The following is a 72089-nucleotide window of genomic DNA, read 5'->3' as shown; positions in this document are numbered from 1 at the left end:
AACAAGTATTTAGACGGGCTGTACTGAATATTAGTAATATCTGTTGACCTTTCGACGGCCAAGAGGGTGCATATATCGTGAAATATTTCCCAACCAAAAAGTAGAACCACACAAAGTTAGTTATCGTGGAAGTTGTGTAGGGTATAATATGGTCGGCCTCGTCCGACTATATTGCTCCGCTCACTGGTTTAAAAATATTTTTGAGGGACTATCAACAGGCGTGGATTTTAAAAAAAATATCTTTCCAAGGATAAGAAATGGAGTAACTTTTTATACCCTTCATCATACTGTGGTACAGGGTATTATGTCTTTGTGCATATGTTTGTAACAGGCAAAAAGAAACGTGATAGACACATGGTTCCTTTTGAGAATATGCATAGAATCACTTTCAGAGTCGATTTACGCATGTCAGCCTGTCCGTCCGTCCGTCAATGTATTTTTGTGAACAAAGTACAGGCCGCTTTTACGATCCGATTTGGATGAAATTTGGCGCAAGTCACTTATTTGGCCCAAGGACGAAAATCGGATCAGATTTAGATATAGCACCCATATATATTTTTGTCCGATTATATGTAAAAGGTGCACCAAAGTCCCTATAGATATAGCTCCCATATATATTTTCGTCCGATTTATTGTAAATGGTGCGTCAAAGTCCCTAAATATCTTTCGATTTGCACGAAATTTGGCATAGCGTACTGAATCAAGTCTAGAACGATGTGTGTTAAATTTCGTGAAAATCGGTTCAGGTATAGATATAGCTTTCGTATATATTTTCGTCCGATTTAAGGTAAATGGTGCGCCAAAGTCTCTATATATCTTTCGATTTGCACGAAATTTGGCACAGCGTAATGAATTAGGTGTAGAATGATGTGTGTTAAGTTTCCTGAAAATCGATTTGGATTTAGATATAGCTCCCATATATATTTTCGTCCGATTTAATGTAAATTGTGCACCAAAGTGCAAATCGAAAGTTATATCGATTTGCACGAAATTTGACATAGCGTACTTGAGTTTAGAATGATGTGTATCAAGTTTCGGGAAAATCGAACTAGATTTAGATATAGTTTCGGGAAAATCGAACTAGATTTAGATATAGCTCCCATATATATTTTCGTCCGATTTAAGGTAAATGGTGCTTCAAAGTCCCTATATATCCTTCGATTTTCAGGAAATTTGGCATAGTGTACTGAATAAGGTCAAGAATGATGTGTGCTAAGTTTCGCGAAAATCGATTTAGATTCAGATATAGCTCCCATATATAGTTTCCTCCTATTTATTGTAAATTGTGTACCAAAGTCCCTAAATATCTTTTGATATGCACGAAATTTGGCATAGCGTACTGAATTGATTCTATAATTCGTGAAAATCGGTTCAGATATAGATATAGCTCGCATATATATCCGATTTAATAGAAATGGTCCACCAAAGCCCTTATAAATATCTCGTCCAATTTCATGTCAATGTTCTTTCGAAAAGGCAATGTCTGTTAGGAGACTATATAGAATATACCCAAAGTGTTGGAGGGTATCATATAGTCGGCCCTGTCCGATTTTACTACTTTCCTTACAGGTTAATTTATGAATATATATTTTTTATATTAAAAAATATTTTTTTTTTTTTTTTTGCAAATGAAAGTTAATATTGTGTACTTTAATTTCATAAATATCCCAACAATGCAAATACTTTGGCTGGCAAGTTCACAACCATCACCTTAGTAATTGGTTTTGCTGTCAGGGTCAGTTTTTAAAAATGATTTTTTTCATTTTCCAATTTTTTTGATTTTTATTTTTATTTTTTTTACTATAGACCCCCAACCTATTGCCATGACAAAACTTCCCAGCGTGAGTTTTTTTTATAGCTTAGCTATGGATGAAAGCTGCCGATCATTTATTATAAAGCTAATGGCAAGTTGCAAAAAAATAGAAAAATAATAACAAACCTGTGGGGGCATCTGTCATATATTTGTGTTAAGACAAATAATAAATTAATAATTTTTTTGAATGGAAATTTGAAAAAAATGGGTTAAAACTTTCATTCATAAAATTCAGGGGGAAATCATTTTGATAAAAAAAAAATAATAACAAATAAAAACCAGTGAGCAGAGCAGTATAGTCGGACGGGGCCGATCATACGATATCTTGCACAACTACCTCTACCTAACACTGATATATTTTCCGAATATTACTAATATTCAGAGCAGAGCAGTATGTCGGACGGGGCCGACCATACGATACCCTACACAACTACCTCTACCTTACACTGAAATATTTTCCGAATATTACTAATACTCAGTACAGCCCTTCTAATTACTGGACCAGATTCCCTTCATGGTGGGTTGAGTTGTGATGTTCGGCTTATATTCGACCAGAAAATTATAGGCGTTGTCCTTGACCATAACTGGATCCACATGGAAAATTTCAAAGTGATCAGTGCTATATTACCGCCTTCTAGTGTGGTAATGGGTTACTAAATAATATCTGAATATGTAAGCACCTGTAAATGTTTAAGTATAATTCCCACATCCCACATATTTGGTATCAATTTAAACGTGAACCACTCCTCTCGCATATACCATTAACTTATCGGGTCTATATCCTTCAGGAGTAAATATAAAAACCATAGAATTCAAATTTTGTAATTTTTCACACAGAAGTCAGAGTCCATTTGACCCGCTAAATAATGACCGATCTTTATCAAAGCAAACATGTTTATTCTTTGGCCCGATCCCCCTTTTCCCTGTAAAATTTCGCGATGTTCGGACCATAATTGCGGCCTCTGGAGCGACCGGCAAAACCGACAAAAATTATAACAAAAAAAAAATCAAAATTCATATTTTTGTGAAAATCCATTCACATTCGCTTATAAGAAACTTTTTTCGCTTATAAGCAACTTGTTTCTTATAAGCGATTTTTTTGTAAAACTCGTTAAAATTACGATTTTTAAATACAATAAAACAAAAACTCATTTATAAGCGATATTTTGATTCAATTTTTTGTTTGTTTTTTCTATATAAATTATCATGTTCGTTGCTTAAGTCTTTTGTTTCTTAACTAATTACCCACCGAAAGCAATGATATCCTTGTTCTGTCATAATTTCTATAATCATAATTTTTTATTTTTGTTGTTTCAAAACCATGACATTTTCCTGTTATTAAGACATCATGCTCATCATTTGTCAGTATTTAAAAAAAAAATTATGAGGTAATACCAGGGCGGTATCGAAATAAGCAGAATGATATGAAAAATGAATGTGGTCAACATTGTTCTTTCTTTAATACTTTTTAATATTATCATTATTATTAAAGTAAACTAAATATTATTTTTGAAATATATGACAGCATCTGAAACACATACGAAAAAAAATTTGAAGGTTAAATATTTGTGTGTCTTTTTTTTCAATTCACAATGTTTTGGAATTAGTTTTGCCAATCACAGACAAAAGAAGATTTTTTTGGCAAAATGAAAAAAAAAATGTAATAATGCCATAAAATATCGGTTTGTGGTTATTTACGGAAATACCAAATACAATAAATTTTAAATTTTAAAATTTCAAAAAAACAAAAAAAATTCAAATCCCCAAAAAAAATATTCCCACAATTTCCGAAAAGGTCAACTCCGCGGATGAACTGGAAGTGTGGTATTTTTTAAAATTGTTTTACTTCACATAATAACCGTTATTATTATTACCCACAATATTAAATAAAAATTATTTAATTAAACTGTAATTTGTCGGGGCATAATGGAAATAATATCGAAAATCTAGATCAAAATCCATTTTGATGACAAAAAAAAAAAAAGAAGAAGAAACCCAACATCTCTAACCCAGAAAATTTGGAACCTCAAAGCAAAAATTTACCCATCATTTAGCTGGATTTCACTTGTTCTTCTTTTACGGCAGATGATTTTTTGTTGTTGTTTTTTTTTTTTAAAGCAAAAAAAATCGTGACAATTTTGCTTTGCATTGCACACGTTTCAAACATTCAAAGTCACATTGACAACGACTTAGGAAAAATAGTTTTGAACACAAAAAAAAAAAAAAAATGAAACAAAAAACCCTTTGAAATTTAACATTATTCTTGAACATGTTGCCATTGTTGTTGTTGTTGCTATTCTTTTGTTTCAAAGAAGTTACAGCAAAAAAAAAAAAAAGTTATTGAATATTTAAAACGTTTAGTGTTTTTGAATATTATAAGATTTTTTTCTTTGGTTCATACAAATTTATATTATGCTAATTTTTTGTGTTTTGAAATTATTAGAAAAAAACAAACAACAACAACAACAACAATTTGAAAAATGATTACAGCTAATAATGAAAAATACAACAACAAAAATATTTAATACAAATGACGTAGATTTTTTAAAAAAATATTTTTTTAAAAACCTCGAAAAAATTAAGAATTTTTTTGGAGGCCTAAACAAGGCGTGGATTTTATAAAAATATTTTTTCAAGGCGCGGATTTTTTAAAGAATATTTTTTCAAGGTGTGAATTTTAGAAAAAAAAAATTAAGGCGTGGAAAATAAAGATTTTTTTGGAAGCCTAAACAAGGCCTGGATTTCATAAAAATATTTTTTCAAGGCGTGGATTTTATAAAAATATTTTTTCAAGGCGTGGATTTTATAAAAATATTTTTTCAAGGCGTGGATTTTATAAAAATATTTTTTCAAGGCGTGGATTTTATAAAAAAAAATTAAGGCCTGGATTTTTTAAATAATATTTTTTCAAGCCGTGGATTTTATAAAAATATTTTTTCAAGGCGTGTTTTTTTTAAAAATATTTTTTTCAAGGCCTGGATTTTTTAAATAATATTTTTTTAAGGCGTGGATTTTATAAAAATATTTTTTCAAGGCGTGGATTTTATAAAAAAAATTTAAGGCCTGGATTTTTTAAATAATATTTTTTTAAGGCGTGGATTTTTTTTAAAGAATATTTTTCCAAGGCGTGGATTTTTAAAGAATATTTTTTCAAGGCGTGGATTTTATAAAAATATTTTTTTAAGGAGTGGATTTTATAAAAATATTTTTTTAAGGAGTGGATTTTTTTAAAAATATGTTTTCAAGGCGTGGATTTTTAAATATTTTTTCAAGGCGTAGACTGTACAAAAATATTTTTTTAAGGCGTGGATTTTATAAAAATATTTTTTTAAGGAGTGGATTTTATAAAAATATTTATTCAAGGCGTGGATTTTTTGAAGAATATTTTTTCAAGGCGTGGATTTTTTAAAAATATTTTTTCAAAGCCTGGATTTTTTTAAAAATATATTTTTTTTAATATTTTTTCAAGGCTTGGATTTTTTTTTAAATATTTTTTCAAGGGCGTTGATTTTTTTAAATATTTTTTCAAGGGCGTTGATTTTTTTAAAAATATTTTTTCAAGGCGTGGATTTTTTTAAAAATATTTTTTCAAAGCCTGCATTTTTTTTAAATATTTTTTTTTTTTAATATTTTTCAAGGCTTGGATTTTTTTAAAAATATTTTTTCAAGGCGTGGATTTTTTTAAAAATATTTTTTCAAGGTGTGGTTTTTTTAAAAATATTTTTTCAAGGCCTGGATTTTTTTTAATATTTTTCAATGCGTGGATTTTTTTAAATATTTTTTTCAAGGCCTGGATTTTCTTCTTTTTTCAAGGCGTGGACTTGGTAAAAAATATTTTTCAAGGCGTGGATTTTAAAATTTTTTTTTCAAGTCCCGTATTTTGTAAACTATTTTTTCAAGACGTTGATTTTTCTAAAAATATTTTTTCAAGACCTGGATTTTTTTAAAAATATTTTTTCAAGGCTTTGATTTTTTTAAAAATATTTTTTCAAGGCCTTAATTTTTTTAAAAATATTTTTTCAAGACCTAGATTTGTATACCCTACACAACTATGTTGTCAGGGTATTATAGCTTTGTGCAGCCCCAAAAGTTTGTAACGTCGCGAAATATTAGTCCTAGACCCACCTTTAAGTACACCGATCGTCATATCTCGATTAGCTGAGTCGATCTAGACATGTGTGTCCGTCCGTTTGTCCGCCTGTCCATTATAATTTTTAAACAAGATACAGGCCCCAATTATGGACCAATCTTCACGAAATTTTGCATGTAGGATGGCCAATGAAGACCCCTATTGTTTTTGGTAAAGATCGGTTAATATTTAGGGTATGAAATGGACCAAAAACTTTTTTGTCTGATTTTCTGGTCGCTCCAGAGGCCGAACATCGTGAAATTTTGTATGGAGAAGGGGATCGGGCCAAAGAATAAGCATGCCTGTTTTGATAAAGATTGGTCAATATTTAGCGGGTCAAATGGACCCTGATTTTTGTGTGAAAAATGACAAAATTTGTATTCTATGGCGTATATATTTACCCCTGAATGACATAGACCCGAGAAGTTGATATTATATCCAAGAGGAGTGGTTGACCTTTACATTGATACCAATTATATTGTCGTATATACTCGGATGTGGGAGTTACATTTAAATATTTACAGGTACTTACGTATTCATATATTATTTAGTAACCCATTATCACAGTAGAGGGCGGAAATATAGCTCTGATCGCTTCGAAATTTTCCATGAAGTTCCAGTTATGGTCAAGGACAACGCCTATAATTTTCGGTGATGATCAGATAATAATATTGGGATGAGGTGGACCGAAAACTTAATTTTTGGTGTTTTTTCGAGTCGACCTATAGGCCACAATTGAAAATCGAACATCACAACACAACCCACGGTGAAGGGAATCGGGACAAGTAATTAGAAGGATTGTACTGAATATTAATAATATTTGTTGACCTCTAGTTGGTCAAGAGGACTATAGACTATAGAAAGTTATATTTTCGTGGATAATTTTTTTGGAAGGATCTTTTAAAGAATATGTTTTTAGAGGGCAGTATACAATCGTGGATTTTTTTAATTTTTTTTTATTTTTTTAAATGTTTTTGAAGACCTCCATTTAGGCATGGATTTTTTAAAAACAAATTTCCAAGGCCAAATCCAAGTATACATATGGACCTTAAATTTATTTTTATTGTGTTTTAAATATCCATCTGTTTTATTGTTATTAATTTTAATTTTTTTGTTCTTTAAATTTTTATTTTTTGTTTTGTCGATAGCTACCCAATGTTGACCCTCTCGAAATCCTTTCCATCAAATCACATTCTTTGTCAAAATCAAGGTTAATTTGTTCGATAAAGATTTTCTTGTTAACAATGATGCGGAACATCAAAAAAAAGTATTTTTTTCAAAATCGACAACAAATGCCCCAAAGGCCTTTATTACTTATTTAGAAACCATGTACTACAACAATTACCTGTTCCCGTTACCAATCTAAGTTACCTTGAGGCCACTGACAACCAAACAACCAACCAACCATTCCTGGCCTGCCTGCCTGCCAACCTCTCTCTCTCAGCGGCAGATGATGTTGAAATCTTCACACTTAAAATGTTTGTTTACGCCACCTATTATTCAGTCCTATTTACTGTCGATCGATCGGTCGGTCTATTCACTTTTATTTTTTGGCAAAACCCAGACAGAACAGCCTTCCCCTCTGTTCCCCCTTTCCATTTTTTTTGTTTTTTTTTGTTTTTTTGAAGATTGAACTATAACGAATCTCTTGTTTCGAGAAGGAATTACATTTGTTTACGAGTTTTTTTTGTTTAACCAGACTTTTAAGGCTTCCGTTTAACGAAAAAAAAAAATTAAAAACAATTGTTAACACCATACAAATATTTTTTTCAGATTTGAAAGTATTTGTCTTCTCCTATTTTTCCAATTTGTTGCTACTGACGATATCGATATTTTGCCAAATAGCAGCCAGTTTTGCAATTGTTTTTATTTTTTCTGAGTACTTCTGTTTTCAAGAAAATTATGTAATTACCCAAACTATACCCCTCCCCTCTCCCCCCACCCTGCACTAGAGGCAGACAGTTTAATGGCAAACGAAGGAAATCAATAGATTTGGGTTTTCAGAGAATTTATTTGGGTAAAAAATTAGTTTTCATTATTGTTTGGATTTTTTATTTTTTTTTTTAATTGTTGTTTTGGTTTTATTTATTTTTGGGAATTTTTCGTTTTGTTTTTCAAATACATGGGGGTTGATTGCAGTTCCATCCATTGCTATGCCTATGATGCGTGCCTCTATCTAATGTAGTAGATGTGTGTGCGTGTGTGTGTCTGTAATTATTTTAAATACAAATCGTCGATGTAATGAGACTTTGAAACAATGCCTTCCTTTGGAAGAGACCGCTGCATGTTTCTCATGCCACAAAGTATTATGAAATTTTTGAAAATATTCAAAGTGGCGGAACAAAACAAATGGAAGTCCAATCGATTTTTTGGTAAACAAATTAAATTAATTTTAACTTTTAAGTAGAGCAAAATAAAAAAAATATTTTTAAAAAATCCACTAGGCTTTAATCCACGCCTTTTTGTGGGGCTGAAAAACTACATTTAAAAAATCTACACCTTGTGTCCACGCCTTCTTGAAGGCCCTGAAAAAAATATTTTTAACTAGCATATGCCCGCAACTTCGTTAGCGAATGTGGACATTATTTAAACACCAATTCCGACCAATATCTCAACTCTACACACCAATTCTAACCGCTGAACAGAAATCTAGCTCTATACTAAATTTGGTATCATTTATTGCCCTTAGTACTCTTGTAATACTTATTTCGAGAATAAATCCACATTTCAAACATAGGTTCATCCAAATCTCAATTTGTTATCCAATGTCAGCATTCCAGCTCTATCGGTTCACTCTAAATCCAAATTGTACCAAATTTTGTGCCATTTACTAGACATTTCCAAAACTTCCTACATACCATTTAGTACACATTAGTACTAATTTCCAGAAACGTTCTACATAGCCCAATCCTAAACCTCAACAGTGATTCTAACTTCAAATTTCAAGATTCCAGCTCTATCGGTTCACCCAAATCAAAATTTGGTACCATTCAGTACAAATTTCCAAGACTTCCTACATATCCCACCCTACACCCCAACAATGATCATAACTTCAAATTTCAGAATCCCAGCTCAATCAGTACACCCAAAATTCAAATTGTACCAAAATTTTGTACAATTTAGTACCCATATATATATGAATTTTCAAAACTACATCCATACCCCAATCCAACACTCCAATAGTAAGCCTATTCTCAAATTTCAGCATTCCAGCTGTAGTACGAATTTCCAAAACATTCTACAAACCCTAATCCTACACCCCAACAGTGATCCTAACATCAAATTTCAAGATTCCAGCTCTATCGGTTCACCCAAATCAAAATTTGGTACCATTTAGTACACATTAGTACTAATTTCCAAAACTTTTTGCATAGCTCAATCTAACACCCCTACAAAGATCCTACCTCTAAATTTCAGGATCCCAGCACCATCAGTTCTCCCATTATTTAAATTGTACCAAATTCAGTACCCATAAATATTAATTTCCAAAACTACATCCATACTAATTTCAGCATTCACCCAAATCCACATTTTGGTACCATTTTGTACACATTAGTACTAATTCTCAAAACTTTCTTTATATCCCAATTCTACACCTAAACAGCGACCCTAACTCCAAATTTTAGGATTCAGATATATTGGTTCACCCAAAATTTAAATTGTACCAAATTTAGTACACGTTAGTACGAATTTCCAAAACTTTGTAGAAAGCCCAATCCTACATCCAACAGTAGTTCTAACGTCAAATATCAATATCGGTTCACCCAAATTCACATTTGGTACCATTTAGTACAAATTTAAAAAAAATTCTTACATAGGTTCACTTAAAATTTAAATTGTACCAAATTTAGTTCACATTAGTATAAATTTCCAAAACATCCTAAATATCTCATTTCAACCCCACCAACAATGATCCTAACTCCAAATGTCAAGATTCCAGCTCTATCGATTCACCCAAATCCAAATTTGGTAAAAAATCCAAATTTGGTACCAAATCCAAAAATAGTACGCATTAGTACGAATTTCCAAAATTTCCTACATACATCAATACTACACCCCAACAATGATCCTAACTCCAAATTGCATTGTTCCAGCTCTATCGGTTCACCCAAATCCAAATTGTACCAATTATAGTACGATTTAGTACTTTTGGTGAACATAAGTAAAAAATTTCCAAAACAACGTAAATATCCCAATCCAACACTCCGACGGTAATGTAAATTTAAAATTTCAGGATTCCAGCTCGATTTGTATCTCCAAATTAAATTTGTACCAAATATAGTACCATATAGTACTTTTCGTACACATGAGTACACGCTTTCAAAACCATCTCCTTATATCGACCCAACTTCTGAACCCTAATTCGTATGTCAAATTTAAAGTTTTTAGCTCTTTCCATTCACTTGCTACGAAATTGTACCAAATTTAGTACATTTAAGTACTTTTCGGATAGTTCGTATAGTTCTAATTTCCCAAAAAATCTTTTGCTACATATTTAGGAGTTCTAGCTCTACCGGTTCCTCAAATGCAATTGATACCACATTTAGTACCTTTCGTACCGTTCAATACGACCCTGAAAAAATAAATTTTAAAAATCCACGCCTTGAAAAAATATTTTTAAAAAATCCAGGCCTTGTTCTAGGCCATGAAAAAATAGTTTTAACAAATATGTTTTATAAAATTCGCGGTTCTTCATAGCCTTCAAAAATATTTTGTTATATCAGCAATTATTAATAGCTTCCAAAAATATTGATTTTTTTTTTTTGAATATTCGAAAGCCGTTACATCTCAATATTGGTCAATAAAAACTAAATTTTCTGTTATAGTTTTTTATTTTAATTATTTCAATTTAATTTTCGGTGTTTTTTTATTATTCGGAAAATCATTGCTGTATGCCTTCAAACATGAAACAAATTAAAAGCAAATAATCCAATACCACAGGCCACGAAAAAAACCGAAGCGAACAATTTTCGAACCATGTGAAGAAGATCAACTGCAGATGAGAGGTCTTTGGGATTGCATTTCAGAGGTGGTTGGTAATGACGACAGTAATGGTGGTGATGCTGCCATTGTTGTTGTTGTGGTTCGAGTTGTTGTTGCTGTTTAGCTTTAGATGGTATTGGACAATTCCCAACGCCTTTCCATCCGAAAAACTATTTGTGAATGTACAAATGACGATAATGACTGTTCGTCGGTCGGTCGCTTGCGATCGCTCGCCTAACGGATTGGTAATGGTGACGACGATGGCTTTCAAAATCATCCGACAATACCATAACAAATGCTACCTAACATTGATAAAAATAATAGCAATAATGATGAAGATGCGGATGATGCCGATGATGGTGATGCTGAGGAACATGATAACGCTTAGGCTTGTGCCAGACTGCCTGGTTGCCCACTACCCTGGCGTTTTAATGCGGCAATTGTTGATATTGTCATTATTTTTCATTAACTCTGGTGTTGGTCGGTCACTACTGCCACTTGTCCATCGTTGACTTAGTCTTTGCAGATGACAGCTTGAAAATCAAAGTGAAGCATTGAAGATTCCAATGCTGGTTTTTTCTTTTTCCGAACAAATTTGATTTACTTCTTTGACATGATGTGAGTTGGCAACAAGTTTGTGGTCCATCCAATTTTTTGTGGTTTTTAGCTTGAAGGTCATTTGTAACTACTTTGGCGATTACAATCGTTTAGCAGCCAAATAACCAATATTTTGGAGATCATTCACTGCTTGTCCCGATTTATTTTGATGTGTTTAATTATGGTCTTTGGGTTCGAAAGCCACTCATAAATATCTAATTTCCAAAAAAAATGTTGTGTTGAAAATTATTTTAATTGTTGTTTTAGTGCTTCGGATATGATAAGCAATCGTGATGGGATTGGATAGTTGTGGGGTAAGAGATTTAAAAGAAGATACAAAAATTGAAAATACAAAATCGACAAAAATAAGACATTTAAAAAAATACAAAGAACAAGGCGTGGATTTTTAAAAAAAAATCTGTGCTTAGAAAACGACGTAGAATTAAAAAAAAATTGTCTGTGCCTAGAAAAAGGCGTGGATTTTTAAAAAATAGTTTTCTAGAAAAAGGCGTGTATGTTAACAAAAAAGCAATCAAAAAATATTTTTTCAGTGCCTAGAGAATGACGTGGATTTTTCATAAAAAAAATTCCAGGCCGAGAACAATTCGTAGATTTTTATATATTTTCGTCCGATTTAAGGTAAATGGTGCACCAAAGTCCCTGTATATCTTTCGATTTGCACGAAATTTGGCACATCGTACGGAATTAAGTCTAGAGTGATGTGTGCTAAGTTTCGTGAAAATCGGTTCAGATTTATATATAGGTCCTATATATAGTTCCGCCCGACTTTATGTAAATGGTGCCCCAAAGTCCCTATATAACCTTCGATTTGCACGAAATTTGGCATAGCAGTCTGAAATAAGTCTAGAAAGATGTGTGCTAAGTTTCGTGAAAATCGGTTCAGATTTAGATATAGCTCCCAAATATAGTTTCGTCCGATTTTATGTAAATGGTGCACCAAAGTCCCTACATATCCTTCGATTTGCACGAAATTTGGCATAGCGTACTGAATTACGAGAAGAATGATGTGTGTTAAATTTCTTGAAAATCGGTTTAGATTTAGATATAGCTCCTATATATAGTTACGTCCGATTTTATGTAAATGGTGCACCAAAGTCCCTATATATGTTTCGATTTGCACGAAATTTGGCACAGCGTACGGAATTAAGTCTAGACTGTTGTGTGCTAAGTTTCGTGAAAATCGGTTCAGATTTAGATATAGCTCCCATATATAGTTTCGTCCGATTTTATGTAACTGGTGCAACAAAGTCCCTATATATCCTTCGATTTGCACAAAATTTGGTACAGCGTATGGAATTAAGTCTAGAGTGATGTGTGCTACGTTTCGTGGAAATCGGTTCAGATTTGGATATAGCTCCGATATATAGTTTCGTCCGATTTTATGTAAATTGTGCACCAAAGTCTCTATATACCCTTGGATTTGCACGAAATTTGGCATAGCATACTCGATTAAGTCTAGAATAATGTGTGTAAAATTTCGCGAAAATCGGTTCAGATTTAGATATAGCTCCCATATATATTTTCGTCCGATTTTATGTAAAGGGTACGCCAAAGTCCCTATATATCTTTCGATTTGCACGAAATTTGGTACATCGTGCAGAATTGAGTCTAGAATGATGTGTGCTAAATTTCGTGAAAATCGGTTCAGATTTAGATATAGCTCCCATATATACTTTCGTCCGATTTATGTTAATGGTGCACCAAAGTCCCTGTATATTTCTCGATTTGCACGAAATTTGGCATAACGTACTCAATTAAGTCTAGAGTGATGCGTGCTAAGTTTCGTGAAAATCGGTTCAGATTTAGATATAGCTCCCACATATACTTTCGTCCGATTTTATGTAAATGGTGCACCAAAGTCCCTATATATCTTTCGATTTGCACGCAATTTGTTATAGCGTACTGAATTGAGACTAGAATGCTGTGTGTTTAGTTTCGTGAAAATCGGTTCAGATTTAGATATAGCTCCCATATATATTTTCGTCCGATTTTATGTAAAGTATGCACTAAAGATCCAAAGTTTGTACGATTGACATATAATTTTGTTGAAATCGATTCAGATTTAGATAAAGCTCCCATTTATATGTTCGTTGGAGTTTAGATAAATGTTGCACCGGTTTAAACGAAACGTATCAATGGTCCTGTTGACTACACTCAAAGTAGTGAAGGGTATCATAAAGTCGGCCCTGTCCGACTTTATTACTTTCCTTACTGGTTCTAGTTGCTTTAGCGGCTACAATTATGGCCCGAACATCGTGAAATTTTACATGGAGAAGAGGATTGGGCCAAAGAATATGCCTGCCTGCTTTGATAAAGATCGGTCATTATTTAGCGGGTCAAATGGACCTTGGCTTTTGTGTTAAAAAATGACAAAATTTATATTCTATAGCGTATATATTACGCTTTATATTTGTTTATATTTCCTGAAGGAGATCGACCCCAGAAGTTGATAGTATATCCAAGAGGAGTCGTTTGGCCGTTAAATTAATACCAATTATATTATCATATGTACTCAGATGTGGGAGTTACACGTAAATATTTACAGGTGCTTACGTATTCAGATATTATTTAGTAACCCATTACCACACTAGAGGGCGGAAATATAACGCTGTTCGATTTGAAATTTTCCATGAGGATTAAGGTAGGGTCAAGACAACGCCTATAATTTTCGCTGATGATCAGATAATAATTTTGGAATGAAGTGGACCGAAAACTTATTTTTTTTTTTTGTATTTTTTTCGAATCGATCCACAGTTATAAGCCGATTATAACCATACAGTCCATGCTGAAGACAATCTGGACAAGTAATTTGATGGACTGTACTGAATATTAGTAATATTCGGAAAATATGTTAGTATATGGAAGAGGTGCTGTTTTGACCTCTAATCGGGCAAGAGTGTGCAAATGTTACGAAATATTATCCAGACTCGGAGTAAACATCCGCAGAAAGTTAAAGTTCCGTGGTAGTTGTGCAGGGTATCGTATTGTCGGCCCTGTCCGACTATACTGCTCCTCTGACTGGTTTAAAAATAGTTTTTCAAGGTCTAGAGAAAGGCGTGGATTTTTTAAAAATAGATTTTCAAGGCGTGGGTTTTTAAAAATAGATTTTCAAGGCGTGGATTTTTAAAAATAGATTTTCAAGGCGTGAATTTTTAAAAATAGATTTTCAAGGCGTGGATTTTTAAAAATAGATTTTCAAGGCGTGAATTTTTAAAAATAGATTTTCAAGGCGTGGATTTTTAAAAATAGATTTTCAAGGCGTGGATTTTTAAAAATAGATTTTCAAGGCGTGGATTTTTAAAAATAGATTTTCAAGGCGTGGATTTTTAAAAATAGATTTTCAAGGCGTGGATTTTTAAAAATAGATTTTCAAGGCGTGGATTTTTAAAAATAGATTTTCAAGGCGTGGATTTTTAAAAATAGATTTTCAAGGCGTGGATTTTTTTAAAAAATTGTTTTGAAACGTTTGAAACTTTTTTCAAGAACTCTACAAAGCCTTTAATGTTTCCGCTCGGTATTTAACTAATCTCTTGTCTTGATCCACATAACGTCTTCATAACATTTCAAATTGATAATAAAAATACCTTTTTATTCAAGATAATTACTACAAACATCGTTTATGACAACACCAACAACAACAAAAATGAAAAAAAGAAACAACCAGAGCAACACTATCCATAGCCGGACATAATTCCAAAACAAACAAATAGATAAATTCTTTTGGCCAAATGTTTGACGTTGTAGCCGGGTCACATAAAATTCGCAGTTAAATTGTGGTCGGTTTTTTATTGTCATATAAATAATTTTTAATTAATAAACGTAACAACACTTTTAATTTTTAGTATTATTGTTGTTGTTGTTGTTGCTGGTGCTTTTGTTGTTATCAGAGGAAACCTCAACAGCCATTTTTGTGGACGTGAAAAACACGCACTTAATAGTCATCAAAAATGGACATAAAAATTGTCGACCACTAGAGGATTTAACAATGGAGTCGAAGTCTGACTGAAGAAGAAGAAGTGGTGGAAGAAGAAGAGGATGCCAGAGACTAAGGCTAAGCGGTAATAATTGAAGATGTTCCGAAAAACAAATAAACTAAACAGAGATTCGCATGAGAACCAGAAGAGACAGCCACAAACATTCATTCTATGTACGAGTACGAAGTCCATCATTCCATACCGGACGGACGAACATAGAGAAGATATGGTATGGTGGACTTCGTCTCAGATCACCATTCGTTGCTCGTCTAGCCATCCACAACATATGAATTAACAATTGTTCCATGAACAAATAATGCCAATTAACCTTTTAACATTTCATTTCGGATTGCATTGCGAACGTTCTTTTTCGCCTTCTTCCAATCTCCTCTTCAGATGCTTCCTTCGCCAACTTGAAAATATGACCAAAAATGCAATGAAACGAAGAGGAACCCCCAAAACTAACAACAACAACAACGACCACCATATCTGCCGTCATAATAAGTACCGCCATTAACGAAGTTCTCTTAACCAAACACTCGATGATGACCACGCATGCGCACATTGTCTTGTCGAAAAAAAATCAAGAAAAAAAGAAGAAGAAACAGAATATATGACAAGCATAATAAATCAATGCTAGAAGCTAGAGCGGATTATATAAGCAATGATCGGAGCCATGGTATGTCACACAATAAATCATATGGGGAAAAATCGATGGAGAAAGACGAAGCTCAGACACCTTTTTAAGTACGAATTTTTTAAAAAAATATATAAGGGATATATATCTAAATCTGAACCGATTTTCTCGAACCGATATCACACAGCATTCTAGACTCAGTTCAGTACGCTATGCCAAATTTCATGCAAATCGAAGGATATATAGGGACTTTGTTGCGCCATTTACATAAAATCGAACGAAAATATATATGGGAGCTATATCTAAATCTGAACCGATTTTCACGAAACTTGGCACGCATCATTCTAGGCACAATTCAGTACGCTGTGCTAAATTTCATGCAAATCGAAGGATATATAGAGACATTGCTGCGCCATTTACATAAAATCGGAGGAAAGTATATATGGGAGCTATACCGAAATATGAACCGATTTTCTCGAAACTTACCACTCATCATTCCTGACTCAATTCAGTACGATGTGCCAAATTTCATGCAAATCGAATGATATATAGGGACTTTGGTACACCATTTACATAAAATCGGAGGAAAGTATGTATGGGAGCTATATCTAAATCTGAACCGATTTTCACGAAACTTGGCACGCATCATTCTACGCTTAATTCAGTACGCTGTGTCAAATTTCGTGCAAATCGAAAGTTATATAGGGACTTTGGTGTACCATTTACCTTAAATCGGACGAAAATATATATGGGAGCTATATCTAAATCTGAACCGATTTTCACGAAACTTGGCACACATCATTCTAGGCTTAATTCAGTACGTTGTGCCAAATTTCCTGCAAATCGAAGGATATATAGGAACTTTGGTGCACCATTTACCCTAATTCAGACGAAAATATATATGGGAGCTATATCTAAATCTGAACCGATTTTCCCGAAACTTACCACAAGTCATTCTAAGCTTAATTAAGTACCCTATGCCAAATTTCGTGCAAATCGAAAGTTATATAGGGTCTTTGGTGCACCACTTACCATAAACCGGACGAAAATATATATGGGAGCTATATCTAAATCTGAACCGATTTTCACGAAACTTGGCGAACATCATTCTAGGCTTAATATTGTATGTTATGCCAAATTTCATGCAAATCGAAGAATATATAGAGGCATTGGTGCACCATTTGCCTTAAATCGGACGAACATATATATGGGATACATATCTAAATCTGAACCGATTTTCACGAAACTTAGCACACATCATTCTAGACTCAATTCAGCTGACTATACCAAATTTCGTGCAAATCGAACGATGTATAGGGTCTTTGGTGCACCATTTACCTTAAATCGGACGAAAATATATATGGGAGCAATATCTAAATCTGAACAGATTTTCACGAAACTTGGCACACATCATTCTAGGCTTAATCTTTTCTATAAAAACAACTCTGTGAATCTCACTATAGCACAAAGATCCTTCACACCTGAAATTGAATCTACCAACCATAACCCACCTTTCAATTATAGCGAACCGAAATAGAAGGTACCCACCGAAAGAAAAATAAAACTGATGACTTGTCGTTACCATTCGTTCAAAACGACATCAAACCTCCTCAACAACAGCAGAAAAATGATGGATTCTCAGTCACACAAGTGAATGACGAAGTGAGTGAGTGAACGACTGAGTACATATGTCGTAGATCTTCAATCGCGAAAAAAAACCTCCTAAACATAATTTGTATGTTTTTAATGTATGTAAATAAAAATATTTTCGTTCGTTGTCATAACGTGTAAATATTTTCAAGACAACCATCCGAACCAACCAACCCACCACCAGCCCATCACTTCTCAGTGCTAAAAAAATGGTAAAAACCACAATCAGATTCATAGCTCTTTAGAAGACCACAACAAAAAATGAAGCGGATATGCAATATGACAACGGCAACAACAAAAACACCAACACTTTACAACAACAATAACAACAAAAGCCATGATTCACTAACTCACTTACGTACTTCTGATGCGGTTTTCAGGTGGTGATGAGCCCGCGCAAATTCTGACAAGTTCAAATAGCTACCGATGATGTTGGTGGTGTCATCACATCACATCAATGGCAGTGCGGAGCTAGTACCTCTGCACAGTAGGAATAACCGACTAATAAATACATGAATTTATGATGATGTTGAATTTGAGTTTTGAATTTGAAATGGTAACCCAAAAATTCCCTGCAAATTAGTACCAAACGATGTAGTAACAACAGCCCCTGGTGTTGTTAATGGTAATAAAACTGAACCAAAAAAAAAAAAAAATTGCGATCGGAGGGAAAAAATTTTAACTGGATCATAAAACATGTTTTGCAGTGGGAATTTGTTGTAGTTATGAAAAAAATTTTTGTTAATTAATTTTATTAAAGAATGTGAAAAATACACCTCTTTTTTCCGATCAATATTATAGAGGGGGTATGGAGACCCCTAGGAAGGTTGTGAAATAAAAATATGTAAAAATTAAAATATTTCTATAAAGGTAATCACAAAAATGTATTGAAATTTTTATTCGAAGTGGAACTACAGGAACTTAACACACACACGCACACATATATATATATATATATTCTAATCTCATACCTTAATCTTATTCCAAATATACTTTATGTTTAAATAAATATATTAAATTTTAATCTAAGTTGTTGCCACTTGTTATCACAGTCTCTTTTTTCTAAAATAAAAACAAATTCGATTTCATTTTAGAATTTATTTCAAATCCTATGTACATACATTCTAACATACATAACAGTAAATTAAACAAATATGTATGTATATTTGAAAACGATTTCAAATAAATACTTGTTGTTGCTGATATGTCATGGTTACCACCCACCCCACATATGACTCCGTGGCGCAACGGTAGCGCGTCTGACTCCAGATCAGAAGGTTGCGTGTTCAAATCACGTCGGGGTCACAAGCAGTTGAATATTTTTTTTTTATTATTTTCTATATAAACATATAAAATATATAAAAAATTAATATTAAAAAAAATATATATGAAAAATTAATATTAAATTTCCACTTACAAAAAAAAATATAAAAAAATTGAATTGCGTAAATATTTTTTATTATAAAAACACAATAAAAAAAGTTGAAAAACAAAATAACATGATTTGTATCAAAAAATATTTTTAAAATAAAAATAAATAAATACTGAAAAAAATGATGTTTAAAATGTAAAAAATCCAAAATGATTATTAAGCCTCGAAAAATATTTTTTTGAAAAAAATGTTAAAGGTCTCCAAAATATATTTCTATAAAAATCAACGGCCAGACGAAACTGCTGAAGCTAGAATCTTGAAATTTTGAGTGAGGGTCACTCTTGGTTCAAAGGTGACATATAAGGGGTTTTTGGAAATTCGTACTAAAACTGTACGAAAAGTACTAAATGTGATACCATTTGTATTTGGCGAACCGGTACAGTTAGAACTCTTAAATTCTAAATGAGGGTCACTGATGGAGTGTAGAATATAGTAAAGGGTTTTTTGGAAATTCGAACTATAAATATCCGAGAAGTACTAAATTTGGTACAATTTCGTAGCATGTGAATGGATAGAGCTAAAAACTTGAAATTTGGAATGCGAGTAAGGATTGAGATGTAAGGTCTATTTAAGGAGATGGTTTTGAAAGCATGTACTCATGTGTACGAAAAGTACTATATAGTACTATATTTGGTACAAATTTAATTTGGAGGTACAAATCGAGCTGGAATCCTGCCGTCGGAGTGTAGGAATGGGATATGTACGAAGTTTTGGAATTTTTTTTACTGATGCATACGAAAAGTACTAAATCGTACTATAATTGGTACACTATAGATTTGGATGAACCGATAGAGCGGAAACAATGAAGTTTGGTGTTAGGATAATTGTAGGGATGTAGGATTAGGGTCAGCATTCAGTTTAACAAATTAATACTTATGGGTACTAAATGGTACTAAATTTGGTACAATTTTATTTTAGGCGAATCAATAGAGCTAGAATCATGAAATTTGGAGTCATGATCACTGTTAAGGTGTAAGATTGAAATATGTGGGAAGTTTTAAAAAATTTTACTAATGTGTACTAAATTTGGTACAATTTAAATTGTGGGTAAACCGATAGAGTTAGAATCCTAAAACTTGGATTTAGGATCACTGTGGGTGTGTAGGATTGGGGTATGTAGGAAGTTTTGGAAATTTGTACAAAAAACGTACACAATTTGGTACAATTTAAATTGTGGGTGAAGCGATAGTGTTGGAATCCGGAAACTTGGATTTAGGATCACTGTGGGATTGTAGGTTTGGGTTAAATAGGAAATAAATTGGGTACAATTTAAATTGTGGGTGAACCATAGACTTGGAATCCTGAAATTCGAATTTGGAATCATTGTGAGGGTGTAAGATCGGGGTATGCAGGAAGTTTGGTTGGATTGTTGAGGTGGGTACTCTTGGAAATAATGTGTGCTAAATTTTGAACAATTTGAATTTGGGTGAACCTGTAGAGCTCGAATCCTGAAATTTGGTACTAGATGGTACTCAAATTTAATTTATGGTCGATATTAATGGGTGGATAGCTTAGTTTTTTGACATTTGCAGTTTTCTGTGAAAATAAAAAATATGTTAATACATGTTTAAATATATCCAACATTCGATAACAAAGTAGCGGGAATAGTATATTATTAAAAAAAAAAATATGAAAATAATTACAAAAATATTTAATTTTAATTAAATAAAAATATAATTGTAAAACAAATATTTATATTATTTTTTATTTTTATATTATATGTATTTTATTCATTTAAGGGAACCCCCCCCCCCCCCTTCTCGATTTTTTATTTTTAAGATTTTAAATGGGCTGGTAAATGAATACCAATGCTTGTTAAGGTTTGTAACTTGGCACATATATATTTGAAGATTTAAAAAGGAAGAAAAATAATTTACCAAAATGTGTTGTTGTTGTTTTTTGGGTTCAAAGAAAAGTCCATATTTTCGATGGCGGGCATGATAACTCCTCACTGGAAAATTCCAACTGTGTTAGAAAGAGGACATGTCTGGCTCTCGTATGAACTAGGATTATTGACTTCGCACAACAATTAACAAAATGGCGGAACTTTGAATGATTTTTTGGAAAATCGCTGATTTTTGACCAAAAACCAAGTTAAAAATAAGGAAGATCTTCACCGATTGGCTTTATCCTAGTTCATACGATAGCTATACACTCACAGAGAAACGTTTAAAAATTTGGAATCGATTGGGTTATTAGTTTTTGAGTTATCGTGCCCGCCATTCGCAAAGAGAAAAACGCGTTTAAAGTTTGAGAAGCCGTTTAGCCGTCACTTGATGCCGACACAATAAATTGGCTATATTTTGAAGAGTTCTTGGGATTTTTACTTGCAATTTTGTAGGGACATTCTTGAATTAGTGTAGATTCGAATTAAATCAAAAAAAAAAAAAAAAAAATTGACTCCGAGAATGGGGGGGTCCCCTTAATTAAACAAATAAATAAACATTTTTTATTTTTATATTTCATAAATGTTTATACATATATTTTTCTTTCAATAAAAAATTTTCAAAATAAAAAAATATTTAATTAAAAATAAATTCAATTGCTTGACCCCGACGTGATTTGAACACGCAACCTTCTGATCTGGAGTCAGACGCGCTACCGTTGCGCCACGGAGTCATATGCCAACGTTGTGTCAATACACTCATATAATATAAACCACTTAGTGTTGTTGGTATATTAACATTGCCTTCACTAAATATTGTTCTCTTGTCACCATTCCCTCGGGTGGTGAGTTTTGTTTTTAGTAAAGACACCATAGCATAGCCAAGACACAAGACAAAAACAACACACTGCAATAATGGAAGGGAATTTGTTGGTATGTGAAAATAGAATTATGAGGGGATATACGAATGAGTATGTGGCGTTGTACAGAAAGGGGGCGGTGGTCATTTATTTAATAATAGTAAATAAATATTTTCAAGGCCTGTGGAAAAAATATCCTTAGTTTTTGGGGATGCAATTAATTTTACTATAAAATATTTTTGGTTATTAAGAAATATGGGTAGTCGTTGGAAATTAAGAAAAAAAAAACACGACTAGGATGATGTTTAAAAAATATTTTAAAATCCTAGGGTTGGTCCAAGATTTTTTTTATAAAATCTACGTATATTTAGAGTCCTTAAAAATTAAACTGCTGAAAAATATTCTTAAACCAGTAAGGAAAGTAGTAAAGTCGGACAGGGCCGACTATATGATACCCTTCACCAATATGGGTATATGGTACATATGTGTCCTTACAATTGCATGCCAATGTTCTCTCGATGAAGCACACTCATGTCTTTCTGCAACCTATGATAAATTTAATTTCATTTGGGCAGATTTAGAGTCGTCTGCGTATCATGGGACGAATTTATGGAAAACGATTTATAGCAAAATTGATACACGCTATTGGGTACGCCGCACTGTTAAAAAATTAATCTCAATCACACACCCTTTCGAAATACACATGGAAGCCATGGCTGCATCTGCGCCAATTTCAACAAAACCCAATAACGTCATTCAAGTCTCAATTTGTTACGTTGTGCAAAATTTCGTGTTAATCGGACAAACATTAGGAGTTTATATCTGTAAATCGGACAAAAATATATGTGGGAGCTATATATAAATCTTAACGGATCTTCACGAATCTTAGCACATAGCATTCTAGATCGAGCAAATCGAAAGATAAATAGGGACTATTGTGCACCATTTGTCTTAAATCGGACGAAAATATATATGGGACCTATATGTAAATCTGAACCGATTTTCACGAAATTTAGCACACATCTTTCTAGGCTTAATTCAGTATGCTGTGCCAAATTTCGTGCAAATCGAAGAATATTTATGGATTTTGCTGCACCATTTACCTTAAATCGGACGAGAATATATATGGTAGCTTAATTCAGTATGCTGTGCCAAATTTCGTGCAAATCGAAAGATATTTAGGAACTTTGGTACACCATTTACCTTAAATCGGATGAAAATATATATGGGAGCTATATCTTAATCTGAACCAATTTTCACGAAACTTACCACTCATCATTCTTGACTCAATTCAGTACGCTGTGCTAAATTTCGTGCGAATCGAAAGCTATTCAGGGACTTTGGTGCACCATTTACCTAAAATCGGACGAAAATATATATGGGAGCTATATCTACATCTAAACCGATTTTCACGAAACTAAGCACACATTATTCTAGGCTGAATTCAGTGTGCTGTGTCAAATTTCGTGCAAATCGAAAAATATTTAGGGACTTTGGTGCACCATTCACCTTAAATAGGACGAAAATATATATGGGAGCTATATCAAAATCTGAACCGATTTTTCCCAATTTCAATATGGTTCGTCCTTGGGCCAAATAAATGAGTTGTGCCAAATTGCATCCAATTCGAATAATAAATGCGACCTGTACTTTGTTTACAATTTAACATGGATAGCCAGACATACGGACGGACATGTATAAATCGACTTAGAAAGTGATTCTCTCGTTTCCTTTTGCTGTTACAAACATATGCACAAATACATAATACTCTGTACCACAGTGTGGTGAAGAGTATAAAAATCCACGACTATGGCGAGTCCCTGAAATATATTAAAAAAAACCTAGCATGCGCAGACCTTAAAAAACCATGCTTATGGTTATGCCCATCTATGTAGAGCCCCCAAAAATATTTTTAAATAAAAAATCATGGACCTAAGAAAAAAATATTTATTACAATTTTTTTTTTAAATAATTATTCATCCACTTTTAATTGTTTCATTGATTAATGACATTTGCTGCTCTTCAAATCCATACACTTTCACCATAACCAAATTTCGTGTAATCGACCATTCATAATTCCCATAAAAATGTTCGATTATGATTTTTTATGGTTACAAAACTTCCCACATACTTGAAATATTTTTGCAAATTAGAAATTTTGCAAAAGACCCTTTCACCTGTCAGTTCGAGTTTGGAGTACCAATAACAAAAACAACAACAACAATTATGACAAGATAAGTTTATTAAAGAAATCAGATTAATATCGAATGAAATATTTATTTCCCTGCTCTTTTTGTCGGCAAATATCTTTAAAATTGGATCAATGAAAAAAAAATGGATGTGGTGGAAACTTTCAATTGTTTTTTTATTTTTGGTTTATTTTGCCTAAATTTCAAATGAAATCGATTCAAATTTTTTTGGATTATAATTATTTTTTTGGTAATGTATTTAAGTAACATCCATCCATGGTGTCCATGGCTCTGAAAATAATCAAAAATTGAACTCAAATTATTTTTATCAGCAGGGTATGGTATGTAAATCTATAGCCATATACCTGGCAGCCAGTCAGGTTATCTGCCTGTTTTAATTTGACGTAATAAATCATTAATTTATTTGGAGCTACCTATGAGGAGGTTGAGGCATTCTTCGCTCGGTTGAGAAATTAATTTAAAACAAATTAATTAGCACCCCAAGAGATAAACCAGGCCCCTTCTGACTAAGTTAGTAGTAGCCGAATGCTTGACAGCCATTTAGTTATGACAAATTAAGTGGTCAACAAATTCAAAACTTTATTTTGAAAAAATAAAAATAAATAAAATAAAATGCAAATTACTTCAGCCAAAAAAATCGCCATAGCCGTAATAGCCTCTCCTTGTTTAGATGGTGGAGATGTTTTAATTTTAGGCTTAAGGCAATTATTTTATTAGCCACTTAGTTAGGTTGCAGCCTACATTTTTTTCAGATGTTTTTTTTTAATTTTTTTGTTAGATGTGGGTAATAATACATCTGTTATGTTCGCATGCCTCCACGCTCTATACGAACAGCGATTTTTCTGTGGCCCATAATTGAGTTGAAATTTTGGTTTTTATTGCGGATTTTTTTTAGATGCCGAATGGTGTGGAATGATTTCAATTCTGTGCTAGCACAGCTACGCCAAAGTCCTTTCTATTTAGTTTTAGATTTTTTTCAAATGATGATGATCAAAGATATGGGTATGAAGATTATGACGAAGATCAACATCATCATCCTCTTCGTCATTATCATCAATTTTGTAGACATCAATTAATACGACACACTGACATAAATTTCAAAATTTGTACCCTACAAACAAAAAATTGGGATAATAAAGAAAAATAAAAAAATAATATACATATATATATATATATATATATATTGAAGTCAACATAAGGCGTGGATTTAAAAAAAAAAAAAAAAAAAAAACATTTTTATACCCTTCACCAAACTGTGGTACAGGGCTTTATGTCTTTGTGCATATGTTTGTAACAGGCAAAAGGAATCGAGATGGACCCATGGATTTTTTTGAGAATATGCATAGAATCACTTTCTAAGTCGTTTTATGCATGTCCGTCCGTCCGTCGGTCTGTCCATGTTAAATTGTAAACAAAGTACAGGTCACATTTTTGATTCGAATTGGATGAAATTTGGCACAGTTCATTAATTTGGAACAAGGACGAACCCTATTGAAATTGGGAAAAATCGGTTCAGATTTAGATATAGCTCCCATATATATTTTCGTCCGATTTAATGTAAATGGTGGAACAAAGTCCCTATATATCTTGCGATTTACACGAAATTTGGCATAGCCTACCGAATTAAGTCTAGAATGATGTGTGTCAAGTTTCGTGAAAATCGGTTCAGATTTAGATATAGCTCACATATATATTTTCGTCCGATTTAATATAAATGGTGTACCAAAGTCCCTAAATATCTTCCGATGTGCATGAAATTTGGCACATCGTACTGAAATAAGCCTAGATTGATGTATGCAAAGTTTCGTGAAAATCGATTCAGATTTAGATACAGCTCCCATATATAGTTTCGCCCGATTTTAGGTAAATGGTGCACCAAAGTCCCTGCAAATCATTCGACTTGCACGAATTTCGGCTTAGCGTACTGAATTAAGTCTAGAATGATGTGTGCTAAGTTTCGTAAAAATCGGTTCAGATTTAGATATAACACCCATATATATTTTCGACCGATTTAATGTAAGTGGTGCATCAAAGTCCTTATATATCAATCGATTTGCACGAAATTTGGCACAGCGTACTGAACTGAGCCTAGAATGACGCGTGCGAAATTTCGTGAAAATCGATTCAGATTTTGATAAAGCTCCCATATATATTTTCGTCCGATTTAATGTAAATGGTGCATCAAAGTCCTTATATATCGTTCGATTTGCTCGAAATTTGGCATAGCGTACTGAATTGCGTCTTAAATAATGTGTGCTAAGTTTCGTAAAAATCGCTTCATAGTTAGATTTAGCTCCCATATATATTTTCGACCGATTTCAGGTAAATGGTGCACCAAAGTACCTATATATCTTTCGATTTGCATGAAATTTGGCACATCGTACTGAATTAAGTCTAGAATGATGTGTGCTAAGTTTCATGAAAATCGGTTCAGATTTAGATATAGCTCCCATATATAGTTTCGTCCGATTTTAGGTAAATGGTGCACCAAAGTCCCTGAAAATCATTCGACCTGCACGAAATTTGGCACATCGTACTGAATTAAGCCTAGAATGATGTGTGCGAAGTTTCGTGAAAATCGATTCAGATTTACATACACCTCCTATATATATTTTCGTCCGATATGAAGTAAATGGTGCACTAAAGATCCATAGCTAGGCCGATTGACACAACGTTCTGAAGTTAATATAAATTAATCTCTGGCAAGTTTCCTTGATATCGCTTTAGATATAGATATAGCATAGCTTCCATATATAATTTCGACCTATTCATGTTAGCTGTACACCATGTAATCAATGGATGTCTGATTGGGATTAAATTTTAAATCGTGCAGCATTCCAAATTGCGTGTGTCAAGTTTGCTTTAAATCGACTTACAAAATGTTGGCATAGGTTACAGAATGACATGTGTAGGGATTTATGTTAGTCGGTTTAGATAACGATAAAGATCACATATTTAAGTTCGTTCAATTTCATGTCAATGATCCTTCAAAAAGGCGACGTCTGTTAGGATACATATGTAGAATATATCCAAAGTGATGAAGGGTATCATATAGTCGGGGCTCAGTTCGACCTTACTACTTTCCTTACTGGTTGGAGAGTTTATAAGGTGTGGAATTTTTTAAAAATATATTTTTTAGAGTTTAAAAGGCGTGAATTTAAAAAAAATATATATATTTTGGAGAGATTATAAGGCATGGATTTTTTTAAAAAATATTTTTTTAAGACCCCACAAAATTTTATACTTTTTTCAGAGACCATTATTTTTAAGCCTGTCTGTAGGGTATCAGTCTGTTTGATGACACAAATTCCGCTAATCCAATACCACCACAACACATTCAGTTGTTTTATTTCACATCTGTGCTGCTACCAGTTGTTCTCAATTCGTTTTACAAATTATTATTATCTGAACGTTCGGTTACCACCTCCAAAAAATAGTTTGCAGTTTATTTTTTTGCAATTATTATTATTAATATGTGAACTCAATTTAAATTATATTAAAATAAAAAATGTAATTATTTGGAGCGATCGTTTGAAGAGTTGCATAAAAAGCTGCCAGCAGCATCCAAGTGGCGGGTGTAATACTAATCCTCCACACTAAGCCATGCATCCATCCATCTAGCATGTATGAAGAGGTTTCTTGTGGACCATAACATGTTGTCTGGCAACAATTTGTCGCTGTCATTTGGACGCACCATCAGAAAAAAAAGAAACACAAAATGACAACAAAAAGGATGATCACGATTTTTGACACATATTCGTGTGTGTGTGTGTGTGTGGCTGTGTGTTCGTTAGAGGATTTTTTTTTTCTTTGTAAAAAAGTCATTGCTACACTTGTACCACATAATGTATTATATTGTAATTTGTTGTGCGGATTACAAAATTTTGTAAAGAGGTTGTTTTTTGTATCTTCCTCCACAAGAAGAGGCTCACAAAAAACTGAAGTGGCTAAGGAAGCCCCAGAAAAAAAAATACTGAACAAACATGTCTTGTGTGGCAACTGGAAAATTTTGAGCTACAACAGAGAAAAAAAGCTGTTACAATTTCAAAATAATTTGTGTGTGCTGGCTGGGTCAGTTGTAGCTTCAAATAAGATATACTCGAAAAGATTTTTTTTTGGCAAATTTCGTGCCAATCGGAAAATTTATAGGGGCTTTGGTGCACCATTTACATCATACATAAAATCGGACGCGCATATATATGGGAGCTATATCTAAATCTGAACGGATTTTCACGAAACTTCATCGAAATATATAAAAGCACTTTTGTGCACCATTTACTTAAAATCGGACGAAAATATATATGGAACCTATATCTACATCTGAACCGATTTTCACGAAACTTGGCACACATCATTCTAGTCTTAATTCAGTACGCTATGCCAAATTTCGTGCAAATCGAAAGATATTTAGGGACTTTGGCGCACCATTAACCTTAAATCGGACGAAAATATATATCGGAACTATATCTAAATCTGAACCGAATTTCACGACACTTAGCACACATCAATCTAGACCTTATTCAGTGGGTTATACAAAAATTCGTGCAATTCGAAAGATATATAGGGTCTTTGGTGCATCATTTACTTAAAATCGGTCCAAAATATATATGGGAGCTATATATAAATCTGAACCGATTTTCACGAAACTTAACACATATCATTCTAGATCTTATTCAGTGGGCTATACCAAAAATTCGTGCAAATTAAATGATTTTCAGGGAATTTGGTGCACCATTTACCTTAAATCGGACGAAGATATATATGGAAGCTATATCTAAATCTGAACCGATTTTCACGAAACTTGACACGCATCATTCTAGGTTTAATTCAGTACGCTGTACCAAATTTCGTGCAAATCGAAAAATATTTAGGGACTTTGGTGCACCATTAACCTTAAATCGGACGAAAATATATATGGGAGCTATATCTAAATCTGAACCGATTTTCACGAAACTTGACACACATCATTCTAGACCCAATTCAGCTCGTTATGCCAAATTTCGGTTATATGGAAAGTTATATAGGGACTTTGGTGCATCATTTACATAAAATCGGACGAAAATATATATGGGATCAAAATCTGAACCGATTTTCACGAAACTTGACACACATCATTCTAGACCCAATTCAGCTCGTTATGCCAAATTTCGTGCAAATCGAAAGATATATAGAGACTTTGGAGCACCATTTACTGAAAATCGATAGGGTTCGTCCTTGGGCCAAATGAATGAGCTGTGCCAAATTTCATCCAATTCGAATAATAAATGCGACCTCTACTTTGTTTACAATTTAACATGGACAGCCAGACATCCCACCGGGCGGACATGCATAAATCGACTTAGAAAGTATACATAATACCCTGTACCACAGTGAGGTGAAGGGTATAAAAACCATGCCTTATAAACTGTCCAAAAAATATTTTTTTAAAAAACCAACCCTTATAAACTCTACAAAAAATGTTTTTTAAAACATCCACTCATTGTGAAGTCTCCATATAATATTTAAAAAACAAATGTAGAAGAAAATATTTTTTTTTTAATATTTATGGCCACTCTAATACAACTTCTTCTTAGAGTCAAATTCGTTATGCCTTCGTAGAAATAATTTTGACTGATTTTTTTTTTTTTTTTTTTGAAAAATTCTGAATTGCAGCCCATCCAAAAAAAAAAACTTCAAAATATTGTGTAAATATTCCCACATTAATGACGTTTTCAAATGCATTTCGGCTACGAGTCGACAGTAAAACATTTACTCAGTGAGTCGGCATAAATCGAACCTCAAAATCATGCACTTCAAAAATTAAGTCCACAGAACGACACACAAAAAATCCGCAACAGAAAAAAAAAATATTAAAATTTTAGCAGGGCATTGCTCCCACAAAAAAAAAACTTTGTTGTCGAACATTTAGTTCATTGAGCCTTAAGAGAATGCGAACTTCATCATCAGCTGGCATGTGTACGTGCATCATTGACAAAACATTTTGGGATTTTAGTCATAATGCAATCATCATCTCAATGTTTTCAGATGTAGATGATCATGATGGCTATCATGTCTGGGGTTTGAAGGCGCAAAGCCTGCATTCCAGTATTCGTAGGTATTAACACAATTTCTGCGTGGTAAAAATATTTTATGGATTTTTTTAAAAATATTTCATGGAAAGTTTTTAAGGCGTAGATTTAAAAAAAAAATATATATTTTTTTGGAAAGTTCATAAGGCTTGGATTTTTTAAGAATTATTTTTTGGAGAGTTTATTGAGTTTGAAATAAGGAGTGGATTTTTTAAAAAAAAAATTTTTTTGAGAATTTTTAAGGCGTGGATTTGTTACAAAATGTTCTACTTAAGTCGTAATTTTTTTAAATGTTTTTTTATTATTCTTTAATTTTTTTTTTTCAAACCACTGTGCTTCTTCAAAAAACCGCTTGTCAAAATGCTCTCACTCTACTACACAAAACAACTGTCTTTGATAACTGAAAAAAATTATACAAGTTTTTAAAAAGGGGGCGCTTAAAACAATTGACCCACAATAAATGTGGAGACGTTGCAGATGATGCGAACAACGATAATCTGGTTTCACATTTTTTTTTTTTTTTGCCGATTGGATTGTGATTGGTATTTCACGTTAGAGTAATAAAATTGCGATGCTGCTCAAAACCAATTAGGTTTCAGTCACACGCAATAGCAATCAATTGATTTTAACTAATTTTTTTCTTATTTGTTTTTTTAAATAGTTTAGAGAAGAAAAAAAATCGAACACATGGGGGAAATATTTCAAAATCGAGATGAGTTATCTCACGTAAGAAGATAGAAGAGATCAAGTGATGACTAAGGGTTTGAAGAGTTTTTTTTTTTAAATCCACGCCTTATGATAACCTCAAAAAATATTTTTTAAAAATCCAAGCCTCACCATAGGTTAGGTTTGAGGATGTGCAGTCGATTATGTGTCTGCAGCGCTCTGAGACCGTTAGGTCCGTTGTGATCATCCATGAGAAGAAAAGAGATAAGAAGAGATCTATAGGGGAGAGAAGATTGGGGAAATAAAGGGAGATGAGAAGTTTACAGAAAGATATAAAAAAGTAAGATTGGAATAAGGTCGATGGCTATAGGAATCAGACAGAAGATGTGTTACGTGTCAAGGTTGCTCTTTCCCAACCACTTTAGGTTTTTAATTATGCTGTAGATTAGAGAAGTTTCGGTTGATGATGAGAAGAAGCTAAGAGCCGGTAGAAAATGATCACCCACTAGTCTGTGCCGCCTGTAAGCCAGGGCTGGGCAGTGAAACCGGAGATACACAATTGTCTCCGTCTCCTCCTCCTCGTCAACGCAGAGTCTACAGTAATCAATTGCATCAATATCCCATTTACTAGTAAAAGTCCTGATATTGCAGTGACCAGTAATGATTCCTATCATTGCTCTTATTTCAGCTTTGCTCAGTTTAAACAGTGAGTGCGTTCTTTTGGTAGACAGAGTCGGCCAAATGGATCTTGACACGTTGCACCTAGGTTCGTTGTGCCAGATTTCATAGGCTCTTTCGTCGAATAATGCCTCAAAGTTCCGGTAAAAATGACATAAGGATGGTTTGGTTAAATCATCAGTTGCAAGATCTGTGGATTGAGATCCTCGTCTAGCTAGTTCGTCCGCTCTTTCATTACCCAAGATGTCACAATGTCCTGGTATCCAACACAACCGATAGCTGTAAGTCCTGTAAAGTCCTTCCAAAGCTGCTCTACACTTGAGGACGGCCTCAGATTTGATGTAACAAGATTTGATGGCTTTAAGAGCCGCTTGACTATTCACAAAGATAATCACCAGTTCAAAGACTTCTGCATCCAGACTATTTATCTACTCCGCTGCCTTCCAAATCGCGAAGATTTCAGCTTGGAAGACCCTACAGTTGCAATTCAGCTTGTAGGTTAACTCAAGGCCTAGCCTTTCACAGTAGACGTCCGCCCCTCTACCTTCTTCCATCTTGGATCCGTCTGTATAGAAGGCCAGACCGTCCAGGGAGGGTTACTTCGGTTCCAGTCGTCTCTACTAGGAATAACGACATCTACATCGTCAAATCTCAGGACTGGTGATATATAGTCGCTTAGTTTTACGGTCCAATGTCATACCTGACTCATTTAAAATACTACCATGCCCAAAGGTACAATTTCGCCAGAGGTTTTGTTCATGCAGCCTTAGGGCGCTGCTCGCAGCCTGACACTTAATGCTGATGCCCAGAGGCTTAAAGTTCAGCAATGCGTTCAAAGCTGCTTGTGGTGTAATCCTCCTGGTTCCTGTAACTAAAATCGAGGCGGCTCTTTGTACCTTATCTAATTTACTGGATGTCGACTTGTGGCGCAGATAGTTCCACCACACAAGAGAACCAACCAGTGTGTAGTCGATGTTTTTAGCCCCCAGCTGTTCCCAATGGAGTTCTTGCATGTGCAATCATCCCTCTCTTCGCCCGTTCCTCAACATTTCTATTCCATCGTAGTTAACAGTCCAGGATTGTGCCGAGGTACTTTGCTTCGGAAGATCGATGAATTTGCACTCCATCCAGTGTTAATGGAGCAAAAACGCCGAGCTTACGCTTCCTAGTGAACATTACTAGTTCCATCTTTGTTGGATTTACACCAAGGCCATTTGCCCTGGCCCAGCGCGACAGCGTCAGTAAGGCTCTTTGCATAAGCTCCGAGATTGTTGACGAAAATTTTCCGGAAATCAATATCACCACGTCGTCCGCATAAACTACTACTTTGATACCTTTCCCGTCCAGTTCCCTCAGTATATTATTAATTACCAATAGCCTTAGTAATGGCGAGAACACCCCTCCCTGAGGTGTGCCTCTAGTTTAGCCGTTTTCCTGATTTTTGTATCCCATGTACAAAAAAGTTGAATTCTATAAGTCATTTCATATGGTGGTTTCTCATTCGTTCTCTGAGAATTTTTTAGTTGCACACCTCTACTCTAGTTACCATTTTCCTGATTTTTGTAACCCCCACACTTGAATTTATAATTCTGATGTTTAGCATTTTATCTATCAATGCGTAAGGGTATCAGGAATGCCAACTTCTTTAAGTGAGTGGTTTATGGATTCAAGTTTGACGTTGTTAAAGGCTCCCTCTATAGGGAAGGCGGCCAGCCTTTACGCTTTATGTATGCGTGTTTCGAGTTGCTAAGAGAGGTGGTGTCTATGCGAGTTCTAATCTCCAGGTCGATCAGTTTTTCGAGAGTCTTGAGGAGAAAAGATGATAAGCTAATGGACCATAACCTCACACATATTTTTTTTTATATCCACACTTGAGGAAATTTCTAAAACATATTCACAACCTTAACCTTGACTTACCACATTGTCTCCTATGATATCTATGCATGTTGCAACTTGCACACATCCATTATCAAATTTTTTCCCATCCTATATTTCATTTCCGAACCTGTTGTAATTTGTTGCTGTTGTTCCCTATTGCATTGCCACCAAAGGTAACCATCAATCATTCCTTGATTTTCAACACCTTTGCTGTAAATCTGCACAACCCCATATTAAAAAGTTGCAACAACAATGTTTAACAAATGCGAATTTAATTAGCTCCAGTTATTCTCCATTTGTACTCAACCTGCTCTGGACTCTGGCTGGTTGGCTGGCTGACTGGTATGTAAATCAGGCTGTAACAACCAACCTGAAAGGTGTAATTTTTTTTGTGGATTAAGACATCGTTTCAAAATTTCCATACATTTTCCAGATGGAAAATCAAGCAGCTACAATGTGTGTGCGGATGAGTCTTAAGGCGTAGGTGGAGTTTGAGTTGGATGTAAATCGAAGATAAGTTGGCTGGCTACTCGTTTTTTTATGGATTTAAGCAGGGGCGTGGTAATGTTTAAAAAAATATATACATTTGTTTAAACATCTTTGATTTTTCATAATTTCAAAAAATATTTTTTAAAGCATCTTCGCCTTATCATAACCTCAAAAAATATTTTTTATGAAATCCATGCCTTGACATAACCTCAAAAAATATTTTTTTATGAAATCCATGCCTTGACATAACCTCAAAAATATTTTTTATGAAATCCACGCCTTGACATAACCACAAAAAATATTTTTTATGAAATCCACGCCTTAACATAGCCTCAAAAAATATTTTTTCATGAAATCCACACCTTGACATAACCTCAAAAAATATTTTTTTATGAAATCCACGCCTTGACATAACCTCAAAAAATATTTTTTTATGAAATCCACGCCTTGACATAACCTCAAAAAATATTTTTTTATGAAATCCACGCCTTGACATAACCTCAAAAAATATATTTTATGTAATCCACGCCTTGACATAGCCTCAAAAAATATTTTTTTATGAAATCCACGCCTTGACATAACTTCAAAAAATATTTTTTATGAAATCCACGCGTTAATATAAACTTACAAAATATTGTTTTTTAACCCGCCCTTTGACATAACCTCAATATTTTTTTAAATCCACGCATTGACAGAACCTAAAAATATTGTTTAAAAAAACCCACTCCTTATTTTTTTTTAATCCACACTTTGACATAAGCTCAAATTTTTTTTCAATCCACACTTTGGCATAGCCTCCAAAAATATTTTCTAACATTTCACGCCTTGACCTAACCTCAATTTGTTTTTATTTTAGGCCTTATCATAACCTATAAAATATATATTTTTAAATTTTTTTATTTCTTTACAAAGCTTCAACTTTCACAACAATATTTTCCTTGCTCGATAGGACCAACATTTTTCTCGACTCGAAATCTAAACTTCGTGGCGTTTGCGCACAGCAAGAAAAGCGGAAACGTGTCAAAAGCATAGCCAACGAAAGGGTCAACATCATATTGGCCAATCGTTTACCAATACATGTTCGGGGACCCAAACCAAAGGGTATAAATAATGCGGGCGGGCAATCTGAAATTTCATCAAAACGTTCTGGTAGAAAACGATATGGTTCCGGATAGTAGTCAGGATTATGATGTATACCATAAATGGGTATCATCACCTTGGTATCACTTGGAATTGTCAGCGCACCATATTTGGTTTTCAAAACGCATGGACGACGGCAAACTCGCACAGTGTAGGGGGCTGGAGGATGGAGGCGAAGGGTTTCTGGAAGAAAAGGAAATATTTCGATTTCAATTAAATATAAAAAATTAATCAAATCCACGCATTGTGGAATGTTGAAAAAATAATTTTTAAAAAATACACGCCATGCGTTATTTTCAAAAATCCACTTCAAAAATATTTATTTTTAAAAAACCCACGTCAAAAATTTTTTTTTCAAAAATCCACTTCAAAAAATATTTTTTTCCAAAATCCACTTCAAAAAATATTATTTTTTTTTCAAAAATCCACTTCAAAAAATATTTTTTTTTTCAAAAAATTTACTTCAAAAAATATTTTTTTCAAAAAATACACTTCTTTTCGAAAACCCACTTCAAAAAAAAATTTTTTTTTTTCAAAAATCCACTTCAAAATTTTTTTTCTAAATCCATGCCTTTTGTTAATTTCAAAAAATTTTTTTTCAAAAACTTTTTTTTTAAATAATTTTCACTTACCTTTCAAAACTTGTTTTAAATACTGCATTTCTCTAATATTATCATAAGTAAAGGTATTACCATGACTTCTCAACACCTCCTTTACACTCTGCCTTGCCTTTTCCTGTATCTCCGGATTTTTGGCCAATTCATATAGGGCATAGGTCAAAGTATTCGAAGATGTCTCAAATCCGGCACCAAAAAATCCAAACACTTGACCCACAATTAATTCCAAGGATAACGAAAATTCGTCTCCCTTCGATTTTTGATCCTCTTTCTTCAATTCAATCAGGGTATCCATTAGATCCGCTTGCCTTATACCATTCTTCTCACGGTGATCAATAATATCCCTCACGAGATTTATAAAAAATCCACTCAATTCGGGTTTGAATAGTTTAATGTTGAAAAAATTGCCTACTGCACAATAATGACCCGCCAGACTGTCCAAAATCGGATGCCAGGCATAATCGAAAAGTCGTATGCCTTGTCGGCGGGCCTGCGAATTGGAATCCTTGAGGCTATTGAATTCAATGCCAAAGGCCACATTGCCAATGACATCGGTGGTGAAGCGGGCACAGAGGTCATAAATGGGAACTTCGGAATTTATTTCTTCTTCCATCATGGTTTTCAGTTTTGAGGCCAATAGCTCACACACCGTGTGGAGGGTAGGAAAAATTGCCTGCATTTTTGCTGGAGAAAATACCGGGGTTAATTTTTGCCTTATTGGCTTCCACCATTTATATTCCAAGCGCACCAGATTTGTACTCAATGGGTCGCGATAATTTGTATAGAAACCGCGTTCGGGGAATTTTTCAAATTCCTTTATCATCACATCCTTTATAAGGTCGATATCCTGCAGCACCAATACCGTCAAAAAGGGGGACAACACAACCTTGAAGGGTTTTTGTTTTTGCCGGAGATCTTCATAAATATCACCCAATACCAGACCCATTTGCCGTCTCAGGAAGTTATAAATCAGTCGTAAGAAACTGAAGGTCTCCACATTGTATTTTCGCCAATAGTGTAATTTTTGTAGATATTTTATTAAAGCAAAAATTATTGTTATTCCGAATAGGAGGGAGAGCCACATTTTTTGTCGAAGGGTACTTTGGAACTAATACTGTCGGATTAGAACTGTTAGATTTTGATTTTATTTTAGACTTTATAAAACATTGAAATTGGCAGAACAAAGGTGTCTTCTTCGAGGTAAATAAATATGCAGTTTGGTATTCAATTCTCTTTAGAACAAATGCGGTTTATTGTCAACAAAAACACAACTGAATCTACAACAGTGGAGGGCTGGGTGCAGGGTTACCCCAAATTAAATTTCGCATATTATGAAATAAACAAAATATTTTGTAGTCAAGGTCAAAGTTTGGAAAAAAATATTTTTTGAGGTTATCATATGGAAATGCGATGAGCCTTCATGAAGAAACACCCGACAAGGCCATGAGGTTGATTGACTACGCGCCAGCAAAAAACATGGTAGTTAGCAGCACCAGATTCAAGCATCTCGATATACACAAGGCCACCTGGATTTCTCCTGATCAAGCAACGAGAAATCAAATTGACCATGTTGTGATAGAAGGAAGGCATTCATCCAGTGTATTAAACCTTCGATCGATCCGAGGAGCGAATATCGATTCGGACCACTACCTTGTAGCAGTCAAGGTTCGCGTCTTAATGTTGCAGCAAAGGTGCGATCTAACACAACACGGAAACTCGACCTCGAAAAGCTGCAAACACAACAGGTAGACGAGGCCTACTTCGCTCAACTTTCCCACCTGACGAAAACACTTCTTGTCCCGATAATAATACAGAAGCACAATGGCACAGAATTGCCCACTCCCTACATACTTCAGCAAATGTAACACTTCGGTACCAAAAACCACCTCCAAGAAACTCATGGTACGATTAGGAGTATCGTAATGCTGCTGATGTGAAAAACGCAGCGTATAGAGCAACCTTGCAGACAGTAGCAACACGTAATGCGATGGAGAATTATCGGGAGAAAAGGAGAGAGGAGAAACGTGTTTTTCAGAAGAAAAAAAAGAAGAAAGAACAATAAAAACGTGAGCGTGAGCAAATCGAGATGTGCAGGAGTTAGAATTAAGTCCGGAAATTTTACCAACGAGTAAAACACTAAACCGAAGGTTTTGGTGCAGACACATCCTCCTGTAGAGATGAAGAAGGAAACCTGGTGACAGATACAGACAGCGTGTTGAGGATCTGGAAGGAGCATTTCGAAAAACTTTTGGTATCAAATAGTAGCGGTGAAGAGGATACCCCAAAACCAATAATAGATGACGGTATAGAACGTATAACACCTAGCCAAATTGAGGTCGTAAAAGCAATTAATCGGCTCGGCGCCAAATCCTGAAAAACCCCCACGAAAAACACATCGTCACATACCACCTATCCGTCGACTATAAAGCCGCATTCGACAGTACTATCCGTTCAGAAGTGTTTAAAGCCATGTCTACGTTCGGCATTACTTCAAAATTAATACGGCTATGCAGGATCACTTTAACTGGCACAAGGTCAGCAGTTAAAGTCGGAAAGTACCCTTCAATACCGAACGAGGATTCAGACAAAGTGACAGTTTGTCGTGTGATCTTTTTAACATCCTGCTGGAAAAGGTCATACGAGAAGCAAAGGTGAACAGAAATGGCACTCTGTACACCAAACAACACATGTCGATCGATATAATGGGTCGAACATTGCGAGCGGTAACAGCCACCTTTGAACAAATTGAGAAGGAGTCTGCCAATGTGGGTCTAACAGTAAACGGCGAGAAGACCAAGCTGATGGTATCAACGCGCAAGACGTCCAGTAGACTCGTACCAACTGTGGAACTTGAGAACTCTGTACACCAAACAACACATGTCGATCGATATAATGGGTCGAACATTGCGAGCGGTAACAGCCACCTATGAACAAATTGAGAAGGAGTCTGCCAATGTGGGTCTAACAGTAAACGGCGAGAAGACCATGCTGATGGTTTCAACGCGCAAGACGTCCAGTAGACTCGGACCAACTGTGGAACTTGAGAACTACAGCTTCGAGGTAGTTAAAGATTTTATATACCTTGGTACCGCCATAAATAAAACGAATGACATCAGTTTTGAAATTCGAAGAAGGAAGATGCCCCAGCCCAAAAGGCATATAAAAGCGAGCCTACTAATGGTTCCCGTAGAAGGGGGAGACCACGAATTAGATGGAAAGACCAAGAAGAAAACAACATCTTGGAACGTGGCCTTTCAAATTGGAGGAGATGCGCACAAGTCCAACCCACTTGGATATCTTTTTTAATCTCGGCTTATGGAACAACCGTTCTGTAACAAGCCAGCTAAGAAAATCAAGGATTAGATTTTTTTAAGAAATATTTTTCGAAGTTTATCATAAGGCGGGAATTTAAAAAAAATTGTTTTTGGAAGGTTCCACTGGGCTTTGAAATATTGCTTTGTTTTCTCCCTTGTTTTTGTCCCCATTGTAATCGTACATTAGCCACCGTCTCTGCTTAGCTGTGTTTGCTTGTTCGCTCCAATAAAACTTATCCAAACGTAAACAGCATAGCTTAACAAATTTCTATGCAAATTTTGTTTATGAATTGGTTTAGTGGAACCTACATGCGGTGTTAGAAGCACGACCCACAATTATACTGGGTTAATCTTGTTGCAACTGAGTTGTAAAAGGAGTAAAGAAAACCACTGCAAATGTTTTCGTTTTAAAATGCCGAATATGTTAGGAAGGGTTTTAGTTATTGCCTCCAAAATTTGATAAGATGCAGAATATTGTTTGCCAATGTTGAATGGATATGAACCTATAATAAAATATTTAATATCAATTAATTTTTAAATTTAATATATTTTACAAACCATCATAGATGATCCTTAGATGTGAATAGACCCTCCAATTTTGCTGATTTCCTTTTATAATTAGTACAGCGATCGAATGACTGAATAGAATTCCAAGAGTCTTTTTTAATTTAATTCCACAAATATCTATTTCTTTTATTCTTTTGTTTCGTTTTTTCTTCTTAAAGAAAAAATGATGAAAGCTATATCATTTAAAAAAGTAGTATATAAAAATATATATAAATAAATTGGACGTCATATTCAATACAATTGTGTGTGTTACTAAATACAAAGAAGGAGAAGAGAAGTGGGAGGGAATGTAGAGGTATTACATAAATACATAATGAAAAAATAGATATATAAAAAATATATTATTCGTTGATAGTTTTTTTTTAAATAATTAAATGAAAAAAGAGATATGACAAGAGGAGATTTAGATCTCCCACATTTTTTACAAAAAATAATTAAAAGCAGCATCATTTAGAAATCGAGAGAGAAATTCCCCATTGGAATGCGAGCATTATTGTCCCAAACCGAATTGTTCAATTTTAAGTAAATCACAAGTGAATTTAAAGAAACGTTCACATTTGTCGGCCTTCAAGACATGTGGGTGTACGGATCCCTTGCGGCAATTACTCAAATAGAGGCCACCTTGGCCCTCGATACGTGGTGATATGGCAGCATAGACGGGAGTACGAGATCCCTGTTCAGGAGTTTTAAACAACAGCTTATTGAACCATGGTACAGCAGTGGTAGCGGAGTGTTCAAACAATTCAGTATCAACAACACCAGGATGTACAGCCAACACTTGGACATAGGCATTTTCTTCATCCAAAACCTTTTGTAAATGACGTGTCGATAGGATTTGACTTAATTTCGATTGACTATAGGCATCACCGGGGGAGTAGTATTTCCTAAATGATAAAAAATAAACATTTAAATAATGTCTTCAAAAAATTAAAAAACATGTGTAAAATCCCACTTACTCTCCATTAATATCCTTATAGTTAATGCGTCCTACCAAATGAGCACACGACGACACATTTACAATACGAGCACGTTTCTCCTCAGTACCGGCAGCCTTGAGCAAAGGCATCAACAAATGTTGCAATAAAAAGTGCCCCAAATAATTCACCACAAAATGGGATTCATAACCATCATCGGTAATTTTATAGGGAGCAAACATAATGCCAGCTAAAATGTAAAGACAAAATTGATATTAATTAATCAAAAAATCCAATAATAATTGAAATATTTTTCTACTTACCATTATTAATAAGAATATCAATTTTCTCATATTTGCTTTTGAGTTTTTGGGCAAAGGCACGAACCGACTTCAGGCTGCCCACATCCAGTTCTTCACACAAAAGTTTACCATTGGTCGATTTTAAATCAACAATTTTACTGATGGCCTCTTCAGCAGATTTGGGATTGCGTACACCTGTAAAGAAATAATACACGCAAAAAATTAAAGCATACTTTTAGGCGTAAAATGAAAATTGCATGTGTTGGCATGTGAATTTGATATGGATCGCAAATTTTGTATTCAAATCACATCGAATAATGTTAAACTGACATATTCAAATATAGATTGTATTTTGAACATAATGTTATGTGTGTCATAATTGGAGGCAAACACCTAAACGAAGACAATTGGAAAGGGGTCAAAATAAAGAAATGATGGAAGGGGACGGTAAGTAATATGACACGTTATTTTTTTAATTATAATATAAATATGGTATACAATAATATTTTTCTTTTGAAGATCTCTAAAGGTATGGATTTTTAGATTTAAAAAAATATATACATTTTTTTGAGTTACCATTTAAGCGTGGATTTTAGAAAAAAAAAAATATTTTTTTGAGTTACTCTTAAGGCTTGGATTTTTTCTTCGAGGTGTAGATTGTTTAAAAAAATATGTTCTTGTGCCACCTACAAGACCTAGATTAAAAAAAAAATATTTTTATTGTCATCTTCAAATTGTGATATATTTTTTAAGACACTTTCAAAGTGAGGATTGTACGGTTATTTCTCTTTTACAGCCTCCACATTGAGGTGAGCGTTCGAAATATTAAAAATCGTTCGGGATCCTTATATTGAGTCTATGTCAAAACATTGACCTACATAATTATTGGTAGGGTTATTTACGTCCCAATGAGAACCAAAAATATCAAATCAGAATTAATTCGGTTGAAAAACGTGGCTGAAATCCTCAAAAACCCGAAAATGTTTGGGTTCGTTATATAGAGCCTACCTATACCATATATAATATATATATATATATAAGATCCGATATTGATAATTGTTGGTAGAAAGTTTTATCGTCCAATGGCAACCAAACCAAAATATAAAATTAGAGCAAATTCGATTGAAAAACGTGGTTAAAATGCCCAAAAAAAAAAAACCCGAAAATTCTAGGGTACCGTCGTTATATGGGGCTTATACCCAAACATGAGACGATATTGATAATTTTTGCTATGAAGTTTTGCCATATCCAATTTGGTTGAAGAAGTGTCGGAAATCCTCAAAAACCCAAAAAATCGGGGTTACTTTTATATGGTGGCTATATTCCAATGTGGACCGATATTGATAATTTTTGGTAGAATGTTTTACCACCCAATCAGAGCACAAATTATAAAATTAGATGCAATTCGATAAAAAAAAACGTGGCTAAAATGCTCCGAAAAACCGAAAATCGGGAGGTTCGTAATAAGGGGGCTTTACCTAAATGTGAACCGATTTTGATAATTTATGGTATGAAGTTTTTCATATAATGAGATCTCCAAATATCAAATTAGATCCAATTTTGTAGAAATAAAGTGTCAGAAATCCTCAAAAACCGAAAATTCTGGGGTACTTTTATATGGTGGCTTTATTCAAATGTGGACCGAAGTTGATAATTTTTGGTATGAAGTTTTGTCACAAAATATTAAATTAGATACAATTTGATTAAAAAACGTGGCTAAAATGCTCAAAAATCCATAAATCGGGGGGTTCGATATATTGTGGCTATACCTAAATTTGGACCGATGTTGATGATTTTTGGTAGAAAGTATTGCTACCCAATGAGAAACCAAAATATCAAATTATAGACAATTCGGTTGAAAAACCAGCCCAAAATATTGAAAATCGAGGGGCTCGTAATAAGGGGGACTGTACCAAAATCTGGATCGATTTTAATAATTTTGGGTGGGAATATTTTGTAAGCAATGGGAACATAAAGCCTCAAACTAAAGCCAATTGAGTTAAAAGACTTATCTGTAATCTTCGAAATACCGAAAATTTGAGGGTAAGTTATATGGGGGATATACTTAAATTTGGTCCGATATTGATAATTTTTGGTAGTGAGTTTTTTTATCCAATGGGAACTCAACGTATGTAATTCGATTAAAAAACCAGTGTGAGAAATCCTCAAAATACCGAAAATTTGAGGATACCGTTATATGAGGCCCATACCAAAATGTGGACCAATATATCCCATTTTCAATACCAAACATCATAGGAGGTAGTAGCAATGTATATAAAAAATTGTTAAGCTCTACATTTAATATTACGCGATCAATCGTGGTTTCAAAAAAAGTGCAGACAGTGGGGTCTTCGACCTAAGTCTAACGTGGACAATGACTTAAACCTCAGCCCATTGTGTAGAACTGCTGATCAATAATCTACTTAATGGGGTCTCTGACGAATATTTCGAGGCGTTACAAACGGACTGACAAATTTGTATGTTTGTATCTAAATATTTGTCAATGACCCCTCAAGTATATATAACGACATGTCGGTTATAGCGAGGGTTGCTTGCTTGTCGATATACGCGAGTCGAGTGTATACGATTCATTTTTCGATTTGTCTGTCTCTCGATTTTACTAAAGGGAAACTATTTAGTAAAAGATTTGAAAAATTGTGTCTCATTTCTTTCTACCTACCCACAACAACAGTCATATCACAGGCCAATAATTTCTCCACAATTCTCAGGCCAATGCCACGATTGCCACCGGTAATAACAGCAATGCGATTGGGTTGTTTATATAATTCTGAAACATATAAAGAACAATTTAAATAAAAAATCTCTTTAAATGAAAAAAAAAAAAAAATTAATTTCCAATACTGACCAATTCTGTCAACGGATCTACATTTGAAATCATCAAATAAACTGGTCATGCCAATGTATTGATAGCGAAATTCCGTTTTCCATTCATACCAAGTTTTGGGCATTTCTTTGGTGGTCTTGGTGAACCAAAAGGCACAGCCCAGCAGAACGAAAAGTAGGGTAAATAATATTAAAAACATTTTGGTACTGCTGCTGCTTGGCTCTCTGACAATAAATTGAGGTAGTTGAGGTGGATTTTATTGAGCTGAAAATGAAATTAAAAAAAAATTATTAAAAATGTACCAATAAAGAAAATATTTAATTTAAGAAAAAAATAGTCTCTAAATTACTGCCACAACCCATATCCGCCCTTTTTAAATTTATGACTAATGGTCCTATTTTTTGTTCTGTTCATGCTCATCTTGAGAGATGTAAGATAGCTAAGGTCAAGATCATAAATCTACCAAGAAAGAAAAAAACAACATCACATATTTACATGGTTAGGCGATTTCACTTTTATTTTGTGAGACCCCTCTCAACAACAAAATCTATGAATTTTTAAATTCAAAATTCACTTCCATTCGAATTCTTTTTGTAATTTTCAACAAAAGGTGTTGAATATTGTTTCCATTTTGTGTTTTAGCCAGTCATTCACATATATGTGTCTGTGTGTGTGTGGGCATGAATAAGAAAAGTTTGCATTTTAGAGGCTTTCAGAGTTTTTTTGTATTGAAATATCAATATTGACCCAATGTGAATATTTGCTTGGTTTTTTTCAAGAAGATCAAGACAAAAAGGTAGTAGAGAAGAAAAAAATATTTAAACACAACAGCTTGGGGGCTTTTGAGAATTATTTAGACCTGAGCAAAAATAAGTAAATATCAAAATATTTAAAAATCTACTTGAAAAAATGGAAATTGCAATTTCAATATTTAATCACGTGAATCGAGTAGTATTGACTTTTTAAATTAAATATTTACAAATGAACTAGGCGACCGAAAATTATCTTTTGGCGTTGAAAACTGTTTTTGAAATGCAGCCGTAGTCACTTTGATTGGAATTTAAAGCTAAGCTATAAAATATTTTGAATCTTTTTTTATGGGAACAAAATTTGGCGACAGAACATTAATTTCGTCGTTCGTTCGCTTCGTGCTAATGGAATGGAAAAATTATGAAATTAATGTTTTTTTTTTTTTAATTTGTCACAATTAACCAAGTTCAGCATTATGGTCTCCTGAAGTTTAGTAACTGTTTATTTTTTAAGCGTGTTGATCTAATTTAATGGGGATCTAATACAAAATGAGCCAAAAATAAGCTCTGTATAGCTCAGTATTAGTATATGAACCATTGATCTATATTAAAATTGGTCTGTAAAGATTTTTACATCCTGCAAGAACCTGTAATGGCAAATTCGATCCTCATCGAAGTGATAAATGCGGCTAAAACCTTCAAAATAGAGTAAATGGGGGCGGAACCTTTGTTCGAACCATTTTTTTTTTTCTATATTGAATTTGTTCTGCAACAATCGTTTACATCCTGCAAGAAGATAGAATGACAAATTAGAGCCACTTCGATAAGGAAAATGAGAGAAAAACCTTCAAAATACCGTATTTTTGGCCTTGGAGGCTTATGTATTATTGAATGGAATAAATAAATAAATAGAGGGCGGAACCATTGTTCGACCCATTTTTCTATCTTGAATTTGTTCTGCAAACATTTTTTACATCCAGCAAGAACTAGAATGATAAATTAGAGCCACTTCGATAAGGCAAATGAGAGTAAGACCTAAAAAATACCGTAAATAGAGAGCGGAATATTTGTTCGAACCATTTTTCTAAATTGAATTTGTTCTGCAAATTTTTTTACATCCTGCAAATAACCCAGAATGACAAATTAGAGCCACTTCGATAAGAAAGAAGGAACTAAAACCATCAAAATATCGAAAAAGGGAGCGGAACCTATGTATGGGTGCTATGCCAAAACATCGACAATCGAAGGCCAAATTAGACAAAGGAAGGCCAAATTAGAGCCACTTCGATTGGAAAAAATGCTGCTAAAACCTTTAAAATATCGGAAAGTGGGGCGGAACCTTTATTTGGGTGAAACTTTTGAACATTTTCTGCAAAGATGGGTTTCACCCTTCAAGAACCTGTAAGGCCATAGTACAGCCACTTCAAAGGGGAAAAATTAAGCTGAAACCTTCAAAATATCGAAAATAGGTCGGAACTTTTATTTGTACATGCCACTTCAAAGGGGAAAAATTATGCTAAAACCTTCAAAATATCGAAAATAGGTCGGAACTTTTATTTGTACAAGGACTTATGTCGAATCTTTTCACAAAGGTAGATTTTCAAACTTCAATGAACCTTACATGAAAAAGTAGTTCCACTTAGATGGAAAAAATACGTTAACAAATTTAAAACTATAGGAAATGGGTCGGAACTTCTAAATAGGTATTATGTCAAAATATTGACCTAACTTCTAAATAGGTATTATGTCAAAATATTGACCTGCAAATATGTTTTTATCCACCCTCCAAGCTCCTAGAATGCCAAATAATTGAAAAAATCACCCCTTCTGAGGCCTAGGAAAAATAATCTTTAAAAAATTACGTCTTCTGAGGCCTAGAAAAAATAATCGTTAAAAAATCCACGCCTTCTGTGGGCCTAGAGAAAATAATCGTTAAAAATCCACGCCTTCTGAGGACCAGAAAAATAATCTGACACGGAAATTTAATTGTTTTTTTTTTTTGTTTTTTTTTTTTGTAATCTTGACACCATTTGCAGATTTTCTTACATGATGTAACCTTGATTTGGACCTCGGTTAACAAAACATTTTGTATGTATGTTTTCCGCATCGAGCGATGTTGGTGGTGCTACCAAAAGAGGTCGTTACCGTAGCACAGCTATTAATTTGCAGTTACTCTGGCTGTTGGCTAGGTGAAAGATTTTTTTGTTTAGCTCTTCTGCAAGTTCATTGGCTTATAACGTGTGTGAGTGGTATTCAAACAGTCAGTCAGTCAAACCAAACATAAAACTTTTGAACTAATATAGCAAAAAATTATGACAAAAAACAACAGAGAGAAACGTAGCAAATAATGTACAAAAGGGTGTAACGAAAGTCCGATAGCCCATACGGACATCGAGGAAACGAGATTATACAATAATTTAAATATCAAGGCATCCTTTCAGTATATGTTGTAGGTCCATAGGTCTCAAAATGTGTGCAAACAAATAAATCGAACTTCTTTAGCCCCTCTTTGCAAAACTAAAACGATTTTTGTTGTCATCGATCATAGGTCGATGCCAGCCAAACAAACCATCAATTTGGTGAAACTGCATTACGACAAAAAAATTAAGACAGACCCTCAACGTCAGCGATTCATTAACAATGTTGGCCAGAAGAAGAAAAAAACAAACGATCGTTTCAACAAAGAAAGTCTGAAAAAGCAGAAAAATAAAAAACAAACAAAAATAAAATTTCGTACAAATATTTACAATTCTTGAAGAGATATTTTCACAACAAAGAAAATACAGAACCATTTAAAATTCATTTTTTGTGCATTAAATAAAATATTGAAAATCTGTCAGCATTTTTGTCAACGAATTTTTAAGAATTTTTTTTTTTTTTTTTTTTTTGAAGAAGAAGAAGAAGAAGAAGGAGACAAATATCAGTGTACGACATTTAAAAAACTTTAAGAAATTTTCTAAAACCTCATTGAAATTTTATTAAGAACCTTGTTCGTATATTTTCAACTACATAGAACAATTTTAATTGTCCAGTGATTAACGCTTGCACTCGCTAACTCATCTTTGCAAACAATCCATTACGATACACATGAATTCCATTAATTTGTTGTTAGTGCAATATATTTTAAAGTAGTGTCAAGTGAATTTGCAAATTATTAAAGTAAATCTCATTATTTTACGTAAGGGGGAATTCAAAACAAAAATAAAATTGTACCCCCTTTGCAAATAAATAGGGTGACTGACATTATTTTCCTAAATTTTCAAAATAAATGCACTCATGCATTGTTATGGTGTTGATTGATGTGATAAATGTAATTCAGTTTAATTCGTTATAACCGGATACAAATTAAGAAGAAGTTGGTTCATTCCAAATGAGCGACTATTTTGGTGAGTTTTTATAAATTTATTTTATATAAATTGCATACAATTTACTTTACTGTAACCTGTATAGTTTAGTTGATTTTATCCGGGTTTTACCCGAAAAATAGGATTGACAAAACCGCATAACCGGTTTCGATTCGTAACAAAAATGTGAATATAAATGTAATAGATATTAAAAATGTCTGCAAAATCAATATTTGTTCTGCGTAACAGGTTTATATCCGCACAATATAGTATAATAGCCGGTTACAATAACTCTAAAAATTATTCAAATACTGTAATATTGTTTTCTTATTCGAATATTATTCAATTTTTGTCATTATAATAGTTTTTACCCGGTCACACATCAGTTACGATTGAAATAACCGGTTTTAATTCGTACCAAAAATGTGAATATAATTGTAATAGTTCATGTAGTTCATGTATTGTTGTTTATGATATAATTAAGTGATATACTGTTAATTTTAAGCTTTTGGAATTCTCCATGTATAGAAGTTTTTGGAATCGCTCATGGCCTTTGGGCTAGGTTCTTGTTTATGAAATAAATTGAATTGAGATATTAAACATGTCTATAAAATCAATGTTTGTTCTCTGTAACCGGTTTATATCCGCACGATATGATATAATAACCGGTTACAATAATTCCAAATGCTGTAATATTGTCTTCTTATTCCAATATTGTGTAATTTGTTACATTGTAATCGCTTTTAACCGGTCAAATTGCAGATAGGATTAGAAAAACCGCATAACCGGTTTCGATTCGTATCAAAATTTAAATATAAATTAAATAAATACATTCAAAAGACTATATAATAAACTTTGGTTCTTTGTAACCGGTTTTTATCCGCATGATAAGGTTCATAAAACCCGGTTTCTATTGGTACAAAGAAATCAAAAAAACCGATTAACCGATTTTATTACCTAAAAATAAATACACTAGTTATTATAATACTTATAAAAATGATCATTGATTCTTTGTAATCGGTTTTTACCCGCACGATAGGATCGACAACACCGAATAACCGGTTACGTTTCCTATAAAATAAATCAATATTTTTCATAATATTTCAGGTAATTTTCATAGCATCTGCAAATTTTTATACCATTATTTCGCACGAAAACCCGGATAACCGGATCAAAAAACCCGATTAACCGATTTTATTTCCTAAAAATAAAAACAATAGTTATAATTTTTATAAAAAAGACCCATGAATCTTTGTAACCGGTTTTTACCCGCACGATAGGATCGAAAAAACCGAATAACCGGTTACGTTTCCTAAAAAAATATATGTAGATTATTTTAATTCTTTAATATACACCTAATTCATCTTTTATATAAAATATATAGCCCACATGGCAGCATTTGAGATGAAAAATCCGCATAACCGGTTATGGTACCCATCGAATAGTTTGTGTTATCACTAAAAACATATTAAAATGTATAAAATGAATTATACATAAATATGTCCGCAACCGAATATGTCCACAGCTGCTAAAATTGTTATCCATTTGACTTGAAAATCGGGATAACCGGTTACAATTTCTATAGTATAAAATTACTAGATTATTGAAATTTATATAACAAAAAAATAAAAAAAATGTTTACCTACAGTTACCACGTTGATATAAAAACTTCTTCCTAGTCCAAATTCTAGAATTTAATCTGATGTTGCATTCAAGTGGGGTATTAGTGTATTCACATCGTTTTTGACTCACATCGCAATTCACAACATAACATTTTTTTGATAATGAGTGGTTGTTGGTAGAGATCATGTCTGGATGATAAGCTGAATTGAAATCCCAAAAATGAAGAAAAAATAATCTATAACCCCAACCCAACTATGCAAAGATGTGAGATGCTGCTGTTGAAGAGGAAGAAACCGCATATTAATTATGTTTTCTATTTCTAAAACAAAACAACTCCAACAAAAATATAAATTTAACAGTGGTGGGTAACTTTTTGAAAAACGAATAACAACAACAATTCAAATAAAAAGTCGCAACATAACAGTCAACCAAAATTTCTAACAACAACGATCGATTCGATTGAACCGAATGAACGAACGGAACGATGGACGAAACACATATCAGTAGAATGTATTTCTTTCATTTTGTTAACGATTAGTCTTAAACTAACAGAAACAACAACAATAATAACAACATGCCAGCCAGCAACCAAAAAATCAACAAAAATATATGCACACACACTCACACACCAACAACCAAACGCAGCTCTTCCTCAACTTTCTTTTTTCCCCACCAATTTACCATTTATTGTTTATTCGATAGTTTACTCATCAGCACCGCGCGCGCCATCATCTTCATCAACTTCGTAGTCATCGTAAACCGACAAAAAAACCTACGTGATTTCTTTACTAATGAAGATCCAAAAAACGTTTGTCTTCTTTTCTTTCATTTATCGATGGTCTTCTTTACCCCTTATGTTTTAACCCACATTCCAGATTCCCTTCAATGGCAGAGGGTCAGTTTAATTCACAATCAAACAGGTTGTAATGGGAAAATTGATTAAAAACTCACCTTTTCTAACGGTTAATTATTTTGATAAGGCGAGTGAGTGGTGGGTGGGTGTTTGTGTCTCTATGTAATGATAAGCCGCTACGACACACAATCAAACACAACTAATCTTGTCAATGACTTGCTTGCAATGATGATGTTTTGAATTCTGGAACGTGGGGATTTATTTACACCTTTTGTTTCATTAGCAACTTTGTAATAATTCCACAACAACAAAAGTGTAATAACCCACGAAAATAATAACACACAACTCGCGCTAAAAACACAAAAACAACAGACACCGTCCGAAGAGAGCGCCGTTAATCAATAACCCAATCAGCCACGAGCACGCACGTTCAATAACTGAAGAAATCAAGCAGCTGATTAATGTTTGTAGGGTTTACTAGGTGCAATTGTGTACTGTAAACAAATGTTGAGAGTTGTTGACGGCGTTGGTATGTAGGGGTTTGTAGATGCGTTTTGTGCAAAGGCATTAAAGAGTACTGAGTAACCATGTGAAATGTAGTAAAGCCGTTAAATTATAAATTTAACTAAATACAATGAAATTTAAATGATTTATTTGTTTATACATATTATATTAACATATAAAACAATTAAAAATATTAAAAATGTAATTGATAACAAAGAAAATAAATGGATAAAATTAAAAATAATAGCAAATACATTTAAATTGACCTCGATTATTATGAAAATAACAGATTAAAAAAAATATATTGAAGGTTTATTTTCTATATAAAAACATATAGTCCTTCTGTCTAAAAAGTACATTTTATATGTAACCTTAACAATAGCTTCTGTCTGTGGAAAACCATATGTAGAGCATTATTTTTATTTGTAATAACTATTGTGTCCTCGGGGACCTTCAACTGATTTAAGATATACAAACATCTGTAATAAATTGTCGTTTATAGCTAAACCAGAGCTGGTTGAGTAGACTTGGCAAAGCAATTACTTAAATGCAGCGCTGTATATGGGTCTGTACCACATGCTTGGCAGATCAATTGTCAATCCGTGCACGATATGAGTCCGTGCACAGTCGGAGTTGAGCCATAACTACTCCTTTTTGTATAGGCAGTTGATGTTCTTCAGCTGCGATGTCAAGATCTATTAATAAGGTCAAATCAAACGAAAGTCAGCTGTTTTTTTAAGCCTAAAGGTAGAAATAGTAATGAGATAACCATCGATCAGCTGATTGATATGGCCTTATGGCTTTATGGTTACGTAATAATTGTTTCTACTATAATGTGAAAAATTTGGATATTGTTTACATCTTCATAATGGAAGTCAATGTACAATAATGGATTTTGACAGCTAACATGAGAAGCAGGTGGTATGCAGCTGGTCTCCCTGGATGACCTTATTAATATGCTATTTGACATCGAACATTCCGTTAGTCTGCTTTTCCACAGGCAAATTTTTATTTGGCAAATACTGAGTTTGTAGGCGAGAGGGATGCGAGGAAGAAAAACAAAAATTTGCCTGTTCAGAATTTGCCGTACACGCAAATTCTGCTTTGCTCTGTTCGTTGAAAGCTATTTTGTTGACATTTCCTTTTGAACCTATTCGCTTTACTGACACACAGCCGGCTTTTGTTTAGAAACCTGTTGCTTTAATTTGTGCAAGTGAAATTTAATTTTTAATTTTTGCAATTTATATAATAAAATATATAAAAAATAAATAAAATTTAAAAAAAAATCTTTAAAATACAAACACTTTTGACTTTTATTTTCTTTATTTTGTATTTTGATTCGCAAATTTGGCAAAGAAAAATTTGCTAATGGAAGAGCAAGCGAAAATTTCAAAAGAGAAAACAAAAAAATTGCCAAATAAAAATCTGCCTGTGGAAAAGCAGACTTAATGATGACCATAACCTATTAATTTTGACAACTTTTTCGATATTATAAAGAAAAAAATTATCGTAATATAAAAAATAGTAGATTCTTGCAGTACGGGTAGAGACTTATTGTATACCCACCAACGTTCCGGAATACTAAATTACTGCCACTTGGTAATTCTAACGGGGGGCTATACTCCACGATTTCTTAGCGGAAACCTAATTCAGCTGGACAAACTTTCAGATTTGACATGGGAAACCTAATTCAGCTGGGCTGTCTTGAAGCATTTCTAAAGGAACCCGAAATCAGCAAGGCTTATTTGAAGATTTGTCTGGAAGAAAACTAATTGAACTGAACTGAAAATTTTCTAACGAAAACGTCTTTCAGCTAGGCTGAATTGAAGATTTTTTCCGATGGAAAAAAAATTACCTATGAAAACAAAAAAAATCCCTTTGTAAACCACATTCAGCTAGGCTGAATTACAGATTTTCAAATAGAAAACTCATCTAGATAGGATGAATGGAATATTTCCTAATGGAAACGTCATTCAGCGAGACTGAATTTAAGATTCTCGGATAGAAACTTCATCCAGTTAAGACGAATTGGAGATTTATTAACGAAAAACTAATTCAGCTGTGCTAAATTGAAGATTTTCAAATATAAACCTCATTCAAATAGACTGAATTGAAAACACCTTAACGAAAAAAACCTCATTCAGTTAGACTTTATTGAAGATTTCCTAAAATAAACCTCATTGAGCTAGGATGAATTGAAGATTTCCCAAAAGAAGCCTTATTCAGCTAAGCTGAATTGAAGATTTCCCAATGGAAATCCCAAATGGAAACTTCAATCCTCGACGCTGAATTGAAGATTTCCCGATGGAAGCCTCATTTAGCTACACTGAATTGAAGGTATCTCAACGAAAACCTATTTCAGTTAGGCTGAATTGAATATGCACCAAAAGAAACTTCATTCAGCTTAGCTGAGTTCGAGATTTTCCGATAGAAACCTCATCCAGTTAGGTCGGATGGAAAATCTTCCTATGGAAACCTCATCCAGCGAGGCTGAATTGAAGATTTCCTTAAGGAAATCACATTGAACGAGGCTGAGATGAAGGTTTCTCAACTGAACCTCATTCAACGAGGCTGAATTGAAAATTTCCTCATGGAAACCACACTCAGTGAGGCTGAATTGGCGATTTTCTAATGTTAACCTCATTTAGCTGGGTTGATTTGTATATTTTTCAAAAGAGACATACTTTTTCTGAGCTTTCCTATCAAAATCCTAATTTATATGAGCTAAATGGATGATTTCTGGTCGAAAAGATACTTCAAGTATTCTCAATTGTTCCTAGAACAAATCTAATTCAGTAGAGCTAAATTGAAGATTCCGAAAATTGATCTCAGCCATAACGTTGATAATTGCCATCAAGGACTGATGTGGCGTCAGTTTACGTGTCTACTCCTCCAGTTTTTTTTTTGGCAAAGCCATTGAACTGACAATCATAAAACCAACTGGCGGGAATATAATCATAGGTCTTATAGGCATTGATACAATTTGCAATTCGGGTAAAAGTTAAATCCAAAATCCTCAAAATATCGTTAATTCAACCCTAAGTTATGTGGGAGCTATGCCGATGTATTTTACAAGGCCAGAAATTATCAATTACTATAAATGCACAAATTATGGGATAGAAATAATATCCCTCAGAGGCACTATTTTTACCGGGTTAACCTACTTTGTGAGTATTGATTTAACATATATGCAATGGAATTGACAATTAAAATCGACTGGGTTAATGAAATCCGGTTACAATGTAAACGTACTATTAGAAGGGACATATATTTCAATGAGAATCTTATCGAGAATTTTAAATATTGAAATAGTTAACAATTTTAAATAATTTTATTTTTATACAAATTATTTTGTATTAATTTTTAATAGAGGTTTATTAAAGATTTATTCAATTAGTAGAATACTATAAATTACAAGTTTTATTAAAACATGTTACATATGTAAACGTTGCCTATGGTCATGATCATTTGGTATCTTAATTTGGTTTCTTTGGTCGAATTCAAATCATAATTGCTATTTGAAATGGCAACACTGCACTAAGCAAAGCACTCCATCATAATACTAGAGAGTAGATGCCAAATTTTGTTGCATACTTTTAGGCGTTACATTATCAATATGGCCATTGAGTTATTGTAGGTAATTTGAATGTAATTTCAAATGAGTTTTTTACATAAAAAATTTAACGGGCTGTTCCAATAAGAGGTGTTATTCAGCGACACAAAGTACAGGCTGCGATTGTGGACCAATCGTCCCGAAATTTAGCGTGTAGATTCGGTTATAGTAAAAAAAGATACCTACATTTTTATTTATTATTTTTTGGGTGCTCTAGAGGTCAAACTTATGACCCGATCACCACGAAATGTTGGTCTCAGAATATACATGATGATGACAGGTCCTCATTTAGCGGTTCAAATTGGCCTAGCCTTTTTGTGTGTGGGTAAAGTCCAGTGATGGCTGTGTAGGGTATCACATGGTCTTTGTATGACCGACTTTATGACTTCTGAAGTAACTGTCACCGATATACCGGCAAATTTCTTCTGTTATCATTCCAACCCTTTCTATTGTTTCTCCAAGAGATCTCTACAATTGGTTGCGGTTTTACGATAAAGAAAAAAACATCACATCGTTTGTCCCTCCTCTCTGGACATTTTTGTTCGATGTGTATGAGGGTGGGAGTGTGTATGTGTGTTTCATATTTATTTATATTCCCATATAAGATATTTATTTATTCATATGCAAGTTGAATTGTTTTGTTTAATAAAATATAATATTTGTTTCAGTCTGCAATTTAAAGCCGTCGGGAGCAGTTCGGAAATAAATTTGTTCGGAATATTTTAATTCGGTATTTTATTTTCATTCGATGTGGAATTTTCAATGGTGGAATATGGGTTTATCTAAATGTATCATACTTGTGGTTACATTGATGATTGTGCTGCGCCCGACCAAAGCCGATTTTAAATACAATGTCAGTCTGGCCCAGATGGATACATGTCGTCACTATACGATTCCAATGAATCGAGGCTATAATTATGCGGATTTTTTCCATTTGACCCATTTAAAGAATAACAAACTAGCCGATAATGAGTTGTTGCATTTGAAATTTTATGTGATGACAGCACGGGATGCCCACATTTTATTATCGAGCACGGATCAACCGCGCTCCAAGGACAAGGTCTACGAAGTTGGTAAGGAGGCGGATGAGGTGGAAAGATTATGAAGAGGAATATTAAATTATGTGTCATTTTGTTTTAGTCATTGGTGCTGGTCGCAACACATTCTCAACGATACGTATCACCATGGGACGTGGCCGTGTCGCCACTAATCAGGATCCGTATATTTTATCAATGCTCGATCCCACACCCATTGAAATAATACAAACAAAGGGTATGGCCTCGCCGGCTTATGATGCTGATAAAAAACGACAACAACAAAAGGAGACCAAAAACTAAATTATTGTTTTTGTTTCAGCTGCTGAATTGCTGGTCTACATCACAGGATTCAAAGAGGAGCCATTGTTGAATTTTACCGATACCTCCCCACTGGACATTCAATACATTAGTTTTACGACCTATGATAATATTCCGGCCAGTTGGTTTTATGATTGCCAGTTCGATGGCTTCGCCAATGAGCTGGAGGAGGAGGTACGCGAGCTGACGCCACATCAGTTGTTGGTGGCAAATATTACCGCCATGGCTGAGAATGGCTCATATCCGGTCGATTTGACGAGTGTGGAATTTGATTTTGTTGTCGCCTCAGTGAGTTATCAGCATGATCGTGGCATGCTGCAGACCAGACTTAATTTGAGAATGGTGAGTATTTGAATTTTATGAGAAGATATTAAAGGGGAGGGGAAAAATAAAAAAATATTGAAGGTTTGCTTTAAATATTCTGCAATTCAGCCCAGCTGAATTAAGGTTTCTATAGGAAATCTTCAATTCAGCTCAGCTGAATTAAGGTTTCTATAGGAAATCTTCAATTCAGCTCAGCTGAATTAAGGTTTCTATAGGAAATCTTCAATTCAGCCCAGCTGAATTAAGGTTTCTACAGGAAATCTTCAATTCAGCCCAGCTGAATTAAGGTTTCTATAGGAAATCTTCAATTCAGCCCAGCTGAATTAAGGTTTCTATAGGAAATCTTCAATTCAGCCCAGCTGAATTAAGGTTTCTATAGGAAATCTTCAATTCAGCCCAGCTGAATTAAGGTTTCTATAGGAAATCTTCAATTCAGCCCAGCTGAATTAAGGTTTCTATAGGAAATCTTCAATTCAGCCCAGCTGAATTAAAGTTTCTATAGGAAATCTTCAATTCAGCCCAGCTGAATTAAGGTTTCTATAGGAAATCTTCAATTCAGCCCAGCTGAATTAAGGTTTCTATAGGAAATCTTCAATTCAGCCCAGCTGAATTAAGGTTTCTATAGGAAATCTTCAATTCAGCCCAGCTGAATTAAGGTTTCTATAGGAAATCTTCAATTCAGCCCAGCTGAATTAAGGTTTCTATAGGAAATCTTCAATTCAGCCCAGCTGAATTAAGGTTTCTATAGGAAATCTTCAATTCAGCCCAGCTGAATTAGGTTTCCTTTGGGAAAACTTTATTTTATTTTTATTACTTTTTTGCAGAATTGGGTAGATTCCCGCATAACCTGGGATCCGAAAGCCTTTGGCGACATCGATGTCATACAGCATTCCGATTATGATATCTGGCTGCCCCACTTAATGGTTATCAAGTAAGTTGCTGATTGCAGGGCATCATAATTACGACATTTCTAATACCCCTCCCTTTAATCTAGTGGTGTTTCAAATTCCAAATCCCTACTTGATGAGGATCATAAAATAAAAATACGCCACAATGGCGAAATTGGAATTGAATTTTACAATGTCTTCATTACCACCTGGTGTCCGAACCCCTTTGAGGATTGGCCAAACGAAGAATTGTCCTGTGATATTGTGGTGGGTTTGGATCAGGGTCCTTTGCAGCGACTGACTTTAAATTACAATGACACATGGAAACATCCACCCATTGATTCGCTATCCGAATGGACATTGCGGGGTATCCATGTCACCTCCGTGGCCAGTGGGGCTAATATGCGCTATACGGATAAACAGATTCTTCAGGCTATGGATGGAGATATTGCCATTGAATTTTTCATTGTCCGTAACTCAGGATTCTATAGGAATGTTTTTTCGATGCCGATTTTGGGTAAGAAAAAAATAATTTTAATATTTATTTGGTTTTGAAATAAATTTCAAAATTTTTTCAGCTTCCCAAATCCTCATCATCTTGTCCTTCCTGTTGCGAGGCTATCGTCGAGGCGCCCTTATTTTGGTTGTAATGGTCGTTTTAATGTTGGGTTTGATGTTCCTGACCAAACATGCTCCAACATTTTATGTGCCGCCAATAAGTACGTACAGTAGATGGGTTTTGGGTACTGTACAAATTGTTATTAACTATTTTTATTTTAGTGTTGGCATATCAGCACATCATGAGAGTGGCTACATTCTGCTATATCCTTCACATTTGTCTTATGTGGCTGGAATTGTATCCGCCCAAGGCGAAGCCTTATGATTGGTTGACCGCGGCTGTGAACTGCTCACCCTTACGTCTGGTGCTGTGTATGCGGTTGGCTGATGTAAGTAAAAGCGGCTGGGAGAACTTTAATTCAGCGGGGCTGAATAAAGGGATACATATGGGGACATTAACGGTTATCAATGGGAAACCTAATCCAGTTGGGCTGAATTGATGGTTACCTATGGGAAACCTAATTCAGCTGGGCTGAATTAAATTTTAACTATGGGAAACCTAATTCAACTGGGCTAAAATGAAGTTTAACTATGGGAAACCTAATTCAGCTGTACTGAATTGACGGTTAGCTATGGGACGGTTCCGGGTGAAAATCTGGAATATAACCCCGCTGAATTAGGTTTCTGTTAAGAAATTGGTAATTATGCCGAGTTGAGTTGGGTTTCCGATAGAAAAGCTGCAATTCAGCTTAGCAAAATTTGATTTCTGTTACAAAATTTGTAATTTAGCTTAGCTGAATTAGGTTTCTAATGCGAAATTTGCAATTCAGCCCAGCTGAATAAGGTATTTCAAAGGAAATTTTGAATTTCACCCAGCTGAATTAGGTTTCTAATGCGAAATTTGCAATTCAGCCCAGCTGAATTAGGTTTCTAACAGGAAATCTGCAATTTCACCCCGCTGAATTGGGTTTCTAATGTGAAAAATGCAATTTAGCTATGCTGAATTGGGATTTTCATATGAAATCTGTATTTTTGCTCAGCTGAATTGGATTTCTGAAAAAAATTGTGCTATTTGGCTTAGCTGAATTGGGTTTCCAAAAGGAAATTTCATATTCGGCTCAGCTGAATTGGTTTTCAGTAAAAAAATTTTGCAATTCAACTTAGCTGAATTGAGGTTTTCAATGAAAATCTGCTATTTTACCCAGCTGAATTGGTTTTCTGTAACGAAATTTGTAATTCAACTCATCTGAATTGGTTTTCTGTAAAGAAATTTGTAATTTAACTTAGCTGAATTGGGATATTGAAAAAAATCTGCCATTTTGCCCAGCTGAATTGGGTTTCTGAAAGGAAATTTGCAATTCAGCTTAGCTGAATTAGATTTTGAAAAGGAAATTTGCAATGTTGCCTAGCTGAATTGGGTCTTTGAAAGAAAATGTTGCAATTCAGCTTTGCTGAATTGGGTTTTTGAAAGGAAATCTGCAATTCAGCTTAGGTGAATTGGATTTCGGAACGGAAATCTGCAATTTAGCTTAGCTGAATTGGGGTTTGGAAAGAAAATCTGCAATTTTGCCCTGCTGAGTTTCTGAAAGGAAATTTGCAATTCAGCTTAGCTGAATTATGTTTCGGAAAGGAAATCTGCATTTTTGACTAGCTGAATAAAGTTTCCGAACGAAATTCAGTAATTCAGGCAAGCAAGAAACATTTTTTATTTATTTTTGTTTTTTTCTTTCTCCCTCTTCTTTTAGTCCAACGACTATATTGACTCGCAGCAGCAACCCTGGCGCGAAGTGGCCAAAGTCTTGAACGCGATGTCTTTTGTTGTAATCAATGTTGTGTGTATTGTTGTAGTTGTTACATTGTTACCTCATGCCTAGATCAATTGTGGGAAATTTGTATATATATATATTTTTGTAATTTTTTAAAATACTTAATAAAATAAAACCAAAATTTTTTTATGAAAAAAGTTCCAATTTTTTTTAATAATTTATTTTGAATTTTTATTCTGATATTTTTATTATCAGCAGAACTTTTCTCTATGCCATTTGAAAAAATTAGAAAAAATAACAGTTAATTGGAAAATTAAAGAAAAGAAAATTAGAGCGCATCTCTTAAAGAAAAATTAATACTTTTTTATGATTCTTTCTGCTCGCGAATTTGTCGTGATGACGGACCCTATATATCTAACGCATGTCCTTTACATGTATCCTTATAAATAATTAAACGAAAAAAAAAACTTGAGAAACAAATATTTGACTAAATTCATGAAATCCTTAATGGCATATCCTGGCCGAGTTATTATATCCTTTGATTTTTTCCCCTTCTCAAAATCCAACCTAGTGATGACCATAGCCATAACCGCCGTAACCACCATAGCCCAAAGAAATGGCTGGTGCAGCGGCGGCATAACTAATGGCTGGGGCGGCATAGGAAATGGCAGGGGCGGCGGCCACAACAGGAGCAGCGGCAACTTTAACGGCTGGTGCAGCATAGGAGATGGCGGGAGCAGCGGCCACAACTGGGGCAGCAGCTACTTTAACGGCTGGGGCGGCAACGGCAACGGCCTTAATGGTGGCTGGATGGTTGACAACCTAAAGAAAAGATGATTAATAATTCATCTTGAACCCTTCCTCTCTGTCCCGTGCATCTTAACCTACCGAGGTAAATGTGGAATAACTTGTGGCCGCGGGAGCCACAGCCTTAACAACAGCTGGAGCGGCAGCAACTTGTACAGCAGGGGCAGCATAGCTAACAGCGGGAGCAGCATAACTAACGGCCGGGGCCGCGGCTACCACGGGGGCAGCAGCAGCATAACTGACAGCAGGAGCAGCATAACTAATGGCAGGGGCCGCCGCAATGGCTGGAGCCCCATACGAAATGCCATGGCCTCCAAACAGACCACCAGGAGCGGCACACGCACAACCAATTAAGGATACAAGGATCTAAAACCCAATACACAAATTATCCTTTGACATAAAAAAGGATATTCCATTTTTTGGGATACGATTCGGGCTTACCAAGAATTTCATGATTTTTCTTTTGTGGAAATTTTCAAAGGATCTGCTACACTTCGTTAAAAAAAGCACAACACCTGGTCTTTAGGTTTAGAAACGTTATGCGATACTGTAATCAATCATCGACGTCTGCGATACTTTTATATTTTGGGTTTTGAAATCAAAACTCAACATAATCGTTGGAAAAAAATTAAAAACTAAATCTCAAACACTCACACACACATACACTCAAAAAAATCAATATCGCTCAATGATGATTGGTGGAGCGGACCACCAACCAACCCAACCAAAGTACATTCACATAACTGCCATAACAAGTAACGAAAATTTAATTCGAGCAAAAAGTATTGGAAAAAACGCCCCAACAAAACTCGATCAAAATCATGCCGTTGTTGTTGTTTTTGCTAAGAATTGTATCAATTAGCATTAGAGTTTTGTAATGTAACCTCCTCTCAGCATCCATTTAAGGTATGACAAGTTACATATTTTTTTTACTCGACTATTTTTCCCAGATGGTAAATTCAGTTATGCATACACATGGACATATTAGAGGTGAGCATATGGATGGAATTTTTAGACTAATTTAGAAAATTAATAAAAGTATTTAACCTCGATGGTTATGCAGGTAGGTTGGAAAGTAGCCATGATTATAATTGAAATGATGTTTCAATCTTCTCTGAATCTGGGTGTCCCCAAAGTACAAGACTAGACTCGGAAAATCGTGTTTGAACCTACGAGTCTAATTTATTATCCGGGGCGAAATCAAGGAGCTCTAATTTACAGATCTGCATTTACTTATCGACAATCGCTGGCCACCCTAAACTTCGATCTTATAGCTCCCTTGTCAGCTATCGTATCCTTATTAGCGAGTAGAGTTTCCTTTTTCACAAGAATTAAATCTTCTCTTGACCTAGGTGTCCCTAAAGTGCAAGACTAGACTTCGAAAATCGTGGTCTAATCTGCAAGTCTAAATTACTAACCGGGACGAAAACAAATAATTTGCGAGACTAATTTACAGTCCGGGGCGAAATCAAGAAACTCTAATTTATAGATCTGCATTCACATTTCAACGGTCGCTGGTCTCCCTAAACATCGATTTTATAGCTCCCTTGTCAGCTATCGTAGCCTTATTAGCGAGTAGAGTTCCATATTTCCATAAGATTTCAATCTTCTCCGGACTTATGTGTCCCTTAAGTGTATGACTAGACTCCCAAAATCGTCGTATAATCTGCGAGTCTAATTTAGTATCCGGGGCAAAGACAAATAACTATTATTAGCATTCAGCTATTACGATCGCTGGTCTCCCTAAACTTCGACCTTATAGCTCCCTTATCAGCTATCGTATTCTTATTACGTCTAAATCTTTTTCGAACTTAGGTGACCCTAAAGTACAAGACTAGGTTCCGAAAATCGTGGTTTTATCTACGAGTCTAATTTATTATCCGGGGCGAACTCTAATTTCCAGATCCGCCTTCACTTAACAACGACCATTGGTCTCCCTACACTACGATCTTATAGGTCCCTTGTCATCTATCGTATCATTTTTAGCGAGATTTCAATCTTCTCTGGAACTAGTTTCTCCTTAAGCAAGAATAGGTTCCGAAAATTGTGGTTTAATCTATAATTCTAATTTACTATCCAGGGCGAAAACAAAGAACTCTAATTTTCAGATCTGCCTTCACTTAACAACTACTTTTGTAGCCTTATTAGAGAGTAGAGTTCCCTATTTCGATAAGATTTCAATCTTCTCCGAACTAGACTCCTCACATCGTCGTGACTAGAGAGATCAAGTCTTGCTGACTAGGGAGACTGACCAAGTTTCGCTGACTTGGGAGGCCAAGTCTCGCTGACTAAAAAGACAAAGTCTCGCTGACTGGGGAGACCAAGTCTGGTTGACTAGGGATACCAAAACATGCCGGCTACGAATACCAAGGCTCGTTGTATAAATACTTCAATCTTATAGCTCCCTTGTCAGCTCTCGTAGCCTTATTAGCGAGTAGAGTTCCCTATTTCCATAAGATTTCAATCTTCTTCGGACTAGGTGTCCCTTAAGTGTACTCCACAAATCGTCGCTGACTGGGGAGATCAAGTCTTGCTGACTAGGGAGACTGCCTATGGAGATCAAGTCTCGCTGACTATGGAGACCAAGTTTCGCTGACAAAGTCTCGCTGACTGGGGAGACCAAGTCTGGTTGACTAGGGATACCAAAGCACGCTGACTATGAATATCAAGGCTCGTTGAATAGGGAGCTAGGTCTCCCACTTACTAGGAATATTAAGGCTCTCAGACTAGGGTTACCAAACCATGTTGACAAAGGAGAACAAGACTCGCTGAATAGGAAGATAAAGTATCACCAACTACAGTGTTTAAGTCTTGCTAACTGGGGAGACCAAGTCTCACTGACTAGGGAGACCAAGTCTCACTGACTAGGGAGACCAAGTCTCACTGACTAGGGAGACCAAGGCTCGCTGACTAGGGAGACCAAGGCTCACTGACTAGGGAGAGCAAGGCTCGCTGACTAGGGAGACGAAGTCTCGCTGACTAGGGAGATCAAATATCACTGACTAGGGAAGCCAAGTCTCTCTGATTGGGAGACCAAGTTTCACTGACTAGGGAGGCCAAGTTTTAGTGACTAGGGAAGCCAAGTCTCACTGATTGGGAGACCAAGTTTCACTGACTAGGGAGGCCAAGTTTTAGTGACTAGGGAGATCAAGTCTCGCTGACTAGGGAGATCATGGCTCGCTGACTAGGAAGACCAAGGCTCGCTGACTAGGGAGACCAAGGCTCGCTGACTAGGGATACCAAAGCTCGCTGACTAGGGAGAAGAAGTCTTGCTGACTAGGGAGATCAAGTCTTGCTGACTAGGGAAGTCAAGTCTTATTGACTAGGGAGAACAAGACTCGCTGACTAGGAAGATGAAGTCTCCCCGAATATAATGTCCAAGTCTTGTTGACTTGGTACACCAAGTCTCGCTGACTAGGGAGACCAAGTCTCACTAACTAGGGGGACCAAGTTTCGCTGACTGGGAGACCAAGTCCCGCTGACTGGGAGACCAAGTCCCGCTGACTGGGAGACCAAATCTCGCTGACTGGGGAGACCAAGTTTCAGTGACTAGGGAGACCAAGGCTCGCTGACTGGGGAGGCCAAGTCTCGCTGACTGGGGAGACCAAGTCTCGCTGACTATGAATACCAAGGCTCCTTGAATAGAGAGACCTAGTCCCACTGACTAGGAATATCAAGGCTCGCAGACTAAGGTTACCACATTGACAAAGGAGAACAAGACTTGCTGACTAGGAAGATCAAGTCTCCCCGACTACAGTGTCCAAGTCTTGCCGACTTGGTAGGCCAAGTCTTGCTAATTGGGGAGACCAAGTCTCGCTGACTGGGGAGACCAAGTTTCAGTGACTAGGGTGACCAAGGCTCACTGACTAGGCTGACTAGGGACCGCAAGGCTCGCTGCCTAGGGAGACCATGGCTCGCTAAGTAGGGAGACCAAGGCTCACTGACTAGGGAGACCAAGTTTCGCTGACTAGGGATACCAAGGCTCACAGACTAGGGAGACCAAGTCTCACTTTATAGGACGACTCACTAGAGGGAAATATTTTTATTTATGCGATCCACAGAAAACACTTCGATTTTTTTTGCATTTTTACGAAAAAAGTTCATAATTTTATTTTCATATAATTCAATACATTCAGAATTCATTCTCTTTTTTCAATCACATAATCTTTATAACATTCAAGTCTTGATCCACAAATAACCACACTCTTCTATTTTTTTTTTTTTGTGGTTACAGAACTTTCTTCTATGCCATTACACGAAATAAACGAATAAGCAAATAAACACAGGTACATACACATATATAAACGAAACAAAAATCCTAACCTAAAAAAACGATGGCATGTTAATTGGAAAAAATTGAGGAAAATTAGTTAAACAAAATACTTTATAAAAATATTCTTGAAGAAAATATGATTCTTTCTGCTCGATTAAGATATTTTAAATTGATCAGCCTAAGATGGTCGTTCTCTGGTATTAATCCCTTGTAATCCTTAAATAGTAAATTTCATTGAGAAAAAAAATAAAACATTGCTTTTCCGTTATCCTTTTTGCATTGACTTTGAAGAGTTTACATATTTTGTTTTGCTGAACTTAATGATGCCCATAGCCATAACCACCGTAACCGCCATAACCCAATGAAATGGCTGGAGCAGCAGCAATGGATTTAAAGGAAACCGCTGGAGCGGCAGCAGCATAACTTATGGCCGGAGCGGCGGCAATAGATTTGATAGAGACAGCTGGCGCAGCAGCGGCATAACTTATGGCAGGAGCAGCAGCTACAGCTCTATAGGAAACGGCAGGAGCAGCATAAGATATCGATGGTGCATAGGATATGGCGGGGGCAGCGGCAGCATATGAAATTGCCGGTGCAGCAGCAATAGCAGGAGCGGCAGCAACTTGTATAGCCGGCGCAGCAGCAATGGCGGGTGCAGCAGCAACTTGAACTGCTGGGGCAGCGGCAACTTGTACAGCAGGAGCGGCGGCGACTTGGACGGCAGGAGCAGCGGCAACTTTAACGACGGGGGCTGGTGCGGCAACAGCAACACGTAGGGTCTGAGGATGATTGATGTACTGTGGAGGAGAGGATTTAAATTAGTTATATGAAAATATTTATGGAACAAAATTGGGTTCACTGATTGGGTAGTCCTAGGATCGTGGATTCAGGAATCTGAATCATGACTAGAGATACTAATAGTACGTTTACATTTAAGCGGATTTCGTTAACCAAGTGGGTTTCAATTTTCAATTACTTTGCATATATGTCAAATAAATCCTCATAAAGTAGGTTAAACCGGTAAAAAGTTCTAATGTATATTCAGTTTAAGGTCTCGATGATTAGGGAGAGCAAGTTTCGCTGATTAGGGAGACCAAGTCTCACCCATAAGGGAGACCAACTCTCGACGCTTAGGAGACTAATTCTCGCTGATTAGGGATACCAACTCTCGTTTATTAGGGAGACCAATTCACCCTGACTAGGAAAACCTAGTCTTGCTGACTAGGGATACCTAGGATCGCTGCCCAGGAAGACGAAACCTAGATGATTGTGGATACCAAGAATCGCCGATTTGGCAGATCAATTCTCGTTGATTAGGATACCTAGTCTCGCTGACTATGGAGACCAAGTCTCGCTGACTAGGAGCACCAAGTTTCACCGACTAGGGTGAGTAGGGCTCGATGACTAGGGTGAGTAAGGCTCCTTGACTATGGAAATCAAGTCTAGCTGGCTAGGGAGATAAGTCTCGCTGATTAGGGGACCAATTTTCGCTGATTAAGGAGACCACTTCTCTCTAACTAGGGATACAAAGTCTCGCTGTCTTGGGTGACAAAGACTGGCTGACTAGGGATACAAAGTCTCTCTGATTAGGTAGACTAAGTCTCGCTGATTAGGGGACCAATTTTCGCTGCTTAAAGAGACGAGTTCTCTCTAACTAGGGATACAAAGTCTCGCTGATTAGGTAGACCAAGTCGCGCTGATTAGGGAGAACAAGTCTCGCTGATTAAGGAGACCAAGTCTAGCTGATTAGGGGGAACAAGTCATACTGACTAGGGAGACAGAGTCTCGCTGACCAGGGATACCTATATCGCTGACTATTGTGACCAAGTCTATTTGAATAGGGAAACCATGGCTGACCGACTAAAGAGACCAAAGCTTGCTGACTAGGGAGGCCAAGACCTTTTACCCAAATACTTACTGTACTGAATGTGGTTGTTGTGGTCGAAGCAGGAATGACAGCCTTAACGATTTGTACAGCTGGAGCGGCGGCAACTTTAACGGCAGGGGCAGCAGCCACTTGAACGGCAGGGGCGGCAGCCACTTGAACAGCTGGAGCAGCGGCAACTTGTATGGCAGGGGCAGCAGCAATTGCCGGTGCGGCAGCTACTTGAATAGCTGGCGCTGCAGCTACAGCAACTGGTGCTGGAGCAGCAACTGCTACTGGAGCCGGAGCAGCATAACTAATTGCTGGAGCCGCTGCGGCATAGCTAACTGCCGGAGCTGCTGCCACAGTTCTGATGCTAACAGCTGGCGCTGCTGCAGCATAACTTACTGCCGGAGCGGCAGCGTAACTTATGGCCGGTGCTGCCGCTACAGCTTTATAACTGACAGCAGGAGCAGCTGCCGCATATGAGACTGCGGGAGCAGCAGCATAACTAATACCACCACCATAATATCCACCAAGACCGCCATATAATCCACCGGGAGCCGCACAGGCAGCAGCAATCAAAGCGAATAAAATCTAAAATCACACACAGACACACACGTTTGAAAATTTGTTATTCAATTCAATTTGGTTTTGTGATCGTTTATCCTGCTCACCAAAATTTGCATTTTTACAAGCGGTTTCTTTTTTCCCGTTACGTTTATGTTCGGTTTATAAAAGGATATGTCAAAAATACCCGTCAAACACTTCTCAACGTTTAGAAGTGTTATGAGTTACTGTAATCAATCAGTGATTCTGTTGTAACTTTTATAACAACATACTATCATCGAACGGCGAACAATTCGGTTAGAAAAACTGAATCTAGCCAATATTGAACACCAATATCAGAAATGCTCACTCACCAAACATAACCATCGCCAAGAATTTTTGGGCCGGTTTTGTTTTTCACTTTTGGCAAAACTTACAATCTAAAACTGTGTTACAACACAGCAAACAAATGAGGAATTGTCGGAATCGAGAAGTCAACGAAGAAGAAAAAACTCGAAGCTGTGAAAATATTTATGGTGCTGCCGGTCAGCCTGCCTGCATTGGGAGAAACTTCTTAGGTTAATTGTGCAACATTTAACTAATTGCTGGTCATTTGTTTTATAATTATTCTGGCGCGTCCAATTTTGGAGATGAGAGTTGCTGAACATGGAGATGGTAGTTGTAAGGGGTTCTAAAAGGAAAGTTATATGGAAAAGATCAATTAATATTCTAAGTCGAACAGTGTCAGTTAAACTTATGGCTGGGAAGGGAATCTGGAGCCGCATTGGATATGTAATATAGGGTAAAGGGAGGATATGAAGCGTAATGTAAAGGGCAGGACTAACATACGAAGCTACAGGTGCCGGAGAAATGGAATGAGCTACAGGATCAACTTGGATGGCAGGAGCAGCAGCCACCTTGACGACAGATGTTGGTGTGGTAATAGAAACCGAAGATTCCGAGGATGATTGCTGTAATAGGAAGAAGATAAATTTATTAGTTATTTGAAATAATTAAATCAATTATTAAAATCAATTATTAGGGACATACCTAGATTAGCATAAAATAATATCAATGATTTGCGATATCAAGGTTCACTGAATAGCGTAACCAAAGCCGATTAGGTATACTAAGGTACTGGGACTGGGGACCTAATCTCGCTGGCTAGAGAGACCAAGTCTTGCTGCCTATGAAGATCAAGTCACGCTGACAAGGGACACCAAGTCTGGCTAAATAGGAACATCCAGTCTCTCTACTTAGGGAGACCAAGGCTCGCTGACTAAGGATACCCAGGCCCTCTGACTATAGCGACCAAATCTTGATGTCTAGAAAGACCAAGTATCGACTAGTGAGACGAAGTCTCGCTGACTAGGAAGACCAAGTTTCGATGTCTAGAAAGACCAAGTATCGACTAGTAACACCAAGTCTCGCTGACTGGGAAGACCAAGTCTAGCTTACTAGTGGTCTCCCTAGTAGCGCTGACTAGGTAGACCAAGGGTCACTGACAAGGGAGACAAAGTCTCGCTGACTAGGGATACAATGTCTCGCTGACTAGGGAGACCATGTCTCGATGTCTTTGGTGACCAAATCACGCTGACTAAGGGGACCAAGTCTCGCTGACTAGGAAACCAAGTCTCGCTGACTAGGACACCAAGTCTCCCTGAATGGGAGACCAAGTCTTGTTGTCATAAAGTCTCGCTGAATAGGGATAGAGAATCTCACAAGTCCGAGGATCGCTGATTAGTGGCACCAAGGCTCGCTGACTGGGGAAACCAAAGCTCACTGATTAGGGAACCAAGACTTGCTGACTATGGAAGCCAAAGTTCGCTGTCTACTAATATCAAGGCTCGCTGACTAAGGAGACCAAGGCTGATTAGGAAAACCAAAGCTCGCAGACTAGTGATACAAAGGCTGGAGAAGCCAATGATAGCTGACTAGGAAACCAACGATCGCTGTCTAGGGAAACCAAATCTCGCTGAATAGGAATATCAAATCTCGCGGCTGACCTTCAGATCTTCTATTATAATACCATTTTATTTACTATTAGAATATTTTCTGGTATATCTAAGACTACAAACCGGTGGGTCCGGTTTTCGAACTCCAGTAGAGAAGGAAAAATTACTTTCATTTGTAAAAATAGGCTTACAACTTCATCCAGATTAAATATGAACGAAGCTACCTGACATAGGAATGACAGGAAAAATGGCAGCCCTGAAATAAGTAAGGTTCTCAACCATGACACAAAATTCTAGGAGACATTGTTTCTAGGCAACGATAGATGGCAGCCCAAAAACTCCTAGGATAGGCTACATCTACTTAGCTGTAATAAAAAAATTAAAACGAAACATAGACAAGGACTACTCAAATTAAGTAGTGATGTTTTGTAGAAGCCCAATGCTCCCAGGAGGAAAAAGATCTACTGGTCTTTTATAAGAAAACCCTTCCCAACTACTGACGTAGGAATGACTGGAAAAATAGCAACCCTGAAAAAAGTAAAGTTCCCACCACGGCACAAAATTCAAAGAGGCGTTGTTTCTAGACAACGATAGATGGCAGCCCGAAAGCTCCTAGGATAGGCTACATCTACGTAGCTGTAATAAAAAAATTAAAACGAAACAAAGACAAGGACTAAATCCATTCAGTTTGTAATAGATGTAAGATTCGAATTTAAAAACTTGACATAGACTAAAAAATATTCCTTGTGATCGTCTATAAAGACATCTTCAGCCCGTCTACAAAGACTTCTTTCAACTAGCCAAAAAGGATTCTCTTCAACTTGCCTATAAAAACCCCCTTCAGCTCGTCTATAAAGACTCCCTTCAGCTCGTCGTCTATAAAGACTCCTTCAGCACGTCGTCTACAAAGACTCCCTTCAGCTCGTCGTCTATAAAGACTCCCTTCAGCTCGTCGTCTATAAAGACTCCCTTTTCAGCTCATCTATAAAGACTCCCTTCAGCGCGTCTACAAAGACTTCTTTCAACTAGCCAAAAAGGATTCCCTTCAACTTGCCTATAAAAAACCCCTTCAGCTCGTCTATAAAGACTCCCTTCAGCTCGTCGTCTATTAAGACTCCTTCAGCTCGTCGTCTATAAAGACTCCCTTTTCAGCTCATCTATAAAGACTCCCTTCAGCGCGTCTATAAAGACAGCCTTCAGCTCGACGTCTATAAAGACTCCCTTCAGCTCGACGTCTATAACGACTCCCTTCAGCTCGTCGTCTATAAATACTCCCTTTTCAGCTCGTCTATAAAGACTCCCTTTTCAGCTCATCTATAAATACTCCCTTCACAGCTCGTCTATAAAGACTCCCTTTTCAGCTCATCTATAAAGACTCCCTTCACAGCTCGTCTATAAAGACTCCCTTCACAGCTCGTCTATAAAGACTCCCTTCAGCTCGTCGTCTATACAGACTCCCTTCAGCTCGTCGTCTATAAAGACTCCTTTCAGCTCGTCTATAAAGACTCCCTTCAGCTCGTCTATAAAGACTTCCTTCAGCTCGTCTATAAAGACCTTCAGATCGTCGTCTATAAAGACTCCCTTCAGCTCGTCGTATATAAAGATTCCCTTCAGCTCGTCGTCTATAAAGACTCCCTTCAGCTCGTCGTCTATAAAGACTCCCTTCAGCTCGTCGTCTATAAAGTCTCCCTTCAGCTCGTCATCTAAAAAGACTCCCTTCAGCTCGTCGTCGATAAAGACTCCCTTCAGCTCGTCGTTTATAAAGACTCCCTTCAGCTCGTCGTCTATAAAGACTCCCTTCAGCTCGTCGTCTATAAAGACTCCCTTCAGCTCGTCGTCTATAAAGACTCTCTTCAGCTCGTCGTCTATAAAGACTCCCTTCAGTTCGTCGTCTATAAAGACTCCCTTCAGTTCGTCGTCTATAAAGACTCCCTTCAGCTCGTTTTAGCTAGGTTCCCTCTGACGTTCTTCTTCGTTGCAAAATGTCGATCATTAAGCTCAACATAAAAAAAAAAACGATTTTTTTCTATCTAAAGATCATCTCGGATCTGGTCGTCATTTTAGAACGAACTAGTTCAAAGGAACTATTCCGCAAAAGGAACGATCGGTACTAGGTCAGTTCTTTCGTTCATTTTGTTCCTTTTTGTCCTCGTTCAGCTAGTTTCTTTTGAGCCCATCGTTTATCTAGATCTTTCCAATCATAGACCGAAATAATTGACGTGTGCCAATGAACGATTTGGGCTGCTATGGAACTAAACGAATGCTGAAGTTCCTTTTGCAGAGAGAACCGAAAAAGATAAAAACACTTTTGAACCGACATTCCTTAACCCTATCCCAAACACTTCAGATTAACTTTTGTGATCCGGAATCTGGTTCTAGAAGTATTGGTCCCCAATATTAAAAATAAAAACCAAGTAAATTGCACTTTTATATGAAAAAAGTTCATTTTTATTTTAAATATTTTTTTTGGTAATTTTTTCTTCATCTTTACTTTTCTAAAATAATTTGTTTGTCTTAATTTTTTGAAATTCTCAAAATAACCTAAAAAATCACTTGAAATGATGAACTTCTAAAATCCACAATGGTTCCCTGTATTTTTGTTTCTTCTTCCACCTGACATGGCCGAAAGCTTAAAACTTTGGATGAACTTTCTTCTGTGCCATTTAAAGCTGATTTACAACAAAAAAAAAGTGAAGTGATAATAATACAACAAAAATAAGTAATAATAACAATAATTATAATAAAAAATCGTGTATGGTTAATAATGAAATGGAAGAAAATAAAAAGTAATATATAATGAAAATTAGTTGCGTATTTATGCAGTTGGTGATGTGTGGTGATTCTTTCTCTCAGAGTGTTTGTGCTTCTCGCAGATTATTTTTTCTTCCTCTTCTTCTTGTTTTTTTACTTAAAATTAAAAAATATATGAAATTAAATGTCTTCAGAAATTCGTAGGTTTACAATGCGGCGGTTTTGTTGTTGTTTGGATAATTTCACAATTGGCTTTAGTGAATCGACTTAGTGGTGTCCATGACCATAGCCATAACCACCATAGCCGCCATAACCATAACCCAATGAAATGGCGGGTGCAGCCGCAGCATAACTAATGGCTGGTGCAGCAGCTACAGCCTTATAGGAAACTGCTGGTGCAGCGTAGGAAACGGCAGGAGCGGCATAAGAAATTGATGGAGCATACGAGATGGCAGGAGCAGCATAGGAAACAGCTGGAGCGGCATATGAAATGGCGGGCGCAGCAGCAACAGCGGCAACTTTAACGGCCGGGGCAGCATAGGAAATGGCTGGTGCTGGAGCAGCAACGGCAATAGTTTTAACGGCAGCGGGTTGATTTACAACCTGTAATGGAAAAAACGGAGACAATGTTTTCATTTTTAATTT

At 35.5% G+C, this 72089-nt stretch overlaps 6 protein-coding genes and 2 non-coding genes across 8 annotated transcripts in view; 2 read left to right on the top strand and 6 right to left on the bottom strand.

The window, feature by feature from the left end:
• The first annotated feature begins 19037 nt into the window (after positions 1-19037).
• Positions 19038-19109, top strand: Trnaw-cca (transfer RNA tryptophan (anticodon CCA)). The gene has a single exon. It is a non-coding gene; the product is annotated as a tRNA-Trp (tRNA).
• Positions 19110-21783: 2674 nt separating this feature from the next.
• Trnaw-cca (transfer RNA tryptophan (anticodon CCA)) lies at positions 21784-21855 on the bottom strand. Its single transcript has one exon. It is a non-coding gene; the product is annotated as a tRNA-Trp (tRNA).
• A 13019-nt stretch (positions 21856-34874) lies between these two features.
• Positions 34875-36673, bottom strand: LOC133337557 (cytochrome P450 6a22-like). The gene is made up of 2 exons (XM_061545774.1): positions 35743-36673; positions 34875-35293 (listed from the first exon to the last, which is right to left on the bottom strand). The coding sequence occupies exons 1-2, from the start codon at positions 36671-36673 to the stop codon at positions 34875-34877; spliced, it is 1350 nt and encodes a 449-aa protein (XP_061401758.1).
• Positions 36674-40098: 3425 nt separating this feature from the next.
• Positions 40099-43868, bottom strand: LOC133337551 (dehydrogenase/reductase SDR family member on chromosome X). Its single transcript, XM_061545769.1, has 5 exons — positions 43691-43868; positions 43505-43612; positions 40846-41019; positions 40565-40772; positions 40099-40492 (listed from the first exon to the last, which is right to left on the bottom strand). The coding sequence occupies exons 1-5, from the start codon at positions 43866-43868 to the stop codon at positions 40099-40101; spliced, it is 1062 nt and encodes a 353-aa protein (XP_061401753.1).
• Positions 43869-55166: 11298 nt separating this feature from the next.
• Positions 55167-59353, top strand: LOC133337556 (neuronal acetylcholine receptor subunit beta-4). Its single transcript, XM_061545773.1, has 8 exons — positions 55167-55428; positions 55496-55627; positions 55712-56052; positions 56859-56965; positions 57029-57438; positions 57500-57640; positions 57702-57868; positions 59225-59353. Exons 1-8 carry the CDS (start codon positions 55167-55169, stop codon positions 59351-59353), a joined length of 1689 nt encoding a protein of 562 aa, XP_061401757.1.
• Positions 59354-59812: 459 nt separating this feature from the next.
• On the bottom strand, positions 59813-60505 carry LOC133337554 (cuticle protein 16.5). Its single transcript, XM_061545772.1, has 3 exons — positions 60494-60505; positions 60134-60418; positions 59813-60067 (listed from the first exon to the last, which is right to left on the bottom strand). Exons 1-3 carry the CDS (start codon positions 60503-60505, stop codon positions 59813-59815), a joined length of 552 nt encoding a protein of 183 aa, XP_061401756.1.
• A 4137-nt stretch (positions 60506-64642) lies between these two features.
• On the bottom strand, positions 64643-68866 carry LOC133337553 (ice-structuring glycoprotein-like). The gene is made up of 4 exons (XM_061545771.1): positions 68861-68866; positions 67584-67709; positions 66244-66786; positions 64643-65122 (listed from the first exon to the last, which is right to left on the bottom strand). Exons 1-4 carry the CDS (start codon positions 68864-68866, stop codon positions 64643-64645), a joined length of 1155 nt encoding a protein of 384 aa, XP_061401755.1.
• A 2845-nt stretch (positions 68867-71711) lies between these two features.
• LOC133337552 (nuclear pore complex protein Nup58-like) overlaps positions 71712-72089 on the bottom strand; it is a 10445-nt gene continuing 10067 nt past the window's right edge. The window contains exon 6 of the mRNA XM_061545770.1: positions 71712-71992. Within this exon, the coding sequence (XP_061401754.1) occupies positions 71712-71992 (281 nt within the window). The remainder of the gene's footprint in view (positions 71993-72089) is intronic.

The sequence above is a fragment of the Musca vetustissima genome, unplaced genomic scaffold (genome assembly GCF_032173495.1).
Source record: "Musca vetustissima isolate MV318-11 ecotype Yass unplaced genomic scaffold, APGP_CSIRO_Mvet_v1 utg5085, whole genome shotgun sequence".
In the NCBI taxonomy this organism is placed as follows: Eukaryota; Metazoa; Arthropoda; class Insecta; order Diptera; family Muscidae; genus Musca; species Musca vetustissima.
This window is presented reverse-complemented; position numbering and strand designations above follow the sequence as displayed.

What these genes read in the sequence shown, in the direction of transcription:
- LOC133337557 (XM_061545774.1), bottom strand. Translation starts at nt 36,673, where the DNA reads ATGGGTCTGGTATTGGGTGATATTTATGAAGATCTCCGGCAAAAACAA. An exon ending in TTTAAAACAAGTTTTGAAAG is followed by an intron (nt 35,294 to 35,742) that starts GTAAGTGAAAAT and finishes CTTTTCTTCCAG; the next exon opens with AAACCCTTCGCCTCCATCCT.
- LOC133337553 (XM_061545771.1), bottom strand. An exon ending in CGGCACCTGTAGCTTCGTAT is followed by an intron (nt 66,787 to 67,583) that starts GTTAGTCCTGCC and finishes GTGTGATTTTAG; the next exon opens with ATTTTATTCGCTTTGATTGC. An exon ending in CAACAACCACATTCAGTACA is followed by an intron (nt 65,123 to 66,243) that starts GTAAGTATTTGG and finishes TCTCCTCCACAG; the next exon opens with TACATCAATCATCCTCAGAC.
- LOC133337551 (XM_061545769.1), bottom strand. Translation starts at nt 43,868, where the DNA reads ATGTTTTTAATATTATTTACCCTACTTTTCGTTCTGCTGGGCTGTGCC. An exon ending in TAGATCCGTTGACAGAATTG is followed by an intron (nt 43,613 to 43,690) that starts GTCAGTATTGGA and finishes TATATGTTTCAG; the next exon opens with AATTATATAAACAACCCAAT. An exon ending in TGATATGACTGTTGTTGTGG is followed by an intron (nt 41,020 to 43,504) that starts GTAGGTAGAAAG and finishes ATTTCTTTACAG; the next exon opens with GTGTACGCAATCCCAAATCT.
- LOC133337556 (XM_061545773.1), top strand. Translation starts at nt 55,167, where the DNA reads ATGATTGTGCTGCGCCCGACCAAAGCCGATTTTAAATACAATGTCAGT. An exon ending in TGAAATAATACAAACAAAGG is followed by an intron (nt 55,628 to 55,711) that starts GTATGGCCTCGC and finishes TTTTTGTTTCAG; the next exon opens with CTGCTGAATTGCTGGTCTAC. An exon ending in TGTGTATGCGGTTGGCTGAT is followed by an intron (nt 57,869 to 59,224) that starts GTAAGTAAAAGC and finishes CTCTTCTTTTAG; the next exon opens with TCCAACGACTATATTGACTC.
- LOC133337554 (XM_061545772.1), bottom strand. An exon ending in GTTATTCCACATTTACCTCG is followed by an intron (nt 60,068 to 60,133) that starts GTAGGTTAAGAT and finishes TCTTTTCTTTAG; the next exon opens with GTTGTCAACCATCCAGCCAC.